The sequence below is a fragment of the Balaenoptera acutorostrata genome, chromosome 9 (genome assembly GCF_949987535.1).
Source record: "Balaenoptera acutorostrata chromosome 9, mBalAcu1.1, whole genome shotgun sequence".
NCBI classification, from domain to species: Eukaryota; Metazoa; Chordata; class Mammalia; order Artiodactyla; family Balaenopteridae; genus Balaenoptera; species Balaenoptera acutorostrata.
Window position 1 is genome coordinate 90,728,820 of NC_080072.1, and position 72,089 is coordinate 90,800,908.

Genomic DNA, 72,089 nt, shown 5'->3' on the forward strand with positions numbered 1-72,089 from the left:
CAAGCAAAAGCTAAGAGAATTCAGCACCACCAAACCAGCTTTACAACAAATGCTAAAGGAACTTCTTTAGGCAGGAAATACAAGAGAAGGAAAAGACCTACAATAACAAACTCAAAACAATTTAAAAAATGGTAATAGGATCATACATATTGATAACTACCTTAAATGTAAATGGATTAAATGCTCCAACCAAAAGACACAGACTGGCTGAATGGATACAAAAACAAGACCCGTATATATGCTGTCTACAAGAGACCCACTTCAGACCTAGGGACACATACAGACTGAAAGTGAGGGGATGGAAAAAGATATTCCATGCAAATGGAAATCAAAAGAACGCTGGAGTAGCAATTCTCATATCAGACAAAATAGACTTTAAAATAAAGACTATTACAAGAGACAAAGAAGGACGCTATATAATGATCAAGGGATTGATCCAAGAGGAAGGTATAACAATTGTAAATATTTATGCACCCAACATAGGAGCACCTCAGTACATAAGGCAAATACTAACAGCCATAAAAGGGGAAATCGACAGCAACACAATCATAGTAGGGGACTTTAACACCCCACTTTCACCAATGGACAGATCATCCAAAATGAAAATAAATAAGGAAACACAAGCTTTAAATGATACATTAAACAAGATGGACTTAATTGATATTTATAGGACATTCCATCCAAAAACAACAGAATACACTTTCTTCTCAAGTGCTCATGGAACATTCCCCAGTATAGAACAAATCTTGGGTCACAAATGAAGCCTTGGTAAATTTAAGAAAATTGAAATCATATCAAGTATCTTTTACAAACACAACGTTATGAGACTAGATATAAATTACAGGAAAAATATGTAAAAAATACAGACACATGTAGGCTAAACAATACAATACTTAATAACCAAGAGATCACTGAAGAAATCAAAGAGGAAATTAAAAAATACCTGGAAATAAATGACAATGAAAACATGACAACCCAAAACCTATGGGATGCAGCAAAAGCAGTTCGAAGAGGGAAGTTTATAGCAATACAAGCCTACCTTAAGGAACAAGAAATTTCTCAAATAAACAACCTAACCTTACATCTAAACGAATTAGAGAAAGCAGAAAAAAAAAAACCCCAAAGTTAGCAGAAGGAAAGAAATTATAAAGATCAGACCAGAAATAAATGAAAAAGAAATGAAGGAAACAATAGCAGAGATCAATAAAACTAAAAGGTGGTTCTTTGAGAAGATAAACAAAAGTGAAAAACCATTAGCCAGACTCATCAAGAAAGAAAGGGAGAAGACTCAAATCAATAGAATTAGAAATGAAAAAGGAGAAACAACAACTGACACTGCAGAAATACAAAGGATCATGAGAGATTACTACAAGCAACTATTACAATAAAATGGACAACCAGGAAGAAATGAACAAATTCTTAGAAATGCACAACCTTCCGAGACTGAACCAGGAAGAAATAAAAAATATGAACAGAACAATCACAAGCACTGAAATTGAAACTGTGATTAAAAATCTTATAACAAACAAAAGGCCAGGACCAGATGGCTTCACAGGCAAATGCTATCAAACATTTAGAGAAGAGATAACACCTAGCCTTCTCAAACTCTTCCATACTATAGCAGAGGGAGGAACACTCCCAAACTCATTCTATGAGGACACCATCACCCTGATACCAAAACCAGACAAATACGTCACAAAGAAAGAAAACTACTGGCCAAAATCACTGATGAACTTAGATGCAAAAATCCTCAACAAAATACTAGCAAACAGAATCCAATAGCACATTAAAAGTATCATACACCATGATCAACTGGGGTTTATCCCAGGAATGCAAGTATTCTTCAATATATGCAAATCAATCAATGTGATACACCATATTAACAAATTGAAGAATAAAAACCGTACAATCATCTCAATAGATGCAGAGAAAGCTTTTGACAAAATTCAACACCCATTTATGATAAAAACCCTCCAGAAAGTAGGCATAGAGGGAACTTTCCTCAACATAATACAGGGCATATATGACAAACCCACAGCCAACATTGTCCTCACTGGTGAAAAACTGAAACCATTTCCACTAAGGTCAGGAGCAAGACAAGTTTGCCCACTCTCACCACTTATATTCAACATAGTTTTGGAAGTTTTAGCCACAGCAATCAGAGAAGAAAAAGAAATAAAAGGAATCCAAATTGGAAAAGAAGAAGTAAAGCTGTCACTGTTTTCAGATGACATGATACTATACATAGAGAATCCTAAAGATGCTACCAGAAAACTATTAGAGCTAATCAATGGATTTGCTAAAGTAGCAGGATACAAAATTTATGCACAGAAATCTCTTGCATTCCTATACACTAATGATGAAAAATCTGAAAGTGAAATTAAGAAAACACTCCCATTTACCATTGCAACAAAAAGAATAGAATACCTAGGAATAAACCTACCTAGGGAGACAGGAGACCTGTATGCTGAAAATTATAAGACACTGATGAAAGAAATTAAAGATGATACAAATAGATGGAGAGATATACCATGTTCTTGGATTGGAAAAATCAACATTGTGAAAATGACTCTACTACCCAAAGCAATCTACAGATTCAACGCAATCCTTATCAAACTACCACTGGCATTTTTCACAGAACTGGAACAAAAATGTTCACAATTTGTATGGAAACACAAAAGACCCCGAATAGCCAAAGCAATCTTGAGAAAGAAAAACGGAGCTGGAGGAATCAGGCTCCCTGACTTCAGACTATACTACAAAGCTACAGTAATCAAGACAGATGGTACTGGCACAAAAACAGAAATTTAGATCAATGGAACAGGATAGAAAGCCCAGAGATAAACCCACACACATATGGTCACCTTATCTTTGATAAAGGAGGCAGGAATATACAGTGGAGAAAAGACAGCCCCTTCAATAAGTGGTGCTGGGACAACTGGACAGCTACATGTAAAAGAATGAAATTAGAACACTCCCTAACACCATACACAAAAATAAACTCAAAATGGATTAAAGACCTTAATGTAAAGCCAGACACTATCAAATTCTTAGAGGAAAACATAGGTAGAACACTCCATGACATAAATCACAGCAAGATCCTTTTTTGACCCATCTCCTTGAGCAATGGAAATAGAAACAAAAATAAACAAATGGGACCTATGAAACTTAAAAGCTTTTGCACAGCAAAGGAAACCATAAACAAGATGAAAAGACAACCCTCAGAATGGGAGAAAATATTTGCTAATGAAGCAACTGACAAAGGATTAATCTCCAAAATTTACAAGCAGCTCATGCAGCTCAATATCAGAAAAACAAACATCCCAATCCAAAAATAGGCAGAACACCTAAATAGACATTTCTCAGAGAAGATATACAGATTACCAACAAACACTTGAAAGGAGCCTTAACATCATTAATCATTAGAGAAATGCAAATCAAAACTACAATGAGATATCATCTCACACCTGTCAGAATGGCCATCATCAAAAAATCTGAAAATAATAAATGCTGGAGAGGGTGTGGAGAAAAGGGAACCCTCTTGCACTGTTGGTAGGAATGTAAATTGATACAACCACTATGGAGAACAGTATGGAGGTTCCTTAAAAAACTAAAAATAGAACTACCATATGACCCAGTAATCCCACTACAGGGCATATACCCTGAGAAAACCATAATTCAAAAAGAGTCATATACCACAATATTCATTGCAGCTCTATTTACAATAGCCAGGACATGGAAGCAATCTAAGTGTCCATCAACAGATGAATGGATAAAGAAGATGTGGCACATATATACAATGGAATATTACTCAGCCATAAAAAGAAACGAAATTGAGTTATATGTAGTGAGGTGGTGGACCTATAGTCTGTCATACAGAGTGAAGTAAATCAGAAAGAGAAAAACAAATACCGTATGCTAACACATATGGAATCTAAATAACAACAACAAAAAAATGGTCATGAAGAACCTTGGGCAAGATGTGAATAAAGACGCAGATCTACTAGAGAATGGACTTGGGGATACAGGGAGGGGGAAGGGTAAGCTGGGACAAAGTGAGAGAATGGCATGGACATATATACACTACCAAATTTAAAATTGATAGCTAGTGGGAAGCAGCAGCATAGCACAGGGAGATCAGCTCGGTGCTTTTTCACCAGCTAGAGGGGTGGGTTAGGGAGGGTGGGAGGGAGGGAGACACAAGAGGAAAGAGATATGGGGATATATGTATATGTATAACTGATTCACTTTGTTATAAAGCAGAAACTAAGACACTATTGTAAAGCAATTATACTCCAATAAAGATGTTAAAACAAACAAACCCCCAAAACAAAAACAAACAAACAAACAAAGTAGAAAACAAAACCATGAAAGTGTTAGAAGAAAATAAAGTGACTTTTCCTTTATGATCTTGCTGTGTGCAATATTTTTCTAAGAAAGACTCCAAAGGCTGAAACTATAAAAGAAAAGACTTGGATTTACCTAAAGTAAAAGCTAATACATTTTTACATCCAGAAAACCTGAACAGTATACAAAAACCCTCAAGTTTCCCCTTTGTAGTCACATCCACTTCCTTTCTGCCCCTATCCCCTACTTAACTGCTGGAAAACACTAATATTTTCTGCCTTATTATAATTTTGTCATTTCAAGAATGTTATATACATGAAACTGTACAGGTTGTAACCTTTTGGAATTGGCTTTTTTTTGCTCAAGATAGTTTTCTGGAGATTCATAAAGGCTGTTGCACATATCAATAATTCATTTTTATTGCTGAGTAGTATTCCATAGTATGGATATACCACAGTTTGTTCAATTATTCACCCATTAAAGACATCTGTATTGTTTTCATTTTTTGGCTATTACAAATAAAGCTACTACAAAGTTTTATGGACATGTTTTTCTGTAGGCATACGTCTAAATTTCTCTGGAATAAATTCCCAAGAGTACAATTTCTGGGTTGTATGTTAGTTGCATATTTAGGTTTTAAAGAAAATGCCAAACTGTTTTCCAGGGTGTCTGTATCATTTTGCATTCCCAACAGCAATCCATGAGTCATCTAGTTTCTTTGCAATTCCTCCCAATTTGGTATTATCACTTTTTTTTTGTTAATGTCAGTCATTCTGATAGGTGTGCAGTTATATCTCATTTTGATTTAACTTTGCTTTTGCTCAATGGCTCATGATGTTAAGCTCTTTTCATGTGCTTATTTGTCATTTGTGTATATTCTTCAGTGAATGTCTTTTACCCATTAGGTCATTGGATTGTTTCTGTTTTTTTCACTCTTTAGTTTTGAGAATCCTTTATATATTCTAGGTACTAGTCCTTTGTTAGTTATGTGCTTTGCAAGTGTTTTCTCTCATTCTAGCTTGCCTTTCATTGTCACAGAGTAAATGTTTTAATTTTGATGAAATTCAGTTTATCAGTTTTTTCTTTATGGGTCATCCTTATGGTATCAAGTCAAAGAAATCATTGCCTAGCTCTAGACCCTGAAGATTTTTTCCAAATTTTCTCCTCCACTTTGATTTTGGCATATTTATCTTTGTTTTTTTCTGTGCCTTTCCGAACTTATTTATTAGTTCTAGATGATTTTTGTAGATTCCTTGGGATTTTCATATATACAATCATGTCATTTGCAAATAGGGACAGTTTTGTTTTCTTTTTTCTTTTTTTAAAACTTTTAATTTTATATTATAGTTGATTAACAATGTTGTGTTAGTTTCAGGCATACCGCAAACTGATTCAGTTATACATATACATGTATCTATTCTTTTTCAAATTCTTTTCCCATTTAAGTTGTTACATAATACCAAGCAGAGTTCCCTGTGCTATACAGTAGGTCCTTGTTGGTTATCCAACTTAAATATAGCAGTGTGGTTACCAGGCCGGAAGGGTGGGGGAGAGGAATAGTTAGGGAATTTGGGATTGATATGTACACACTGCTTTCTTCTTTTCTGAACTATGTATGTTTTATTTCCTTTTCTTGTCTTGTTGTTCTTTTCCTTTTTTATTTCAATATTGCTCAACTCTGTTTTCTAATATTTTATTAAGGATATTTTAATCTATACTTCTGAGGTAGATTGGTCTATAGTTTTCTTTTTATATCTACTGTTTATGTTTGGTTTTCTTGTTAGGATAAGAGTAGTTTCATAAGATGAAATGGGAAGTGTTTCCTCTTCTGTTTTCTGTAAGAAATTGTGTAGAGCTGATGTTAATTCTTCTTTAATTATTTGGTAGAATTCTCCAGTAACATCATCTGTGCTTGAAGATTTTATCTTTGAGAATTTTAAAATTATAAACTCAATTTCCTTAATAGTAACAGAGCTATTCAAATGACCTATTTCATACTGGGTGAATAATGGTAGTTTGTATTTTTTAAGGCATTAGTCCATTTCATCTAAGTTGTCAAATTTACGGGTGTAAAGCTATTCATAATATTACTTTATTATCTTTTCAATGACTACAGAGTCTGTAGTGATATTCTTTGTTTCATTTCTGATAGCAGTAATTTGTGTATTTTTTTCTCTTTCATTCTTTCTTTGTTAGTCTTTTTTAAAATAATTTTTATTGGAGTAGAGTTGGTTTACAATGTTGTGTTAGTTTCAGGTGTATAGCAAAGTGAATCAGTTATACATATACATATGTCCACTCTTTTTTAGATTCTTTTCTTTTTTAGTCTTGCTAAAAGTTTGTCAACTTCATTGGTATTTTCAAAGAACCAGCACTTTCTTCTCATTGACTTTCTTTACTGTTTCTGTCTTCAATTCCATTGATTTCTGTTCTTTATTATTTCCTTCTGTCTGCATACATTGGGTTTATTTTTTTCTTCTTTTTTCTAGGTTCTTGAGGTGGGAGTTTAGACTGTTAATTTGAGACTATTTCTCTTTATATGCATTTTAGTGCTATAAATTTTCTCCTTAGCACAGATTTATTTGTTTCCTACAAATTTCAATATAATTTATTTTAATTTTTATTTATTTTTTCTTACTTCTCTTGACACTTCTTTTTGACCTATGAACTATTTAGAAATGTACTGTTTAGTTTCCAAGTGTTTAGATATTTTCTTGTTTCCTTCTGTTATTGATTTCTAGTTTGTTTCATTTGTTGACAGAGAATACTCTGATTTTAATTCTATTATATTTGTTGATATTTGTTCTATGACTCAGGTTATGGTCTACTGTACTGCATGTTTCATAGTTTTCAACTACAATTATAGACTTGTCTATTTCTCCTTTCAGTTCTATCAGTTTTGCTTCACATATTTCACAGGTCTGTTGGCTAGTGCACACACATTTTGCTGTGTCTTCTTGGTAGAATGGTAGACCATTTGCATTTAATGCAAATATCAATACATTAGGCTTAAATCTGCCATTGTATTTTTTCTTTTGTGTTCTATCTTTTAAAAAAATTTTCTATTTTCTTTTTTCTGCCTTTCTGTGGATTTCTTGAATATTTTTATGAATTTTATTTTCATTTATATATAGTATTTTTATTATATCTTTGTGTATATCTTTTTAGTGGTTGCTACAATTATTACATTAATATATCAGAGTATACTGTGCTGTCATTTTATCAGTTTGAATGTAGGGCAGGAAACTTTCCTTCCCTTAGGTCCCTTTATCCTTCCTAATTTATAATATAATTGTGTTTTTCATTTAGACTTCCATCAGATAGTGTTATAATTTTTGTTTCCATCATCAAACATAACTTATAAAACCCAAGAAGAGAGGGAAAGTCTATTATATTTACTCATATTTTATCTTACCATGGTTTTTCTTTCTTCCTGATATTCCAAAATTCTTTCTTTCATTGTTTCCTTTCTGTTTAGAAAATTTCCCTTAGCCATTCTTTTAAGGACATATCTGCTGGCAAAAAGTTCTCTTTGATATCTTTCATCTGAGAATATCTAGACTTCCCCTTCATTCTTGAAGAATATTTTTGGTGGAGATTGAATTATGGATTGACAGGCTTTCTGTTTAGCACTTGAAAAAATATTTGGTCACTTCCTTCTGGCCTCCATGATTTCTGATGAGAAATCCACTGACATTCAATTTGTCTTCTGTTTTTTTCTGAATGCTTTTGAGATTTTTTTTTTGTCTTTAATTTTTAGAAGTTTAATTATGTGTATTGGTATGGATTTTTTTAGGTTTATCATGTTTGGTGTTTGCTCAGCTTCTTAAATTTGTACACTTATATCTCTTTGCCAAATTTGTGGATATTTCAGCCATACCCTCTTTCTCCTTACTTTCTGAGGATTCAGTAACATGAATGTTAGATCTTTTGTTATAGTCTCACAAGTCCCTGAAGCCCTGTTCACTTTTTTCCAGTCTATTTTCTTTCTGTTGTTCAGATTGGATAATTTCTACTTTTCTATTATATCTTCTAGGTCACTGATTTCTTTTCTCTGTCTCCTCCATTCTAATGTTGAATGTGTCCACTGAACATTTTACTACAGTTATTGCATTTTCCATTTGGTTTTTCTTTATATTTTCTATTACCTTGATGAGACTTTCAGCTTATTTGCTGAGGCCTCCTACTTTTAAAAAATTCTTTCCCAAGTGTGTTCAAAATTGCTCATAGAATCATTTTTATAATAGCTGCTTTAAATAGTTCTAAAATCTCTGTCATCTCAGTGTTGACATTTACTGATTGTCTTTTCTCATTAGTTTGAGATATTCTTGGTTCTTGGTATAAGTGATTGAAACCTGGACATTTTCATATTGTGTCATGAGACTATGAATCTTATTTAAACTTTCTGTTTTTGCTGGTTTTCTCTGACACTGCTCCAACAAAAGAAGGTGGGAGGGACGCCACCTCATTACTGCTGGGTAGGGGTGGGAATTCCAATTCCCCATGTGTTCTCCACTAACACTGTGAAGCAGGTGACCTTGTTATTGCTAGGTAATAATGAAAGTGCTGGCTCCCACTTGAAGTTTTCTGATATCACCCTGGAGGTGCTATTGGGACACCTCATTACAGCCTTACAAGGGTGGAGGTCTAGCCTTCCTACTCATTCTTGTCTGCCATGTGTGGAGGTGATGTTTAGCTGGAGTAGTGCAGTTATTGTCTAAAAGTTTTTTGCCTTGCTCAGCTGTCTTTTTCCTGGTTCTTTGGTTACAGTGATCAAGCTTCTGTCGGGGCCGATTGTCTTTGTATGTTGCCATTTCCCAGTTTCCAGTTTCTTCAACTCCAAATCTGGAGAATATGAGGCAAAAAGAAAGCCCAAGGAACTCACCACTGTGTCTTCCTTCGTATTGCAAGATTCCTAGCTGATCAGCCTTCTCTTTACCTTTCAGAGTCTTATTATGCCTGATTTACACATAATGTCCAGGGTTTTTAGTTGTATTTAGTGAGAGAAATATTAAATTGACACCATATTCCCAGATGTGGAAGTCCCAATATTGTTTTTATTCATATCTATTTTAGAGGGTGACCTTGGAAGTCTTTCAGAAACTTGAGTTGCACATGCATTATCTCATTTATTCTTACAGCAGAACTATAATGGAGGTAATGTCTTTTAAGTGAGAGATGAAGGCTCAGAGGGATTAAGCAAATTGTCCAAGATTATACAACTAATAACTGATAGACCAAAATTCTAAGAGAGGAACCAACAAAATGTCTGTAGTCTCTGTCCCTGGCACTTTATATTTGCTAACTTTTACTAAATACTCAAATATATAATAGGAGGTTAGGTATGGGGTGTGTGTGTGTGTGTGTGTGTGTGTGTGTGTGTGTATAAGTATGTAAAGCAAAGATTCCCATCAGTTGGTAACATGAGGGACAGCATCAGTATGTAAGAGCCTAAGAGATAGAGGTTCCAGGAGAACCTGGTCTCCCAAGAATTCGCACAGACCTTGAAATTGGAAGTGGTTGGGGTGGGTTCAAGACATTTTTATTTACCTAGAGTTTAAGTACACTCCACTTTACTCAGGTGTACTCTGATTCTATAAGATACATGACAATGAGACTGTAAATCTATATCTGTGGACTAGGGGAGCTAAACAATTTGGTGATCATTTCACACTCTATAAGACAGAGCAACTTGCCCCAGGTCACTCCCAGCAATGTTTAAAGTCAAGTAAAGAACCCACATCTCCTGATTCACAGATGCTTCCACTATAAAGGATAGACTCAGTATTTCTTCTGCTGCTCAGGGGTAAAAGATATGGAAAATATGCGGCCTGCATAAATAGAAGAAAATGTACTGCCTCCTATTAGTCAGCAATATATCTCTTTTTAACTTAAAACAAAATGATTAGGTCTGATGACCTGGACTTCTCTAGAATAGATAAATTCTATATGCTCAGGATGAAATGTGGGTCAGGACGAATTTATTTAGATTATTCATTCACCATTTCATTGTGTATGATTTCTTCTAGAGTCCTTCCAATGTTTCAAGTAAGCATGACTTTGGAATCTGTCTAATCCTAGCCCACTGGGAGCAAGTTGCCTTTCTCCATTACTCAACCTACTTTTCCAGTGTGCGAATAAGTCCTATGAACATGAGTCCCATAAGTATTGATGGTAAGTTGCCAAAAGTCAAAGGATAAATTTTGCTTAGGAAAGCCACCTTCTGAGGGTCTTTGCTCTTTTTGAACAGAGAGTGACCTTTGGTTTCTTGCTGTTCTCAGACCTTTCACAAGATCATATTTTATCACTGGCTCTAACACCCCAGTGTTACTTGATAAGTACATATTGCAAATAACAAATTAATAAGAAGGCAAAAGGAGATTTTATTCATTGAATTACTGAGTTTAACATTGTAATGTAGTTGTTTTTGATGTTTTGGTTGAAAAGGAGCATTAGAGCTGACGGACGCAAACTTCTGGAATTTATTTAAAAGTTTTAATGATCTTGCTTTACGATGAGATATGCATTCTGATTCCCAGCTCTTGTCCCTTTCAGAGTGACCGAATTTAAAGGGAAATATCAGATGGCACAGGCCCTGCAGAAGTACTCTGTAAGTAGCACCTGAAACTATCACTCCAGTCTCAATCCTGTAATAAAGGAACAGGACATGTCCTTTTAGGAAGAGACTCAAAGAAAAGGGGGTGTGGGAGAGTCTGTGCTATGCCAAGTGTAGTAGGAAGAAATTTCTCTTTAGCTTTGAATGTGCCTTTAAAATGTCTTTTCACTTATGGCTGCTTTCCTTAGCTTCTGGCCCTCAAATCTACTGAACACCATCAACAGTATACTAGAGTAATTGTGTTCTTCATTTCCAGGCACTCACAGTGAAAAGAAAATGCCTGTTTGACTTAAGAATAACTTTAATGAAGCAGTAAAAATAATTACTTTGTAGATAATAAATTATTAAGAAATCAACTAATTATTTTATAATAAAATTGTGATTTATAAAGTAATAATGTATTGTAAAATAATTTTAATAAGTTAATAAATTATTAAAAATAATTTGACCCTGATTACCCATCTTTTTATTATTCTGTGTTGTGAACTAGGAAGTGTACGTAAAGGAATTTTGATGCACACCAGAGTAAAATAGTTGACTCAAGATAAAGTACCTGTGTAATTACTTGCATAGTGGGCAAAACTGGCCTCTTTTTCATGAAATACCATTTCCACTTGGAAGAATGACTGATGGACAAACTATCATTATTCAGACGGGTATTTTCTCAAAATAAGCCCACTGAACCTATTATTTCAAGGAAAACAATGGATAGCAAGCACTGTCAATGATAAAATCTGTAACTTTCAAGCAAAAATTAGAAACTCATTTCTTCTACCACAAGCTTGACAGCTTCCCAATATTTAAAGACTTTTCTCTTGAGGTTGGTGATGATATGACCAAATCGAAGTTTTATATATTGTATAATGAAATGTTTTTAACTTTTTGAGGGTCTGCATAACTCAGTGAACCAATATTTTGGAAATGATCAAAGCATGATATTAAAACACCATGGGTGGTAAAAGGTCCATTTAAAATGCAAGACTGGCCAGTAAAAATTAACATAACAAGGTAAGGAAATTTCATTGACATGGTTCGGATTCCACATTGCAACCAAGAAGCTACCTCACGTTGAGTGCTCCTTTTTCCCACCACATATCTGTGTGAGGCCACTTTTATTTATATTAACATATCGCAACCAATTGAATGCAAAACCAGATATGGGAGGGGGGAAGACCTTCAAAATGGCACAGAAGTAAGACGTGAAGATCATCTTCTTCCCTCCAGATAGATCAGAAAAACATCTACATGTGGAACAACTCCTACAGAACACTTACTGAACGCTGACAGAAGACTTCAGACTTCCCAAAAGGCAAGAAACTCCACATGTACCTGGGTAGGGCAAAAGAAAAAAGAAAAAACAGAGAAAAAAGAATAGGGATGGGACCTGCACCACTGTGGAGGAAAAGTTTCCACACACTAGGAAGTCCCTTCACTGGCGGAGACGGCAGGTGGTGCTGGAGAAGCTTCAAAGCAACAGAGGAAAATGCAGGAACAGGGGTGCAGAGGGCAAAGTGGAGAGATTCCTGCACAGAGGATCAGTGCTGACCAGCACTCACCAGCCTGAGAGGCTTGTCTGCTCACCCGTCGGGGTGGGTGGCGGCTGAGAGATGAGGCTCCAGTTTCGGAGTTCAGATCCCAGGGAGAGGAGTGGGGTTGGCTGTGTGAACACAGCCTGAAGGGGGCTAGTGAGCCACAGCTAGCCAGGAGGGAGCCCAAGAAAAATTCTGGAACTGCATAAGAGGCAAAAGATCATTGTTTCAGGGTGCATGAACAGGGGTGATTCAGAGCACCACCTAAAGAAGTTCCAGAGACGGGTGGGAGACACGGCTATCAGCATGGACACCAGAGATGGGCATGAAATGCTAAGGTTGCTGTTGCAGCCACCAAGAAGCCTGTGTGCAAGCACAGGTCACTATCCACACCTCCACTCCCAGGAACCTGTGCAGCCTGCCACTGCCAGGGTCCTGTGATCCAGGGACAACTTCCCCAGGAGAACACATGGTGCACCTCAGGCTGTTGCAACGTCACGCTGCACTCTGCCGCTGTAGGCTCACCCCACATTCCATACCCATCCCTCCCCCGAGCCTGAGTGAGCCAGAGCCACCTAATCAGCTGCTACTTTAACCCCATCCTGTCCGGGCAAAAACAGATGCCCTCAGGTGACCTACATGCAGAGGCAGGGCCAAATCCAAAGCTGAACCCCAGGAGCTGTGTGAACAAAAGAGAAAGGGAAATTTTCCCAACAGCCTCAGGAGCAGCAGATTAAATCTCCACAATCAACTTGATGTACCCTGCATCTCTAGAATACCTGATAGACAGCGAATCATCCCAAAATTGAGGCGGTGGACTTTGGGAGCAACTGTAGACTTGGGGCTTGCTTTCTGCATGTAATTTGTTTCTGGTTTTATGTTTATCTTAGTTTAGTATTTAGAGTTTATTATCACTGGTATATTTGTTTATTGATTTGGTTGCTCTCTTCCTTTATATATATATATATATATATATATATATATATATATATATACACACATATATATATATATATGTATATATATATATATATTCCTTTTTCTCTTTTTGTGAGGGTGTATGTGTAATCTTCTTTGTGTGAGTTTGTCTGTATAGGTTTACTTTTACCATTTGTCCTAGGTTCTGTCTGTCTGCTTTTTTGGGGTTTTTTTTAGTATAGTTTTTAGCGCTTGTTATCATTGGTGAATTTGCTTTTTGGTTTGGTTGCTCTCTTCTTTCTTTCTTTCTTTTTATTACTTTATAATTTTTTACTTTAATATATTTTTTATTTTCTATTTTAATAACTTTGTCCTTTTATTTATTTATTTTTCTTTCTTTATTTTTTCTCCATTTTATTCTCAGCAGTGTGGCTGGCAGGGTCTTGGTGCTCCGGCCGCGTATCAGGACTGTGCCTCTGAGGTGGGAGAGCTGAGTTCAGGACATTGGTCAACCAGTGACCTCCTGACTCCATGTAATATCAAACAGTAAAAGCTCTCCCAGACATCTCCATCTCAACCCAAAGACCCAGCTCCACTCAGCGACCAGCAAGCTACAGTGCTGGACACCCTATGGCAAACAACTAGAAAGACAGAAACACAAACCCACCCATTAGCAGAGAGGCTGCCTGAAATCATAATAAGGTCACAGACACCCTAAAACAAACCACTGGATGTGGTCCTGCCCACCAGAAAGACAAGATCCAGCCTCATCCACCAGAACACAGACACCAGTCCCCTCTACTAGGGTGCTTACACACCCACTGAAACAACCTTAGCCACTGAGGGCAGACACCAAAAACAATGGGAACTACGAACATGCAGACCATGAAAAGGAGACCCCGAACACAGTAAGTTAAGCAAAATGAGAAGACAGAGAAACACACAGCAGATGAAGGAGCAAGGCAAAAGCCCACCAGATTGAACAAATGAAGAGAAAATAGGCAGTCTACCTGAAAAAGAATTCAGAGTAATGATATTAAAGATGATGCAAAATCTTGGAAATAGAATGGAGAAAATACAAGAAACGTTTAACAAGGACCTAGAAGAACTAAAGAGTAAACAAACAGTGATGAACAACACAATAAATGAAATTTAAAATTCTCTAAAAGGGAATAATAGCAGAATAACTGAGGCAGAAGAACTGATAAGTGACCTAGAAGATAAAATAGTGGAAATAACTACTATAGAGCAGAATAAAGAAAAAAGAATGAAATGAATTGAGGACAGTCTCAGAGACCTCTGGGACAACATTAAATGCACCAACATTCAAATTATAGGGGTCCCAGAAGAAGAAGAGAAAAAGAAAGGGACTGAGAAAATATTTGAAGAGATTATAGTTGAAAACTTCCCTAATATGGGAAAGGAAATAGTTAATCAAGTTCAGGAAGCACAGAGAGTCCCATACAATATAAATCCAAGAAGAAACATGCCAAGACACATATTAATCAAACTATCAAAAATTAAATACAAAGACAAAATATTAAAAGCAGCAAGGGAAAAACAACAAATAACACACAAGGGAATCCCCATAAAGTTAACAGCTGATCTTTCAGCAGAAATTCTGGAAGCCAGAAGGGAGTGGCAGGACATATTTAAAGTGATGAAGTGGAAAAACCGACAACCAAGATTACTCTACCCAGCAAGGATCTCATTTCATATTTGATGGAGAAATTAAAACCTTTACAGACAAGCAAAGGTAAGAGAATTCAGCACCACCAAACCAGCTTTACAACAAATGCTAAAGGAACTTCTTTAGGCAGGAAACACAAGAGAAGGAAAACACCTACAATAACAAACACAAAACAATTAAGAAAATGGTAATAGGAACATACATATCTATAATTACCTAAAATGTAAATGGATTAAATGCTCCAACCAAAAGACATAGACTGGCTGAATGGATACAGAAACAAAACCCATATATATGCTGTCTACAAGAGACCCACTTCAGACCTGGAGACACATACAGACTGAAAGTGAGTGTATGGAAAAAGATATTCCATGCAAATGGAAATCAAAAGAAAGCTGGAGTAGTAATTCTCATATCAAACAAAATAGACTTTAAAACAAAGACTATTACAAGAGACAAAGAAGGACACTATATAACGATCAAGGGATCAAACCAAGAAGAAGATATAACAATTGTAAATATTTATGCACCCAATATAGAAGCACCTCAATACATAAGGCAAGTACTAACAGCCATTAAAGGGGAAATCGACAGTAACACAATCATAGTAGGAGACTTTAAGACCCCACTTTCACCAATGGACAGATCATCCAAAATGAAAATTAATAAGGAAACACAAGCTTTAAATGACACAATAGACCAGGTTTATTTAATTGATATTTATAGGACATTCCATCCAACAACAACAGAATGCACTTTCTTCTCAACTGTATATGGAACATTCTCCAGGATACATCATATCTTGGGTCACAAATCAAGCCTTGGTACATTTAAGAAAATTGAAATCACATCAAGTATCTTTTCCGACCACAGCGCTATGAGACTAGATATCAATTACAGGATAAAATCTGTAAAAAATACAAACACATGTAGGCTAAACAATAAACTACTAAATAACCAAGAGATCACTGAAGAAATCCAAGAGGAAATTAAAAAAATACCTAAAAACAAATGACAATGAAAACACGACAACCAAAAACCTATGGGATGCAGCAAAAGCAGTTCTAAGAGGGAAGTTTATAGCAATACAATCCTACCTTAAGAAACAACAAACATCTCAAATAAACAAGCTACCCTTACACCTAAAGCAATTAGAGAAAGAAGAACAAAAAACCCCCATAGTTAGCAGAAGGAAAGAAATCATAAAGATCAGATCATAAATAAATGAAAAAGAAATGAAGGAAACGATAGCAAAGATTAATAAAACTAAAAGCTGGTTCTTTGAGAAGATAAACACAATTGATAAACCATAAGCCAGACTCATCAAGAAAAAAAGGGAGAAGACTCAGATCAGTAGAATAAGGAATGAAGAAGGAGAAGTAACAACTGACACTGCAGATATACAAAGGATCATGAGAGATTACTACAAGCAACTCTATGCCAATAAAATGGACAACTTGGAAGAAATGGACAAATTCTTAGAAAAGCACAACCAAGAAGAAATAGAAAATATAACCAGACCAATCACAAGCAGTGAAATTGAGACTGTGATTAAAAATCTCCCAACAAACAAGAGCCCTGGACCAGATGGCTTCACAGGTGAATTCTATCAAATATTTAGAGAAGAGCTAACACCTATCCTTCTCAAACTCTTTCAAAATATAGCAGAGGGAGAAACATTCCCAAACTCGGTCTACGAGGCCGCCATAACCCTGGTACCAAAACCACACAAAGATGTCACAAAGAAAGAAAACTACAGACCAATGTCATTGATGAACATAGATGCAAAAATCCTCAACAAAATACTAGCAAACATAATCCAACAGCACATTAAAAGGATCATATACCGTGATCAAGTGAGGTTTATCCCAGGTATGCAAGGATTCTTCAATATACTCAAATCAATGAATGTGATACACTGTATTAACAAACTGAAGGATAAAATTCATATGATCATCTCAATAGATGCAGAAAAACCTTTCAACAAAATTCAACACTCATTTATGGTAAAAACTCTCCAGAAAATAGGCATAGAGGGAAGTTACCTCAACATAATAAAGGCCATATATGACAAACCCACAGCCAACATCATTCTCAAGGGTGAAAAACTGAAACCATTTCCTCTAGGATCAGGAACAAGACAAGGTTTTCCACTCTCACCACTATTATTCAACATAGTTTTGGAAGTTTTAGCCACAGTAATCAGAGAAGAAATAGAAATAAAATGAATCCATATTGGAAAAGAAGAAGTAAAGCTGTCACTGTTTGCAGATGACATGATACTATACATAGAGAATCCTAAAGATTCTACCAGAAAACTACTAGAGCTAATCAATGAATTTGGTAAAGTAGCAGGATACAAAATTAATGCACAGAAATCTCTTGCATTCCTATACACTAATAATGAAAAATCTGAAAGAGAAATTATGGAAACACTCCCATTTACCACTGCAACAAAAAGAATAAAATACCTAGGAATAAACCTACCTGAGGAGACAAAAGACCTATATGCAGAAAAATATGACACTGATGAACGAAATTAAAGATGATACCAACAGATGGAGAGATATGCCATGTTCTTGGATTGGAAGAATCAACATTGTGAAAATGACTATACTACCCAAAGTAATCTACAGATTCAACGCAATCCCTATCAAATTACCAATAGCATTTTTTGCACAACTAGAACAAAAATTTCACAATTTGTACAGAACAAAAAACACCCCAAATATCCAATACCATGTTGAGAAGAAAAACAGAGCTGGAGGAATCAGGCTCCCAGATTTCAGACTATACTACAAAGCTACAGTAATCAAGACAGTATGGTACTGGCACAAAAACAGAAATATAGATCAATGAAACAGGATAGAAAGCCCAGAGATAAAAACACACACATATGATGATCACCTTATTTTTCCTAAAGGAGGCAAGAATAAACAATGAAGAAAAGACAGCCTCTTCAATAAGTGGTACTGGGAAAACTGGACATCTACATGTAAAAGAATGAAATTAAAACACTCCCTAACACCATACACAAAATTAAACTCAAAATGGATTCGAGACCTAAATGTAAGACCAGAACCTATATAACTCTTAGAAGAAAACATAGACAGAACACTCTATGACATAAATCACAGCAAGACCCTTTTTGACCCACCTCCTAGAGAAATGGAAATAAAAACAAAAATAAACAAATGGGACCTATTGAAACTTAAAACCTTTTGCACAGCAAAGGAAACCATAAACAAGACGAAAAGACAACCCTCAGAATGGGAGAAAATATTTGCAAATGAAGCAACTGACAAAGGATTAATCTCCAAAATTTACAAGTAGCACATGCAGGTCAATATCAAAAAAACAAACAAACAACCCAATCCAAAAATGGGCAGAAGACTTAAATAGACATTTCTCCAAAGAAAATATACAGATCGCCAACAAACACATGAAAGGATGCTCAACGTCATTAATCATTAGAGAAATGCAAATCAAAACTGCAATGAGGTATCACCTCACACCAATCAGAATGGCCATCATCCAAAAATCTACAAACAATAAATGCTGGAGAGGGTGTGGAGAAAAGGGGACCCTCTTGCACTGTTGGTGGGAATGTAAATTGATACAACCACTATGGAGAACAGTATGGAGGTTCCTTAAAAAAGTAAAAATAGAACTACTATAAAAGCCAGCAATCACACTACTGGTCATATACCCTGAGAAAACCATAATTTAAAAAGTCATGTACCACAATGTTCATTGCAGCTCTATTTACAATAGCCAGGACATGGAAGCACCCTAAGTGTCCATCGACAGATGAATGGGTAAAGATGATGTGGCACATATATACAATGGAATATTACTCAGTCATAAAAAGAAATGAAATTGAGTTATTTGTATTGAGGTGGATGGACCTAGAGTCTGTCATACAGAGTGAAGTAAGTCAGAAAGAGAAAAACAAATACCGTATGCTAACACATATATATGGAATCTAAAAAAAAAAAAAAGGTTCTGAAGAACCTAGGGGCAGGACAGGAATAAAGACGCAGACATAGAAAATGGACTTGAGGACATGGGGAGGGGGAAGGGTAAGCTGGGACAATGTGAGAGAGTGGCATGGACATGTATACACTACCAATTGTAAAATCGATAGCTAGTGGGAAGCAGCCACATAGCACAGGGAGATCAGCTCAGTGGTTTGTGACCACCTAGAGGGGTGGGATAGGCAGTGTGGGAGGGAGACGCAAGAGGGAGGAGATATGGGGATATATGTATATGTATGGCTGATTCACTTTGTTATAAAGCAGAAACTTAACACACTATTGTAGAGTAATTATACTCCAATTAATTTGTTATATATTTTTAAAAAAACCCAGATATGGGAATCCAGCTGTTTTCTATGAAACCAGACATTAAAGAGATTTGTAAAAATGAAAAATAAAGCTACTTTTCTTGCTAATTTGTTGGTTTGTTTTAGAAAATGTAGTTATTTTCATAATGTATATTATTTATGCTAACACGTAGTATATTATTTTTAAAATGTTAATAAATATTTTAAAATTTTCTGTTTTAATTTCTAATATAATAAAATATAGCCACATATAACCTACATAAACCAAAGCTTTTGGAAGTCATCAAAAATTTTAAGCATGTAAGGAAATCCCAATTCCAAAAGTTTGAGAACCACTGCTATAGATCACCTGTTTACAACGTCTTTCCTGTTCATATTTTAGGGGGGGAAATAGTATACTTCTCATTAGGGGGGCTTTTTGGGATTTGTTAACCTCATTTTCTTCTTGGTTGTAAGAGTAAGCAAGCTGGTGTTTGCTTACTTTGCAGACAAGGGGAGAAGGAGCAGGGCTGCTTCACCCACGAACTCTGCCTGGAAGCCTACAGCAGTGGCCTTGAACCAAACCAAATTTAGGAGGGGGCTCTGCACAGAGACCTAATACATTTGCATTGTTTGGTATGATTTTCCTGGCTTCATATTATGAATCTGCTCAATAAATGTCTTAAGGGAACAAAAATTACTTGGCACCTACCAGGTGGAAATCACTGTATTTCTGAGAATACATGTCAAGTAGGATATGGCCCTAATAGCACAGCCTATTGAGAGAAAGAAAATATCATAGGAAACTTGTATATGCCAGGCCCTATTTTAAGAACTTTCCTCCTGATATTTTTTGTTTTAATCCTCACAACTCCCCTGTTTTAGAATAATTCCCATTTATCAGAGGAAAAAATTGAGGTTTGGGAAAAATTAATATCTTGCTTAACATCACAGTAAGCTGCAGAGCTGGGAGAAAAACACAGGTGTATCTGATGTAAAAGTCTGAAATTTAATTGTCCCTGGAAATCATGATATTAGAAATGCTATAACAGAGTTCAAACAGTGTGTGAGGAAGAGACTAATTACAAGAGAGGAAAACCTGGCATTGAGCTGGACCTTGAAGGAAATACAGATCTTCCACTGGAGGTTTTCTGCAGGGAAGGAAGTGCATTCCAGGCAGAGTTTACTGCTTGAGCAAAGGCCCATAGCTGCTAGGATGTCTGGCACATTTGGGATATTGTGACTTAAGATTGGAAAAGTACATAGAACAAAACTGGGGAAAGCTTGGAAAGGGAAGTTGAAGATTTTAGACTTTGTTCAAGGAGGGCGGCAGCCTGAAAGGATTTTGCAAAGGGCAGCAGCGTGCTCCTGGAAGCCTTTGGGAGATAAGGTGGTACAATCAGACATCTGCACTAGGTTAGACACAGAGAGCTGTAATGCTTTCTCCAAGGAATTCCCAATGATTTCATTTGCAACAGGCTAGAGATTCTGCCCGTTTGGCATTAAGATATTGTGTGTGGTTTTGTTTTGACAAACCTTGGCCCTGACTCCCTAATACAAAGCAGAGACCGGGTCACAACTCCCTCTGCAGCAGGAGGCTCCCTGCCAACTGTCAAACCACATTCTCAAAGATAAGCCTCCTTTCTGCCTTGACCTCCTTCTCTCTTGCCTTCTCCTTTCAAGCGGTGGGTGTTAACCTACTGAAATCTCCTTTGATTGCCTGCGGGAAGTTGGTTTTTAACTGGGGGAAATCTCAAGCAAGCCCTAGAAGGGTCAGAAACCAAGAAGCAGGAAGTCGTGTGGCATCCACCTGCACTCAGCTGTCACCTACACCTCCCCACAGAGACAAGGTCTCCATTGGAAATCTTCTAGGGGGCAGATGACTGAGATGCTATTCCCAAGTGCATATGTGACTTACCGAAAATGTCGGGGTGCCTTGCGATCATAAAACTAACAGGAAATTATAACATTTAAAAATAAAAACAAAATGCAAATGAGGTTCTTCAAAAATCAAAAACTAAATATACAGGAACACCAGCTAATCGTTGTGCGGGAGTGGCGAGGGAGGAGTGGTGGTGAAGTAGTGTTTAAATTGTAAACCACTTATAAAAAATCAGAATCTTAGGAAGTTCTTGCAGGGGCCACATACACAAGCCAGGTCATAAAAATCCCAACTAGATTCAGGGGAAGCACCCATTCTTTGGGGGATTAGGTGGGTGGGGGAAGTCAGTAACTGTACACCTGTTAGACTAAATTTCAACATTGTTTTAATTTTTTTTCTTAACTTTTTTACAAGTTGTGTCTAACAGTCCCAGGAAGCTAACAAAGAAGTGAAATAATTTCTTCCCCAGGTGGAGGTAATTGAAGCAAAGCGACAAGAAGAAAGTTCTCAGCACTCCTATGAGAAGATAAACATCTTTCCTCTGAAGACAAGCTAGGGAGAGTGATGGGAAATTCTGAAGTAATTACAAACCACATGGCATGAGCAAAATACCTCCATTTAGGATGAATTTTCTGGGGGGAGACATTTACTTGAACTCTAAAACAACTTGAATCTCTTGAAAGCAATCCTCTTAATTGAAAAGTTTTAATTTTTCTTTTACAAAGCATCAGATCTTTTGTATCCATTTAAAATACATGTACCCATTTCATGTCCTTCTCAGTAAACAGATTCTGATTAGGTTGTCAATTGGAAATTACCAGCGTCCATTTCTTCTTTTTTGTTTTTTTTAATAGACCTTTATTGGAGTATCATTTCTTCACAATACTGTGTTAGTTTCTGTTGCACAACAAAGCAAATCAGCCATATGCATACACATGTCCCCATATTCGCTCCCTCTTGAGCCTCCCTATCCCACCCCTCTAGGTCAACACAAAGCACCGAGCCAATCTGCCTGTGCTATGCCACTGCTTCCCACCAACCATTTTACATTCAGTAGTGTATATATGTCAATACTACTCTCACTTTGCCCCAGCTTCACCCTCCCACCCCATGTCCTCAAGTCCATTCTGCATGTCTACCTCTTTATTCCTGCTCTGCAACTAGGTTCATCAGTACCATTTTTTTTTTTTTTTAGATTCCATATATATGCGTTAGCATATGGTATTTGTTTTTCTCTTTCTGACTTACTTCCCTCTGTATGACAGACTCTAGGTCCATCCACCTCGCTACAAAAAACTCAATTTCATTTTTTTTGGTTGAGTAATATTCCATTGTATATATGTGCCACATCTTCTTTATCCATTCATCTTTCGATGGACATTCATGTTGGTTCCATGTCCTGGCTATTGTAAATAGTGCTGCAGTGAACACTGTGGTACATGTCTCTTTTTGCATTATGGTTTTCTCAGGGTATATGCCCAGTAGTGGGATTGCTGGGTCATATGGTAGTTCTATTTTTAGTTTTTTAAGGAACCTCCACACTGTTTTCATAGTGGTTGTATCAATTTACATTCCCACCAACAGTGCAAGAGGGTCCCCTTTTCTCCACACCCTCTCCAGCATTTATTGTTTCTAGATTTTTTGATAATGGCCATTCTGACTGGTGTGAGGTGATACCTCATTGTAGTTTTGATTTGCATTTCTCTAATAATTAATGATGTTGAGTATCTTTTCATGTGCTTCTTGGCCGTCTGTATGTCTTCCTTGGTGAAATGTCTATTTAGGTCTTTTGCCCAGTTTTTAACTGGATTGTTTGTTTTCTTGATATTGAGCTCCATGAGCTGTTTGTATATTTTGGAGATTAATCCTTTGTTGTTTCATTTGCAAATATTTTCTCCCATTCTGAGGGTCATCTTTTTGTCTTATATATGGTTTCATTTGCTGTGCAAAAGCTTTTAAGTTTCATTAAACCTCATTTGTTCATTTTTGTTTTTATTTCCGTTACTCAAGGAGGTGGGTCAAAAAAGATCCTGCTGTCGTTTATGTCAAAGAGTGTTTTTCCCATGTTTTGCTCAAAGCGTTTTATAGTGTCTGGTCTTACATTTAAGTCTTTAATCCATTTGGAGTTTATTTTTGTGTATGGTGTTAGGGAGTGTTCTAATTTCATTCTTTTACATGTAGCTGTTCAGTTTTCCCAGCACCACTTATTGAAGAGGCTGTCTTTTCTCCATTGTATGTTCTTGCCTCCTTTGTCATAAATTAGGTGCTCATATGTACATGGGTTTATCTCTGGACATCCTATCCTATACCATTGGCCTATAGTTCTGTTTTTGTGCCAGTACCATACTGTCTTGATTACTGTAGCTTTTTGGTATAGTTTGAAGTTGGGGAGCCTGATTCCTCCAACTCCATTTTTCTTTCTCAAGATCACTTTGGCTATTTGTCGTCTTTTGTGTTTCCATACAAATTGTAAAATTTTTTTGTTCTAATTCTGTGAAGAATGCCATTGCTAGTTTGATAGGGATTGCCTTGAATCTGTAGATTGCTTTGGGTAGTATAGTCATTTTCAGAATATTGATTCTTCCAATCCAAGAACATGGTATATTTGTCCATCTGTTTATGTCATCTTTGATTTCTTCCATCAGTGTTTTATAGTTTTCTGAGTACAAGTCTTCTGCCTCCTTATGCAGGTTTATTCCTAGGTATTTTATTCTTTTTGTTGCAATGGTAAATGGGAGTGTTTCCTTAATTTCCCTTTCTGATTTTTCACTGTTGGTGTATAGGAATGCCAGAGATTTCTGTGCATTAATTTTGTATCCTGCAACCCTACCAAATTCATTGATTAATTCTAGTAGTTTTCTGGTGGCATCATTAGGATTTTCTATGTATAGTATCATGTCATTGTCAAACAGTGACAGTTTTACTTCTTATTTTCCAATTTGGATTCCTTTTTCTTCCCTGATTGCCATGGCTAAGACTTCCAAAACTATGTTGAATAAGAGTGGCAAGAGTGGACATACTTGTCTTGTTCCTGATCTTAGTGGAAATGCTTTCAGTTTTTCACTATTGAGTATGATGCTTGCTGTGGGCTTGTCGTATATGGCCTTTATTATGTTGAGGCAGATTCCCTCTTTGTCCATTTTCTGGAGAATTTTTATCATGAATGCGTATTGAATTTTATCAAAAGCTTTCTCTGCATCTATTGAGATGATCATATGGTTTTTATTCCTTAATTTGTTAATGTGGTGTATCGCATTGATTGATTTGCATATATTGAAGAATCCTTGCATCCCTAGGGTAAATCCCACTTGATCATGGTGTATGATCCTTTTAATGTGCTGTTGGATTCTCTTTGCGAGTATTTTGTTGAGGATTTCTGCATGTATGTTCATCAGTGATATTGGTCTATAATTTTATTTTTTGTGTGATATTGTTTTCTGGTTTTGGTATCAGGGTGATGGTGGCTTCATAGAATGAATTTGGGAGTGTTTCTCCCTCTTCAAATTTTTGGAAGAGTTTGAGAAGGATAGGTGTTAGCTCTTCTCTAAATGTTTGATATAACACGCCTGTGAAGCCATCTGGTCCTGGACTTTTATTTGTTGGAAGATTTTTAATTAGAGTTTCAATTTCATTACTTGTGATAGGTCTGTATATTTTTTCTATTTCTTTCTGGCTCAGTCTTGGAAAATTGTACCTTTCCAATAATTTGTCCATTTCTTCATGGTTGTCCATTTTATTGGCATATAGTTTTTTGTAGTAGTCTCTTATAATCCTTTTTATTTCTGCAATGTCAGTTGTGATTTCTCTTTTTTCATTTCTAATTTTATTGATTTGCAACCTCTCCTTTTTTTCTTGATGAGTCTGGCTAAGGGTTTATCAATTTTGTTTATCTTCTCAAAGATACAGGTTTTAGTTTTATTGATCTTTGCTATTGTTTCTTTCATTTCTAATTCATTTATTTCTGCTCAGATCTTTATGATTTCTTTCCTTCTACTGACTTTGGGTTTTCTTTGTTCTTCTTTCTCCAGTTGTTTTAAGTGTAGGGTAGATTGTTTATTTGAGATTTATCTTGTTTCTTGAGGTGAGATTGAATTGCTATAAACTTCCCTCTTAGAACTGCTTTTGCTGTGTTCCATAAGTTTTGGGTCATCGTGTTTTCATTGTCATTTTTGTCTATCTATTTTTTTATTCTTTGATTTCTTCAGTGATCTGTTGGTTATATAGTAGCACACTGTTTAGTCTCCATGTATTTGTGTTTTTTCACAGTTTTTTTTTTCCTGTAATTGATTTCCAATCCCATAGTGTTGTGGTCTGAAAAGATGCTTAATGTGATTTCAATTTTCTTACGTTTACTGAGGCTTGATTTGTGACCCAATTTGTGATCTATCCTGGAGAATGTTCTGTGTGCACTTGAGAAGAAAGTGTATTCTGCCACTTTTGGGTGGAATGTTCTATAAATATCAATTAGATCTATCTGGTCTATTGTGTCATTTAAAGCTTCTGTTTCCTTATTTATTTTCTGTTTGGATGATCTGTTCATTGGTGTAAGTGAGGTGTTAAAGTCCCCTACTATTATTGTGTTACTGTCAATTTCCCCTTTCATGGTTGTTAGCATTTGCCTTATGTATGAGGTGCTCCTATGTTGGGTACATAAACATTTATAATTGTTATATCTTCTTCTTGGATTGATCCTTTGATCATTATGTAGTGTCCCTCCTTATCTCTTGTAACAATCTTTATTTTACAGTCTATTTTATCTGGTACAATTATAGCTACTCCAGCTTTCTTTTGCTTTCCATTTGCATGGAATATCTTTTTCCATCCCTTCACTTTCAGTCTGTATGTGTCCCTAGGTCTGAAGTGGGTCTATTGTAGACAGCATATATATGGGGGGGTTTTTGTATTCATTCAGCCAGTCTGTGTCTTTTGGTTGGGGCCTTTAATCCATGTACATTCAAGTTTATTATAGATACATATGTTCCTATGACCATTTTCTTAATTGTTTTTGGGTTTGTTTTTGTGGGCCTTTTTGTTCTCTTCTGTTTCCTGCTTAGAGAGGTTTCTTTAGCATTTATTGTAAAGCTGGTTTGGTGGTGCTGAATTCTCTTAGCTTTTGATTGTCTGAAAAGCTTTTGACTTCTCCATCGAACTGGAATGAGATGGGTAGAGTAATCTTGGTTGTAGGATTTTCTCTTTTATCACTTTAAGTATATCCTGCCACTCCTTTCTAGTCTGCAGAGTTTCCACTGAAAAATCAGCTGATAACCTTATGGGGATTCCTTTGTATGTTATTTTTTGTTTTTCCCTTGTTGTTTTTAATTTTTTTCTTTGAATTTAATTTTTGTTAGTTTGATTAATATGTGTCTTGGTGTGTTTTTCCTAGGGTTTATCCTGTATGGGACTCTCTGTGCTTCCAGGACTTGGGTGACTATTTCCTTTCCCATGTTAGGGAAGTTTTCCACTATAATCTCTTCAAATGTTTTCTCAGACCCTTTCTTTTTCTCTTCTTCTTCTGGGACCCCTATAATTTAAATGTTGGTGTGTTTAGTGTTGCCCCAGAGGTCTCTGTTATTGTCTTCAATTCTTTTCATTCTTTTATCTTTATTCTGCTCCTCAGCAGTTATTTCCACCATTTTGTCTTCCAGCTCACTTATTCATTCTTCTGCCTCAGTTATTCTGTTTTTGTTTCCTTTTAGTGTATTTTTCATTTCAGTTATTGTGTTGTTCATCTCTGTTTGTTTGCTCTTTAGTTCTTCTAGATCTTTGTTAAACATTTCTTGTATTTTCTCAATCTGTGCCTCCATTCTATTTCCAAGATTCTGGATCATCTTTACTATCATTACTCTGAATTCTTTTTCAGGTAGATTGCCCATTACCTCTTCATTTATTTGATCTTGTAGGTTTTTACCTTGCTCCTTCATCTGTGACATAATTTTTTGCCATCTCATTTTTTTTTTTTTTAATGAGTGGGATTGTGTTCCTGTCTTACTTGCTGTTTGGCCTGAGGCTTCCAACACTGGAGTTTCTAGGCAGTTGGGTAGAGCTGGGTATTGGTGCCGAGATGAGGAACTCTGTGAAATCTCAGTCTCATGAATATTCCACGTGATCTGAGGTTTTCTGCTAGTCCAGTGGTTTGGACTCAGATCTCCCACCGCAGGAGCTTCGGCCTGACCCCGGGCTCATGAAGCAAGATCATGCAAGCCATGTGGGGTGGCTAAAAAAACCCCAAAAAACAATAACAAAGTAAAAAATAAAATCAGACTAGGAAGCTAACAGATATGTTGGAAAGAATATAAAAATAAAAATATAGATGAATCATCAAGTGGAAGGTACATCAGTATCACAATAGTAAAAAAGAGGAGGAGAGAAAATAAAATAAAAGGGGGGGGTGAGTCTTTGGCTGTAGAGGGTGGGCCTAAGCATGGGCAAGGTTTGGGTGGTGGGTGGAGCCAATGTTCAGGACCCACAGGGCTGGAAAAGGCCCTGGGGCTGTGAGGGGTGGGGCTTAGGCTGAGGCAACAAAAGGAGCCCAGGGGTTCCCCATACCCCTGGTCTCAGAGGGCAGGGGACCTCACCTGGGAGCCCAGCAGGCTTCCTGGGCTAGAGTGGGTGGGGAAAAGGCCCTCCTCTCCTCTCCTGCTCCTCCAGTCTGGGAGGCCCCCTCCCACCTGCCTCTCCCAATCTCCCTGGTCTCCCTCTTATGCCCCCAGGACCCACATGGCCTGGATGGGGCTTTGGAGTGCAGGGCACTGGCCTGGGAGCTCAGCAGGCTCTGCGGCCCAAGTGGGCAGGGCAATTGCCTCCTGCTTCTCTTCCACTCTTCCCAGAGTCCCTCCCACCTGCCTCTCCTGATCTCCCTGGCCTCAGGAGCACCAATCCTGTCTGGCCTCCACTTCTCCTCTCCCCTCAGTCCCCCTATGTCCTACCGGTTCACTTTGGGGTTCCTCCCATCTCCTTGGGCGCCAGAGTCCTGCACCAGCAGCCAGCAGGTGTGCCAGTTGTGGGGAGATGCTAACTCTGCATCTTCCCACACTGCCATCTTGACTCCGCCTCCCCAGCTTCCATTTCTCACAGTGTGATGTCACTGACTACAAACACAAGGGATTTTCAAGTTTAAGCTGAACTTTTACAGTGATTTTATTTTTAACTTTCAACTTTCCTATTTTGCCAATTACAGAAAATCTAAATAAAGATGACATAGACAAACTAGAAAGATCACTTGATTTTTAAAAATTACCATGGCATTGAGTCAACCTACCATCCTCTGATTTTTGTTTTCGGTAGGAAGGTGGTCTTGGCAGATGTCATGAATGTGGCAACCTGAGAAGTCAAAGCTGACACAGAAGGGTCTGATGATGTAAGGGACACTTCTGTTTGCTTGTCCATCTTGGTGTGTCCAATTGAAGTTTACAGCTGGCCAGCCGTGTGGCAAGCAGAACACAATGTTAAGAATAGTAAATATCAAACTAGGAGGAAAGAATGGGAATATCTGGATCCATCTCCAGGAAACTTGGAATATGTCCAAGGAATATGTCCAAGAAACTTGGAAGTGATGGCTTTTCCTTATAACTGGATATACAGTTATGTGGCTATCAACATTTCCTGGTCCTTGGGATTGTTGGTTTGTTCACTAACCACAATTTTGTGTGTACCATCCATCCACTCAGAATCCCACAGTCTCACTGTTTCGGGATAACATTTAACTACCTTGGTCTGATATTTAGAGTCCTTCACAGTGGAGTCCCCATTAGCTAGTTCAGCATTACAGATGAAGGATGAATAAAATTGCATTAGGCCAAGATGGTTAAGGAAGAAGGGAATCTAGGTGCAAGGCAAAAGGCAAAAAACATGGAAGCTTAGAAGGGCAAGGTGTGTTTGGAGAGTGGTAAGTTATACAGTGTGACTGAAATGTAAGATACGTGGAGGGACTTGGGAAAGATGAACTCTCAGAAAGAGGTAGGATCGTGTAATGTAGGGTCTTGTGAGCCATGCTAGTGAGGTTGAGTTTTATTTCTGTAGTCATTGGAGTAACGAACAAAGGTGTTTGCAGGGAAAGGTGTTGTAATCAACAATGAATTTTAGAAAGGTGCCTGGCAACAGATGGATGTCCTGACTGACATTGCCAGAAAAGTTCAGATAACCACTAATGGTCCTCTCAAACACTAATTGCACAAAAAATTTTACATTTGTTAGAAATTACGGAGATTACCAAGACATCATGGTGAAAATATTTAGACAATTGGCAAACTTTTCTTTCTCTATATGTTATTTCCAAAGGAGATAATCTTTAATCTTCTCTCCCATTCAAATTATTCCCTGTCTTGGAAAAAAATGTCAAAAATGTTTGGGAAAATATACTCCACCCATATTTTTTTGGAAGGGCCGGCTTCTTAGTTCCTACGTCAGCCAAATTTTAATCCACAGGAATTTTCTTAGAAAAGAGATACTGCCAGAGTGTTCTTCCAGCATAATTCTGGTGGGAATATATGGTAGGTGAATGCAAGTTGTAGTCATAGAATGCAAGAAAAGGAGAACATTAACCATGCTAAATACTAAAAATGTATTATGAAGTATCTGAGACTTCACAGCTAGTCAAAAAAGTATGAGGACTTAGGAGTTTATGTAATCTACATTTCAATATTACTTCAGGTGTTTATTTATAGACAGAGATTCTTTAAGAACATTCCACAAATAGTTTTGAGTACTGTGTTGGGTACTGTGGATTTACTGGTGAACACAGACTCAGTCCCTGCCCTCATGGAACTTACATCTAAAATAAAGATACAAAATGTAAATAAGCAATTATAATAATCTAATATGGCATAATTATAGTGTAAAATGCTTTGATGGAGGAAGCACAGGTGTTATGAGACCATACAGGGTAAAATTTGAGGGCAAGATACACATCTTTGAAGAAATTACAACTAAGTTCACATCTAAAAAATAAGCAGGACCTAGTCCAACAAAACAAGTGGCCCGGGAACAGGGAGAGTGTTTGCGAGTATGAACAGAGTTCTAAGCAAAGACCCAGAGTCAAGAGAAATAACTGCGTTCAGGAAACCAGGTAGTTCACCCCAGCTGGAATTTATACATACATGGTGTGTGCAGACAGAAGGGTGGGGGTGGGGAGCAGGGGGGAGGGTTGGATATATATAGATGAAGCTGGAGAGTAGGTAGGGGCCAGATCCTACCAAGCCATGTAATGCTCAGAACAGAATTTGGGATTTATCCTGAAGGCATTAGAAGACCATTGACTACTTTTAAGCAGACCAATGATCATAATCATATTTGAATCTCAGAAAAATTACTCTGACCATAGGGTGGCGAATGGGTTGGTGGATGTGGGCAAGTTGGAGGCAGGAAACCCAGTGCAGGAGGATGGGATAATCATCAAGAGAAGTCTTGGAAGCCTAAATAAGGAGAGTGGAGATGGCGACAGAAAGATGGGAATGGATCTGACAGGAATATAGACAAGACTTCGTAATTGTTCAGGGTGAGGAAGATAGGGTGACAAGGATAATTCCCAGATTTCTGGCTGGGCTAGTGGTTACCGGCTCTTTACTGAGAGAGGGCACTGAGGTAGAGAGGAGCAGCAGATGAAGGGGTGAAAACAAGGAGTTCAGTTTTGTTCTTGTTGAGTTTAGTGTGTCTGACGGACATTCAAACAGAAAATCTGATAGGTAACTGAGTATATGGATCCGGGACTCTGAGATTAGAGAGTCATTAGCATACAGATGGTCATGGGAGACAGAGCATGTAAGAAATGCTTAAGTCTTTTTAGTAGAAGAACTTCTAAGGTCCTTTAGTACTACTTAAAATGGGAAGAACTGTCCCATTTCTCAATCTTTTTTACCACAACCCTATAATGTACTAAAAGCTATTCCATCCCATATCTGGGATCCTAAGAGCACCGATGCCTTTCATCATGTATAGAATCCTTTGTCTCCTCTCAAAGAAATCACAGATTTTGGATCAATTACTTTAATACCTTTAGAGCTTACCTTGATTCCATCATTCTTCGTTTTTAGTTCTGGTCTAAAATAAGCTGTACAAATTTCATGACATTAAGGCTTGAATATTGAGGAGAATCCAAAAATAGTAAAATCAGATCATTTGGTTTCAGGCAAAATAACTGAGTTATGTTTTAAGGGAAATTATTTGGATCATCTGATATTTAATTTAAACTGTATTCTTTCTACTCTCCTTTTAATTAATTCATCTTTTAGCCTGCCCTGACATGGTCAAAACTTATTAGGATTGCTTGTTCCCAAAGATCAAATTGCTTTTCTAAAGTACATTTGGATTCTAAAACTTGGCATCTCTGAGCTACTGGTGCCAATACAAAGAACACATACATATTCCAACAATCTGTGGATTGTTGTTAGTGAGAAGCATCAGTTCCTGGCCTTTGAGAGGAAGGGCACAGCACATTTCTGCATAGGGGGAAGTGATGGAGCTATTATTACTTTCAAGACATCCCTGGTTTGTCCATTCAGAAAAGCACAAGTCAGGCTCTGTGGCCATTCAAAGGAAGAGGCCGTGAAAGTGGGTCCCCTGGTGACACTTTGACTGCCAGCTCTTCCCTTGCATCTATGCTGCAGCAGAAGGTTCCCAGCACCCGGGTTTGTTAACCTTGAACTCTTTTATCACCATGGAAACACAACACTGCCAAGGGAACTTCCTCTGTCATTATCATTCAGACTATAAAAGAATAGAATAGAAAATAGAATAGGAAAAACACCCAGAAAATTTCATTGCCCATTTCATCTTTCCATTCAGCCTTTTTATTTAGAACAAAGAAACTCCCAGCAGTTTCTTTGAGAGATGGTGTGCGGGTGGGATGGGAAAGAGGAATCAGGCCAAGAACTGCTGCAGCAGCTTAACATGTTGTCAGACTTCTACACTGGAGTGTTGGTGCTTGAGGAGTTAAGATTTACCTGCGGTATATTAAAATACTTGGAATAATCATGATATCCTTAGTACCATTTGACATTATTTAGATTCTCACTTGCAGGTTGCTAGGCAAAACAATTATCAACATTATTATTTTTCCATCACCTTCTTGAATTAGAACCAGAATTTGATAGTAATAAAAGAGGCTCGACTTCAATTTATAGTGGGATTGCTCCCATAGAGTTAGAAGGAATCACAGAGATCTGGCCTAAAATCTATGAATTCTTTGGAATATTGTGTGTGTGTGTCCCTTAAAAAAGGGTCCATAGCTTTCTTCATAAATTTTAACATTCAGAAAAGATTAAGAATTGACTTGGTCTCATACCCTCATTTAATACATCAGCAAAATGAAACTCGAAGTGGTTGTGTCCTTTTACTTTCTCTCTTACTTCTACTCCTTTTTCTTCTTCTTCTCTTATTATAGTCTCTCCCTCTTCCTCCTCCTTCTTTTTCTCTTCCTAAAGTGACAAAGGTATATACATTGAATTTTGCATTTGTTTGAGTTGAATGAGAGTGGAGGAGTTCCACAGGGGAGACACAAGGGAGACGAGAATGGGAATGCAGATGAAGTGTACTTGGACTCACAGTGGAAATTATCAAGTAGGCAAATTATTTCAGAAACACACTGGAGTTTTGGTCATCCATTAATACAGGGGCCCTGGCAACCGAGCAATGAGGACCTGGTATGTTTTCAATACGTGTTTCTTAGTCCACAAGTTGCCTTGGTGGTTGAGTCTTCCCTTCTGTCTCTAGGAATGGAGGAGCTCAGCAGCTGCTGAGGCCCAGTGTTCCCAGATTTACTAGGGAAAGAACAAGACAGGAAACTTGTGAGTATTCTAGGAGCTCCTGCTTGAGTTTGACTTGGCCACAGAAGCGTAGAAAAGATGGACTTTACTTATCTTGACGAGCTGGACATAATGTGTTTTTATTCATGATATTTTATCATATGCGGCTATTCTAAAATTTGAAGTTCCCTAGCACACTGATACAGACAATATACCCCATGGGCTTTGGAGTCAGACTCACATAAATTTGAGTGGCGGCTCCAACCTTGGTGGTCTTGGGCAAGTCCCATAACCTCTTTAGCCCTTGGTTTCCTCATGTGCAAAATGGCAACCACAATAACGCGTATTTCAAGTGACGGTTACAAGAATTAAACAAACTAAGGTATATAATGCGTCTGAAATGGGTCTAGCAAAGACTAATTGCTTCTTACTGCTTCTCACCTAGCTCCTGGCTCTGTAATGACAACACAAAGTGGCAGAGTGTAGAGAATACTGGAGGAAAGTTTTTGTGCTGTTTGCTGTGTAAAGAACTAAAAACAATATTCAAGACTCATTTACTCTTTGCTTTTTGTTGAGCTTCGTAGATGAATATGAATGAGCAGCTCTGGCAAGAAAATTGGTGTCAGGTGTCATAGTTAAAAAGGACTTTATGACTTTAGCCAGTGATGTAAGAGAATATTTCCCAATATTTTCTTACTTATCAACTCCTTTTATAGAAAAATCTTGAAAACCCATTTGGAATTTTAACAATTATTTTACCATTTTTACATGGTATATTATATATTAAAGAGTTATTTTAAATTAAAAATAGACATTTTAGATCTATGCTATAAATTCTAAAGTTCTGGTGCAGGAAATTGGTTATTCATTACATTATTAACTTTTTTTTATTCCTGAAATAGTTAATTATAGGAAAGAAAATATTTTGGCAATATTTTTAATAGTCAAATAATTAATTTAATGAAGAGAAAATTTCAACAATTTTTATTTATCAAATGATATATACTCTGATTTGTTGAACTTAATTCTGTATGAAAAAGAATGATTACAGACAAATAATTTTTGTGGGTGTGTGTATGTCCATGAGGGACATAGGTGTAGTTTTCTTTTCTTGTGATGTATTGTCTGACTTTGCAAATAAATTTTAAATTGATCTTATATCATATGTGACTTTAGGAGCAAAAATGTTGAAATACATTGGGGTATCACTATGAGTTCTAGGACCAAGAATTGCTTCATAATTTGATGCTTGAAATTTTCTGTTGAACTTAAAAAAATTAACTGGAATTATATATGTATGTTTGTCTCTGTGTATCCGTGTATATGTAGATATTATATATATAACATATATTACACATATAATATATAATGTATTATATTTGTAGGTTAGGTATAATTATATATACATAATTATATATTTCTATAATATATATTTATAATATTATTATAAACAATAATAATAAATTATAATTGATAATTATTATAAATAATAATTAATTATAACCATATATAATATACTACATATGTTTATATATAATGCATGCATTATATATATATTACATATTTACAATACATATCAAACATATCATAATACATATATGTATATATAATATATAATATATATCTGTTTAATATATATAAAATAATATGATATATAATATACATGATATATATCAAATATAACATATAATATATAAAAATATATTATACATATGATATATATTATATATAATATATAATACACATAAAATATAAAAAATATATTGTATTATATACTATATAATATATAATATTATTATATATGATATACAGACTATACATTATATATGCCATGTATTAATATTACATATTATATGCTATATAATTGTATAATTATATATTAGATATGTGTTATATTTATATATTATATATAATTATGTATTATATATTATAATTATATATACTCATATATTATAACATTATAATAAAATTATAATCAATTATATTAAAATTATAATTAATATAATATATATTATATATTATTAGAATATATTTCTATTTGATGTAAATATATTTAATATAATATATAATATAACTATATATAATATAGTATACCTTATATATTTATATATAAACTGTATATGATACATATTATAAATATGAATATATTATATAATAGCTAATACAATATATTATGATAAATATCATATAATGTAATATAATTATCATAATATTTTCCATTAGCTATTATATGATATATATTATATATATTATATATATAATTATAATTATAATTAGTATAATATACAGTATAATATAAGAGAAAAAATATATTTAATTTATACTACATTTATATTATATTTATTTAATAAATGCTATGTATAATATATTTTAAATATATTTTATAATATATTTATAACATAATAGAATTATTAAATATATTATATTAATTATTAGTTAATTATTTTAATACATATGTTTAATCATTAATATACTCTGCATATAATATTTATTTCATATATTTTAATATGTATATAAATATATATTTATATTTATTAATATGTATATACATTTATATATGAAATATCTATTACATATAATACATATTATATGTAATATATATTATATATATTTTATAATAAAACATATATAATATAAAATTATATACAATTATACTTATATATATGATATAATAAAATATATAATTAAATATTAAAATAATAATATATATTATTATAAAAATTATATTATATATTTTATTATGTAATATATAATATGTATTATATAATGTATGTATTAAATATCTATTGTATATAATATAATATATGTTATATATATTAGATACATTATATTATGTATAATATATATTATATATTATATATTATATTACATTATATAAAATATAATATATATAATATTAAATATATAATATATATCATATGTAACATTTCATGATACAAAATATAACATATATAATATTATATATAAAATTACTTAATATATTTTAATGTTAATTTATAATATATAATATATTATAATATATATAATAATATGTAATATATTCCAAATATTATTTTATATATTATATATAATTATAATATATTATATATAATATAATATATTATAATAATTATTAATATAATATAAACTATATTACTAAATATTATTATATAATATATAACATATATGTTGTATGTATTATATATTAATATATTTGTATTATATATAATATATTAATAAAATATTATAAATCTAATATATTAAATATTCTAGGGAATCAAGCTTCATAACCTACGTTTTGTTCTATACATTTTGAGGGTATGTTGTTAAATGCATATATATGTCTATAATTACTGTGTCTTCCTGGTAAATTATTCCACTTGTCATTAAGTCATAAATTTTCTTCATCACTTATAATTATTTTTTCCTTAGAATCTAGTTTTTTCTGAAGCTAATGTAGCAGTGGTGCTTCCTTTTGATTCATGACTCTTTGGTGTAACTTATTGTTGTGCTTTCAACCTGTGTCCTCATATTTAAAGTATGTTTCTTATAAACATGCTATAGCTGATTTTTTAAAATTCTAAACTGAGGTTTTTTTCAACAAAGGTTTATTTTATCTACATTGACTGTGATTACTGAGATATTTTAATTCATCTCTATCATGTTATTCTGTGCTTATATTCATCTTGTTTTGTATATTTTTATCCCCTTCTAATTTCATTTGGATTGATAAGCTTTTTTTAGTTAATTTTTTCTTCTACCGATTTTGAAGCTATACATTTTATTTCCTTAAAAATTACCCTTAGTTAATGGTCTTTACCCTTTTGCCAGAAAAATACAAAGAACTTAAAAATTACAATCCCAGTAACTCTCCTCTATTGTATCACTTTTATACCACCAAATTGGACACTGTCATTTTTATGGTTTTATACAGTCAATATCTATGTAGATATTTTTATATTTTGACTGGTTCTACTGCTTCCTATTCTTCCTAGTATTTCACTTTTGTCCTTATGGTTGAAATTTCTTCTTCAGCCTTTAGGAGTTCCTCTAGCAAGAATCTCTCTCATGACAAACAGTTTTTTTGTTTGAATGAAAATGTCTCCCTTGTTTTTAATAGTTTAGCAAAATGTTACTTTTGTCAGCACATTGAAGGTAACATCTCTTTGCCTTTATTATAATGGATTTACATGTATTGAATTTGATCCCCATGTTCACTATTTGACTACAATTCAAAATAAGGATTTAAAAAAATCAATATACAATTGCTTACATGGTAATGGAATTCAAATTAATGTTTAATATAAAAATCAATTAAAAATATAATTTATAATCCTCATACTTTAATAAAAGGCTTTGAATTGGCTATTCAAATTTGGGAGATTCTTTATGGACACATTTCAAGAATTTACATGAAGATACAGATTTATATACTTTTAAGAGGAATGTAGATCTTTCTTTCTATATCAATTGTAACCTCTTCCTTGAAACTTCCAACCTTGGAAATAATAGAAGCAGCACAGTGGAAGAACACAGTCCCAGTATGTTGACTGTAAGCTTCAAACTGCTTAATATGAGGCAGCTTCATTAACGTAAAATGTGCATGAATAAACAGGTAATATTTTTGTGCGAATTTTCAACAAGTGCTTAGGATCAGCAGAAAGTTAATTATTTAAGTAAAGACAATTTAAAAATTTGAATAAAAATTTTGTACATCCTTAATATACTTTCCATTTTCATATATATTTACTTTTTTTCATTATGCCAGAGGGGAGGAATTTACCCTTTCTCTCTTTGCAAATATTCTTTTTTGTTAACTGACTGTAATTGCCAAATAACAAATAATACAGTCAAATATGTATTTGATTTTTTAATCCAAGTGACTTCTTCTTAAAGGGAAATAGACATGATACCATTGGCTTATCAAGTACAACCCATTTTAGAGGGTACTTTAAGGTTCACTCTCTTCCTTTTGCTATTCTGCCTTCTTTTCTTCTGTTTTTCCTTCTTTCTTTTTCTATTGTTTTTGAGAGAGTAGATGCAATTCGTCTTTTGTTTAAAATCCCAAAACAAAAACACCTCTGTGCACATAGCACTGGTTAGCTTTCCATTCTACTCCATTTAATTTAATAAAACTATTTCATACCTGTTAAAATATGAAGTATAATAGCTGATGCAAAGGAAGAATATAGTAATAGGATGTTGAGGTAAAAGAAAAAGCAAAGTAAAAGATGGAGGCAATATCACAAAGTATTGTCAATCATATAGCAAGTGAGTTGTAGGGTAATTGAGAAAGGAGACCCCTACTCTCTCATTCCCCATATTTAATCCATCCCTGGGATCCCACTGTGAAACCTCATAAACCTGTTTTTTAGTTCTTCCCTCTTTAAGTTCATGATCATTACTTTGGTCAGGGTCATCTTTGTTACTCACTTGAACCCAAGTTTCCTGCCTTCTTACCTATTCTCTACATTGCCCTCAAGGTCACCTAAAACACACATGACCAAGTCATACTCCTGCTTAAAATCCTTGTTATATTTTTTATTTCTCATCCTTAGATTGTCTGTCCTATAGTGGTTGCTAAACAAATGTAGTTTTTTGTTTTTGTTTTTGTTTTTTGTTTTTTTAATGAGACAAGGAAGAAAAAGAAAATGAGAAATAATGGGAAGATCAGTATATTAATTTATTTAATAAATATTTGCACTCCCACTATGTATCTAGCATGGTGTTTGGTATTCACAATGGTGAACAAAATATATAGGATTGGTGTCTGCAGGGAATTTTCAGTCTCATTCATTCAATCTATACAACTAAACAGCTAAATCACCAAGCACTGCCTATGTAACAGGTGTTATACTAAGCGTTTGCTGAAATGATCTCCTTTGGTGTTCACAACCACCCACCCCAATGAGTGGGGCACTCTTTTTATGACCATTTTATTCAGGAAACAACTGGGGCAGGACAAGGATAAGCCATAAATAATTAGAACATAGACAGACAGACTCCAGTGCCCTTTCCTAATTCAAATCTATGATTACATCAGGTGTTAGAAGAACAGACCAATGATTCCTGAAGTGATTGGGGAGCACTATAAAGCAGAGGGATCACCAAGTATCCAGCTGCATAGCACTGACTTCCAGAGTCAGGTGTGGCCAGGAACTGCACTGGATTTTTGGTAGCTTCCAGAATTCCTGGTATATAGAAACAAGGGGATTCTTTTCTGTGCCCCTTAGCTTTCTGCCTAAAGCATGTTGGCCAAGTTTGTTCTTATCCCAGGATTTTTAGCTCAGGAATTATCTAACTACCTATTTTCCATATTTTTTTATTCCTTTAGTATCTTATTGTATTTGTTATTAGTTTGTCCCCTTCACAAAAATAATTTCACATTTGTTAATCTTAATATTTTTAATGTTTTAAAATCATTATCCTTAATACTTCTTACTTATTATTCATTTAAATTTATTTTTACTATCTTTTAATTGAATTTTTAAGAATACTTTTACTTTCCACTTTTAATTTTTTTGAGTTTGCTTTATTTTTACTCTTTTCAACCATGTCTCCAATTTCATTTAATTTGATTCTTTTAATAAAGGCAATTAAATGTGGTTAAATTTTAGGCCTTTGTAAGACTTTAAACATCGACTCTTGAATAAACAAGGAAAAGGCCTTGTGGAACTTGAGTTCCAGAACGTGCTTCAGGCAATGGTGAACAGTTCAGAAGGCAGAGGTCAGTGTGGGCTAAGCTGGGCAAGCTTTGTATATGAGGTGGGATGTGTTGAGTCCTGAGGGCATGTGTCAGGAAGCCAGTTCTTGTCCAGCTCTTTGACCAACTGCACTAGTGACTTTTGGCTGACCCCTTCCCTACTCTTCTCAGCAGTAGCAGGAAGGGTCTGAAATAAATCATTTCCAAATGGGAACTTCCAGCTCTAGTATTGTGTGTTCCCTATGATTTGGATGGTACGGGATTAACAGAACAATGCAGAACATTTTGATGGGGCCATGTTAAAATGGTATATCAAATTATCAAAATACTGCTTTTTATTACTTAGTAATGTTCTCAGAAGAAATCCCCAATGTATCCCCTACCTTATGCCTAAACCTAGCCTTGTTCTTCAGCCTATGAGTCCCATCCAAATGTCCCTGGCATCAAAATGGCAATGCCAAAAATAGTATAAGCCCTTTGGAGAATGCCAAGACTTTAAAAAAATTTTTTATTTTTGTTTTAAAAATTTTTTTATTGGAGTATAGTTGATTTACAATGTTGTGTTAGTTTCAGGTGTACAGAAAAGTGATCAGTTATACATATACATATATCCATTCTTTTTTAGATTCTTTTCCCATATAGGCCATTACAGAGTACTGAGTAGAGTTCCCTGTGCTATACAGTAGGTGCCTATTAGTTATCTATTTTATATATGGTATAGGTCAATCCCAATCTCCCAATTTATCCATCCCCTGCTTACCCCCTGGTAATCATAAGTTTGTTTTCTACAGCTGCAACTCTATTTCTGTTTTGTAGATAAGTTTATTTGTACACTATTTTTTTGTTCCACATATAAGCTGTATCATATGATATTTGTCCTTCTGTTTCTGACTTACTTCACTCAGTATGACAATCTCTAGGTCTGTCCATGTTGCTGCAAATGGCATTATTTTGTCCTTTTTTATAGCTGAGTAATATTTCATTGTATATATGTGCCATATCTTCTTTATCCATTCCTCTGTTGATGGATATTTAGGTTGCTTCCATGTCCTGGCTATTGTAAATAGTGCTGCAATGAACACTGCAGTGCATGTGTCTTATCAAATTATGGTTTTCTCTGAATATATGCCCAGGAGTAGGATTGCTGGGTCATATGGTAGCTCTATTTTTAGTTTTTTAAGGAGCCTCCATACTGTTCTCCATAGTAGCTGTACCAATTTACATTCCCACCAACAGTGTAGGATGGTTCCCTTTTCTCCATACCCTCTCCAGCATTTATTGTTCGAAGATTTTTGGCCATTTGATGATGGCCATTCTGACCAGTGTGAGGTGATACCTCATTGTAGTTTTGATTTACATATCTCTAATAAATAGTGATGTTGAGCATCTTTTCATGTGCTTTTTAGCCATCTGTATGTCTTCTTTGGAGAAATGTTTATTTAGACCTTCTTCCATTTTTTGATTGGGTTGTTTGTTTTTTTGATATTGAGCTGCATGGGCTGTTTGTATATTTTGGGGATTAATCCCTTGTTGCTTGCTTCGTTAACAAATATTTTCTCCCATTCTGAGGGCTGTCATTTTGTTTATGGTTTCCTTTGCTGTGAAAAAGCTTTTAAATTTAATTAGGTCTCATTTGTTTATTTTTCTTTTATTTTCTTTACTCTAGAAGGTGGATCAAAAAAGATCTTCTGTGATTTATGTCAGGGAGTGTTCTGCCTATGTTTTCCTCTAAGAGTTTTATAGTATCTGGTCTTACATTTAGGTCTTTAATCCATTTTGAGTTTATGTTTGTGTAAGGTGTTAGAGAATGTTGTAATTTCATTCTTTTATATGTAGCTGTCCAGTTTTCCCAGCATCACTTATTGAAGAGAAGATCTTTTCTCCACTGTATATTCTTGCCTCCTTTGTCATAGATTAAATGATCATAGGTGCATGGGTTTATCTCTGGACTTTCTATCCTGTTCTATTGATCTATATTTCTGTGGTTGTGCCAGTACCATACTGTCTTGATTACTGTAGCTTTGTAGTATAGTCTGAAACCAGGGAGCCTGATTCCTCCAGCTCCATTTTTCTTTCTCCAGATCGCTTTGGCTATCCATGGTCTTTTGTGTTTCCATACAAATTGTAAAATTTTTTGTTCTAATTCTGTGAAAAAGGACATTGGTAATTTGATAGGGATTTCATTGAATCTGTAGATTGCTTTGGGTAGTAAATTATTTTCACAATATTGATTCTTCCAATCCAAGAACATGGTATATCTCTCCATCTGTTTATATCACCTTTGATTTCTTTCATTAGTGTTTTACAGTTTTCTGAGTACAGTTTTCCCTCGTCAGGTAGGTTTATTCCTAGGTATTTTATTCTTTTTGTTGTAATGGTAAATGTGATTGTTTCCTTAATTTCTCTTTCTGCCCTTTTGTTGTTAGTATATAGGAATGCAAGAGATTTCTGCATATTAATTTTGTATCCTGCAACTTTAGCAAATTCATTGGTTAGCTCTAGTAGTTTTCTGGTGGCATCCTTAAGGTTTTCTATGCATAGAATCATGTCATCTGCAGACAGTGACAGTTTTACTTCTTCTTTTCCAACTTGGATTCCTTGTATTTCTTTTTCTTCTCTGATTGCCATGGCTAGGACTTCCAAAACTATGTTGAATAATAGTGGTGAGAGTGGACACCCCGTCTGTTTTCCTGAAATTAGAGAAAATGCTTTCAGTTTTTCACCAATGAGATGATGTTTGCTGTGGGTTTGTCATATATGGCCTTTATTATTTGAGGTAGGTTCCCTCTATGCCCACTTTCTGGAGAGTTTTTATCATAAATGGGTGTTGAATTTTGTCAGAATCTTTTTCTGCATCTATTGAAATGATCATTTGGCTTTTATTCTTCAATTTGTTGATGTGGTGTATCACACTGATTGATTTACAGATACTGAAAAATCTTTGCATCCCTGGGATAAATCTCACTTGATCATGGTGTATGATCCTTTTAATGTGTTGTTGGATTTAGTTTGCTAGTATTTTGTTGAGGATTTTTGTGTCTATGTTCATCAGTGATACTGGCTTGTAATTTTCTTTTTTGTGATATCTGTGTCTGGTTTTGGTATCAGGATGATGGTGGCCTTGTAGAATGAGCTTGGTAGTGTTCCTTCCTCTGCAATTTTATGGAAGAGTTTCAAAAGGATAGGTGTCAGCTTTTCTCTAAATATTTGATAGAATTCGCCTGTGAAGCCATCTGGTCCTGGACTTTTTTTGTTGGAAATTTTTAAATCATAGTTTCAATTTCAGTGCTTGTGAATTGTCTGTTCATATTTTCTATTTCAGTCTTGGAAGGTTGTACCTTTCTAAGAATTTTTCCATTTCTTCTAAGCTGTCCATTTTATTGGCATAAAGTTTCTTGTAATAGTCTCTTATGATCCTCTGTATTTCTGTAATGCCCATTGTAACTTCTTTTACGTTACTAATTTTATTGATTTAAGTCCTTTCCCTTTTTTTCCTGATGAGTCTTGCTAAAGGTTTATCAATTTTGTTTATCTTCTCAAAGGACCACCTTTTAGTTTCATTGAATTTTGCTATTATTTTCTTCATCTCTATTTCATATATTTCTGCTCTGATCGTTATGATTTCTTTCCTTCTACTAACTTCGGGTTTTGTTTGTTCTTTTTTCTCTAGTTGCTTTAGGTGTCAGGTTAGGTTCTTTATTTGAGATTTTTCTTGTTTCCTAAGATAAGATTGTATATTGCTATAAACTCCCCTCTTAGAACTGCTTTTGCTGCGTCCCAAGGCTTTATTTTTTTTTAAATTAAGGTATAGTTGATTTACAATATTCTTAGTTTCAGGTGTACAGCAAATGATTCAGTAATCATTTACTGAATTATACAGCAAATCCTTGTTACTTCCCAATTTTTGTATAGTAGTTTGTATCTGTTAATCCGATTCTCCTAATTTATCCCTTCCCATCCTCCCTTTCCCCTTTGGCAACCATAAGTTTTTTTTCTATGTCTGTGAGTCTGTTTCTGTTTTGCATATAGATTTGATTCATTTGTATTATTTTTTAGATTCCACATATAAGTAATACATATAGTACTTGTCTTTCTCTGTCTGACTTACTTCACTTAGTGTGATATTCTCTTGGTCCATCCATGTTGCTGCAAATGGCAATATTTCATTCTTTTTTATCACTGAGTTATATTTCATTGTATATATGTACCATATCTTCTTATACCAATCATCTGTTTATGGGCATTTTGGTTGTTTCCATGTCTTGGCTTTTGTAAATAATGCTGCTATGAACATTTGGGTACATGTATCTCTTTTGAATTAGAGTTTTTGTCTTTTCCAGATATATGCCCAGGAGTGGGATTTCTGGATTTTTAGTTTTTTAAGGAACCTCCATACTGTTCTCCATAGTGACTGCACAAATTTACATTCCCACCAACAGTGTAGGAGGGTTCCCTTTTCTCCCCACCGTCTCCAGCAAGAATGTCAAGGCTTTTAGTTCTATAGGGCTGGGTTTGGATTCCATGCTCAGTTCCTTACTTATCATTTAGCTGTGTGGCCTTTAAGAATGAGACTTTCCAGCCTTAGTTTCCTCATTTGTAAAAGTAAATTATAGTACTGATGCTGAAGATGTTAAGTTTAGAAATGAAATGTGTAAAGAGTCAATGCATGCTTCATTATATACAGAAAAGTAGTAAAACACAAGGTGGTTTAACACTCCCAAAGGAACTTCCTTAAATAAAATCATCTGTGTTTCACTAAAAAGTTTTAGAATTATGATTTATAGACTAAAAGAGTCTTGGGTTTCAGAAGGGCTGTTGGCCTTATGAATTGGGAAGGGTTCAAGGGCTCAGGGGGAGGAAAAGCAGAAATGAGACATTCAGATAGTCCAAACACATAATGAACAGCTCATCTGATGTACAAAGAGTAGGGAATGTTTATGAAAAATAAGCCCCCATGTCTCACTCCTATCCCCAGATCAGAGCCCTTGTTTCTGAGTCAGAGCTGAATATCAGCATTTAGAATTATTATTACTCACCAGGGACACGCACCATTATGATGCAGCAACATTACTCTTGAGCTCTATGACATCTTGACCTTGTCTGGCTTAGAGAAATCTCAGCAAGACTCATTTGTGGTTTTAAGTAGTGACCAAATGAGCTAAAAGGCCCAAAGATGAAGCATTTGTAGTTCTAGCAGGAGGCTTTGGAACACTCAGTAAACTTGAGAAATAAGATAATCTTGTAAAATTGGGTTGTCTAGTGGCTGAATTCCTGAGACAAGGCAAACAAAAAGAGTACTGGGATATATGTTGGGGAGGCTGGGTTAAAACTAGCTGGATGATGATGATGGTGGTGATGATAACTTCTTGAGAATCACAAGGAAACAGAATGCATTCAGGTTCTAGAAAATATATCCATATTCTTGCTCCAAATTTTGGTATACTTCTATACTGCCAAGAGAAAGCTTTACCTAGATAATTATCTCACTTTGAATTTTTATTCTTCTGAAAAAAATAAGTGGGCCCCAACGATATAATAAAGGCTATTTCAGGTGTTCAAGATACAAAATCAAGTAAGACACAGCTGTTCCTAGATTGGGTTGACAGTCTTATGAGGTTAAAAGCCCTAGGCAGACCATGGTACAATCCAATAGGGTTCGTGCCATTACAGAAATTTGAGCCAAGTGCTGTACATCAAAAATGATGGGTCAGCCAGCTCTGCCTGTGATAATTAAGAAAAATCTTCATAGAAGAGGTAATACTTCAGCTGGTTTCTTAAAATGAAGGTAATTTACAAAGAGAAGAGGGGAGATATTTTAGTTAGGCACAAAATGTGCCAAGAAGAAATACTGTCAGAATATGGATATGGCATAGAATCATGACCCTAATGTGAAGGGAAGTTGACAATAAGACTATGGTGCTGGCATTTGCCTTATGTACTGAGGTTCTCCTATGTTGGGTGCACAAATATTTATAATTGTTATATCTTCTTCTTGGATTGATCCCTTGATCATTATGTAGTGTCCTTCTTTGTCTCTTGTAATAGTCTTTATTTTAAAATCTATGTTGTCTGATAGGAGAATTGCTAATCCAGCTTTCTTTTAATTTCCATTTGTGTGGAATGTCTTTTTCCATCACCTCACTTTCAGTCTGAATGTGTCCCTCGGTCTGAAGTGGGTCTCTTTAGACAGCATATATACAGGTCTTGTTTTTGTATCCATTCAGCCAGTCTATGTCTTTTGGTTGGAGCATTTAGTCCATTTACATTTAAGGTAATTATTGATATGTATGTTCCTATTACCATTTTCTTAATTGTTTTGGGTTTGTTATTGTAGGTCTTTTCCTTCTCTTGTGTTTCCTGCCTAGAGTAGTTCCTTTAGCATTTGTTGTAAAGCTGGTTTGGTGGTGCTGAATTCTCTTAGCTTTTGCTTGTCTGTAAAGTTTTTAATTTCTCCATCAAATCTGAATGAGATCCTTGCTGGGTAGAGTAATGTTGGTTGTAGATTTTTCCCTTTCTTCACTTTAAATATGTCCTACCACTCCCTTCTGGCTTTCACAGTTTCTGCTGAAAAATCAGCTATTAACCTTATGGGGATTCCGTTGTATGTTATTTTTTGTTTTTCCCTTGCTGCTTTTAATATTTTTTCTTTGAATTTAATTTTTGTTAGTTTGATTAATATGAGTCTTTGTGTGTGTTTCCTGGACTCAACTGACTATTTCTTTTCCCATATTAGGCATGTTTTCAACTATAATCTCTTCAAATAATTTCTCAGTCCCTTTCTTTTTCTCTTCTTCTTCTGGGACCCCTATAATTCGAACGTTGGTGCATTTAATGTTGTCCCAGAAGTCTCTGAGACTCTCATCAATTCTTTTCATTCTTTTTTTTTTCTTTATTCTGCTCTGTGGTAGTTATTTCCACTATTTTATCTTCCAGGTCACCTATCCGTTCTTCTGCCTCAGTTATTCTGCTATTGATTCCTTCTAGAGAATTTTTAATATCATTTATTGTGTTGTTCATCACTGTTTGTTTGCTCTTTAGTTTTCTAGGTCCTTGTTAAACGTTTCTTGTATTTTCTCCATTCTATTTCCAAGGTTTTGGATCATCTTTACTATTGTTACTCTGAATTCTTTTTCAGGTAGACTGTCTTCTTCTCAAGTGTTCATGGAACATTCTCCAGGATAGATTATATCTTGGGTCACAAATCAAGCATTGGTAAATTTAAGAAAATTGAAATCATATCAAGTATATTTTCCGACCACAATGCTATGAGACTAGATATCATTACAGGAAAAAAAAATCTGTTAAAAATACAAACACGTGGAGGCTAAACAATAAACTACTAAATAACCAAGAGATCACTGAAGAAATCAAAGAGGAAATAAAAAAATACCTAGAAACAAATGACAATGAAAACACAATGACCCAAAACCTATGGGGTGCAGCAAAAGCAGTTCTAAGAGGGAAGTTTATAGCAATACAATCCTACCTCAAGAAACAACAAACATCTCAAAAAAACACCTAACCTTACACCTAAGGCAATTAGAGAAAGAAGAACAAAAAAAACCCCAAAGGTAGCAAAAGGAAAGAAATCATACAGATCAGATCAGAAATAAATGAAAAAGAAATGAAGGAAACGATAACAAAGATCAATAAAACTAAAAGCTGGTTCTTTGAGAAGATAAACACAATTGATAAACCATTAGCCAGACTCATCAAGAGAAAAAGGGAGAAGACTCAAATCAATAGAATTAGAAATGAAAAAGGAGAAGTAACAAGTGACACTGTGGACATACAAAGGATCATGAGAGATTACTACAAGCAACTATATGCCAATAAAATGGACAACCTGGAAGAAATGGGCAAATTCTTAGAAATGCACAACCTTCCCAGACTGAACCAGGAAGAAATAGAAAATATAAACAGACCAATCACAAGCACTGAAATTGAGACTGTGATTAAAAATCTTCCAAAAAACAAAAGTCCAGGACCAGATGGCTTCACAGACGAATGCTATCAAACATTTAGAGAAGAGCTAACACCTATCCTTCTCAAAGTCTTCCAAAATATAGTAGAGTGAGGAACACTCCCAAACTCATTCTATGAGGCCACCATCACCCTGATACCAAAACCAGATAAAGATGTCAGAAAAAAAGAAAATTACAGGCCAATATCACTGATGAATATAGATGCAAAAATCCTCAGCAAAATACTAACAAACAGAATCCAACAGTACATTAAAAGCATCATACAGCATGATCAAGTGGGATTTATCCCAGGGATGCAATGATTCTTCAATATATGCAAATCAATCAATGTGATATACCATATTAACAAATTGAAGAAGAAAAACCATATGATCATCTCAATAGATGCAGAAAAAGCTTTTGACAAAATTCAACACCGATTTATGATAAAAACCCTCCAGAACGTGGGCATAGATGGAATTTACCTCAACATAATAAAGGCCATATAAGAAAAACCCACAGCCAACATTGTTCTCAATGGTGAAAAACTGAAAACATTTCCACTAAGATCAGGAACAAGTCAAGGTTGCCCACTCTCACCACTTTTGTTCAACATAGTTTTGGAAATCCTAGCCACAGGAATCAGAGAAGAAAAAGAAATAAAAGGAATCCAAATTGGAAAAGGAGAAGTAAAGCTGTCACTGTTTGCAGATGACATGATACTATACATACAGAATCCTAAAGATGCTATCAGAAAAATACTAGAGCTAATCAATGAATTTGGCAAAGTAGCAGGATACAAAATGAATGCACAGAAATCTCTTGCATTCCTATACACTAATGATGAAAAATCTGAAAGAGAAATTAAGGTAATATTCCCATTTATCACTGCAACAAAATGATTAAATACGTAGGAATAAACCTTCCTAAGGAGGCAAAAGTCATGTATGCAGAAAACTATAAGACACTGATGAAATAAATTAAAGATGATACAAACAGATGCAGAGATATACAATGTTCTTGGATTGGAAGGATCAATATTGTGAAAATGACTACACTACCCAAAGCAATCTACAGATTCAATGCAATCCCTTTCAAACTACCACTGGCATTTTTCACAGAACTAGAACAAAATATTTCACAATTTGTATGGAAACACAAAAGACCCTGAATAGCCAAAGCAATCTTGAGAAAGAAAAACGGAGCTGGAGGAATCAGGCTCCCAGACTTCAGTCTATACTACAAAGCAATAGTAATCAAGACAGTATGGTACTGGCACAAAAACAGAAATATAGATCAATGGAAAAGGATAGAAAGTCCAGAGATAAACCCACGCACATATGGCCACCCTATCTTTGATAAAGGAGGCAAGAATATACAATGGAGAAAAGACAACCTCTTCAATAAGTGGTGCTGGGAAAACTGGACAGCTACATGTAAAAGAATGAAATTAGAACACTCCCTAACACTACATACAAAAATAAACTCTAAATGAAAGGCCAGACACTATCAAAGTGTTAGAGGAAAACAGGCAGAACACTCTCTGACATAAATCATAGCAAGACCTTTAGGACCCACCTCCTAGAGAAATTGAAATAAAAACAAAAATAAACAAATCAGACCTAATGAAACTTAGAAGCTTTTGTACAGCAAAGGAGATCATAAACAAGACGAAAAGACAACCCTTCGAATGGGAGAATATATTTGCAAATCAAGCAACTGACAAAGGTTTAACCTCAAAAATATACAAGCGGCTCAAGCAGCTCAATATCAAAAAAACAAACAACCCAATCCAAAAATGGGCAGAAGACCTAAATAGACATTTCTTCAGAGAAGATATACAGTTCGCCAACAAACACATGAAAGGATGCTCAACATCACTAATCATTAGTGAAATGCAAATCAAAACTACAGTGAGGTATCATCTCACACCATTCAGAATGGCCATCATCAAAAAATGTACAAACAACAAATGCTGGAGAGGGTGTGGAGAAAAGGGAACCCTTTTATACTGTTGGTGGGAATGTAAATGGATACAGCCACTATGGAGAACAGTATGGAGGTTCCATAAAAAACTAAACATAGAACTACCATATGACCCAGCAATCCCACTACTGGCCATATACCTTGAGAAAACCATAATTCAAAAAGAGTCATGAACCACAATCTTCTTTGCAGTTCTACTTATAATAGCCAGGACATGGAAGCAACCTAAGTGTTCATCAACAGATGAATGGATAAAGAAGATGTGGCACATATATACAATGGAATAGTACTCAGTCATAAAAAGAAATGAAATTGAGTTATTTGTAGTGAGGTGGATGCACCTAGAGACTGTCATACAGAGTGAATTAAGTCAGAAAGAGTAAAACAAATATCATATACTAACACATATGTATGGAATCTAAAAAGAAAAGGTTTTGAAGAATCTAGGGGCAGGACAGGAAAAAAGACGCAGATGTAGAGAATGGACTTGACGACACAAGGAGGGGGAAGGGTAAGCTGGGACGAAGTGAGAGAGTGGCATGGACATATATACACTACCAAATGTAAAATAGATAGCTATTGGGAAGCAGCCACATAGCACAGGGAGATCAGCTCCATGTTTTGTGTCCAACTAGAGTAGTGGTATATGGAGGGTGGGAGGGAGATGCAAGAGGGAGAAGAGGGAGGAGATATGGGGATATATGTATACGTATTGCTGATTCTCTTTGTTATACAGCAGAAACTAACACACCATTGTAAAGCAATTATACTCTAATAAAGATGTTAAAAAAAAAAGATTATGGTGGCAGGAACTTAAGCTATAGGATAGAGTGATAGTAGGGAGTGAGTCTAGAAAGGCACTTAACATGACAGTGTTGATGCAGGCAAGAAAATTTGGTTTTCATCTATAAATTCCAGGAAGGCTAAGAAGAGTTTTGATGTTTTGTTTGTTTTGTTTTATTAACCTAGGATGGGACCCAGTGGCTTTCTTTTAGTAATATAAATTTAATAAAAGAAAGATGTTTAATCAATTGCACTAAGGAGTTGCTGGTGGCAAGAAGACCATTTCATAAGCCATTGTATCTCTTAAAGTTAATGATTTGGTACTGGAAGAAGAGATAAACAATAGAGTTAAGGAGAAGAAGTTGGATTTAAGTTTTATTGCTGAGGTGGAATAGGATACAGTGGGTGACAGATCAGATGTAAGGATGTTGGGATGAGATAGAGGGAGGTCTTGGTGAAGGCACCAAGGCTTTAGTTTCAAAGGGAGGGTAAACGACAGCACCGTGAACTGATGTGGAAAATAGACTCATTCCTTGTTTTACATGAGTTCTCTTTACATGTTTTTGCTTATACGAGCAGAAGAAAAAGTATACACCTATTTTTATTTTTTAATGTGGGCAAAGGTATTTTGCTTCAAGAAAGCAAGATGAGGTCTGGTTCCAGCCTGCTGAAAGACGTAGGACATCACGCGTGACAGAGACTATTTCCAAAATTCATGATCACCTCTTCTTTCCGGGCATACAGCTGGACTACATGTCCTGGCTTCCTCTACAGTAGGCTGTGGCCCTGTGGTTGAGTTCTAGTCACTGGGGTGTGAGTAGAAGTGACATGCACTGATTTCAAGATTGACCCGTAAACTTCATGAGGCATTCCTCAATGCTCTGTTTCCTCCTCTGGTTGCTTGAGATGGAAGCAACCTCCAGGGCATTAATCAAAGCTTCAAGGTGAAGGTGGCAGAGGCTGCAATAGTCTGGGTCCCTGAGTGACTATGCAAAGGAGGCTTTTTGCCTGCTCAGTATTGTTATATGATAAAAAATAAGCATCAATTGGGATTTATTTGTTACAGAGGTTACTCTATCCTTTTACACCAAGTTCTCCCATTGATTTATTAACTTAATAAATATGTATTGAATATTAATTAAGCCCTTGCCACTATATTAAATGCTGAGGATGTAGTACAGAGAAAATATATAACCATCTTGCTTTCACAAAGCACATATCCTAGGAGATTTAGACCAATTTTATATGCTTGTGCTCAGTGTGCCTTGATGTACTATTTTATTTTTAATAATCTCCATTCTTATCATATCGGTTTTTAAAAACATGATGAGTGTTACCACCAGGTTGAAATAACTTTCATAATAACCAAGGACTAGCAAGGTGTAGCGAGGTGATGCCTGAGCTTTCCAAGTTTCTAGTCACCTCAGAAATTTTATATTTGATTAGTGTAATTGCAGGGTTTATAGTTATCTACATAATAAAATTTGTATTGTCAATATCACCGGCTTGATGCTGGAGCTTACTTTTCCATTAATAGAAAAAGTGTTATTTTGATATTAATAATAGTGAAAATTGAGTCATTTTTATGAACTTCTGCTTATGGGAAAAAGTTTTTAAATTAAGTATGTCTACCTGTTAGTAGATGAGTGTATAGCAGTAGAACAGATTTGTGGGAGGTAGATGTGGGGTGAGGAACAACATCTGGTGAGTAACTTGTCTATTTTGGACAGGTTGCCTACAAGGGCATTCAGGAGGATCTCTGTCTAGTAGCCTGCTGATTTCTTGAGTTTGGGGTCTATTTATAGGTCTTCAACCTATAAATAGTAACGAGGACCAGATTAAAGACCCAAAGAAAGGGAATTGCTGAACTGAAATGACCCTAGAGGGGATGGGAGAATTAAGAAATAGTCCACCAGAGGAGCAATTAACCAGGGGGAAACAGAGGTTACCTATTCTTTGAGACAGGAAAGAAGGGGGGAAGAATTGTGTTATCACTAGTAAGCCTGAAAATGGAGTCAGTAAACTCAAGAGCTTACCCAGTGAGGCTAGAAAATTACAGTACCTCAGAGTTAGGACTCTGAAATCCGACAGACCCAGGCTCAAAACTTATCAACACGTGGGCGATGTTTCACAGGTCTCATTTCTGACATCTGCAAAATGGGACTGATACTATTTATCATATGCCGTTGTGAGTATTAAATGACACAATGCAAAGTTCTTGATGTAAGGTGGGTTCAATATTAACTATTAAAAGTACAATATTAGCAAATGTCTAGTAGAAGTTACCAACCAGACCTTTGGAGTTCCACCAGTCTATGCTGCTTGAATTTCACCAGAAACACTAAAATCGGTAGCTTGTTGGGTGGTGCCATAAGACAAGGGGATGAAGGGATTGAAGGTCCCAGTGAGAATGTCGTTAAAGAAATCAACCACTGTGGGGAGGATGCCGAGTAATTCCTTGTGCGAGCTGATGGATTGGGAGACTAGGGAGAGATGTCAGTGAGGATAAAATATTGGTTAAGTGGAGGGAGTAAGGGAGAGAGGTAGAAAGCTCAGAGGTTGTGGATAGAGAGAATGATGGCCAAACATACCTAGACACAGACATGCCCAGGGAGCCTCAGAAAGCCTGATGTGATTGCTCCCCATTACCCAGTGATCTGGAGATGGGGTGGGGCTGGCTGGCTGGGTTATACTTTTTAGAGAACTTGACCATATATGTAGGGTTCCACGGGGACCATGAGCATGAGTGGGACAGGGCAGCTTTGAAAGGAAAAGGAGAGGTGAGATGGTGAGCAGCCCCACACTTCTCAACGTAATTCCCTCCTTGTGACCTCCACAAACCTGCCGTAAATCTACCATTATTAGAGCATGTCTAGCAGGCTTGATTTCTTGTAAAGGCCAAAGAAGAGGCAAAACCTAAATGCCCTAAGTCACAGATGCTCTACTTGGATGCACTTTAGAACATCCCAGGGAGCTTTTAATAAAATGTCTATGCATGGACCCCATCATAGACCAATTAAGTCAGAATCTCTGGGGAAAAACTTATGGCTCAGTGTTTCTGAATAGTTCCTCAGGGGTCCTATTTTTTAGCCAGGGTTACAAACAGTCATTGTAAGTAATGCAGGAAAGAGACTGAGGGATCTGAGAAGAAATAAGGTAGAAACTGTCAGGGACCATGGGGAGGGAGGAAGAATCAGTCACGAAGGGATGCTGGAATTCCCACCAAATTTACATATATTTCTGAAGGCAGGAAAACCTTGCCATCTGAGCTATCCAAATTTAAATTTTTAGAGGAGGACTATGCTGATGTCCAAGAAGGCTGCAGAGGTGGAGGGGAGATCACGGTTACAGAGGGCCCAGGAAATGTGAGGCTATTAGAGGACATATCAGAGGCCAAGTAGAGGTTTCCTACCAGGGAGAAAAGTCCCAGGAGTTCCTTGGTTCCTCCTTACCCTCTTTTCAACATCAGGTGAGTTCAAAGCTGAATGAGTGTTCTATTGCTGAATAACAAATTACCACCAATTTAACAGCTCAACATAAATTTATCATCTCACAGTTCCTGTGGGTCAGGAGTCTGGGCACAGTTTAACTGGTCCCCTACTCAGGGTCTCACAAGGCAGCAGTCAAGGTGGCAGCTGAGGCTGCAGTCTGATTTGAGACTACAGCTTCTCTTCTGAGCTCACTGGGTAGAGCAGAATCCAGTTCTTGATTAGGTCAGGCCTATCCAGGATAATCTCTTTTGATTATTCTTTTCTTTTTTTTTTTTGACTTAAAACAATAGAAATTAATTGTCTCGCATTTCTGGAAGCCAGAAGTCCAAGATCAAGGTGTTGGCACGCTCCTTCTGAGATTCTGGCTAGAATCCTCCCTTGACTCTTCCTAACTTCTGGTAGCAGCTGTTGATCCTTAGCATTTCTTGGTTTGCGGCTGCATTACTCCAATCTCTGCCTCTGTTGTCACAGAGCCTTGTTATCTCTGTGTCTGGGTCTTTTTTCCTCTTATAAGGACACCAGTGGTATTAGATTAGGACCCATGCTACTTCATCTATTACCCCATCTTACTTGTATCTGCAAAGACCTTGTTTCCAAATAACGTCATATTCACAGGTAGCAGGAGTTAAGACTTCAACATATCTTTTGGGGGAGACACAAATAACACACCTGTTGCATGCCTCCTTTCCTCTCCTTTCTTGAGTCTTTTTTGGATTAACTTCTTTTTTTTGAATTTTATTTTTTTTACAGCATGTTCTTATTAGTTATCTATTTTATACATATTAGTGTATATATGTCAATCCCAATCTCCTAATTCATCCCACCACCACTACCCCCCATCCCACTTTCTCCCCTTGGTGTCCATACATTTGTTCTCTACATCTGTGTCTCTATTTCTGCCTTGAAAACCGGTTCAACGGTACCATTATTCTGGATTCCACATATATGTGTTAATATACGATATCTGTTTTACTCTTTCTGACTTACTTCACTCTGTATGACAGACTCAAGCTCCATCCACGTCTCAACAAATGACCCAATTTCATTCTTTTTATGGCTGTGTAATATTCCATTTTATATATGTACCACATCTTCTTTATCCATTCATCTGTCGATGGGCATTTAGATGGCTTCTATGACCTGGCTATTGTAAATAGTGCTGCAATGAACATTGGGGTGCATGTGTCTTTTTGAATTATGATTTTCTCTAGGTATATGCACAGTAGTGGGATTGCTGGCTCATATGGTAATTCTATTTTTAGTTTTTGAAGGAACCTCTATACTGTTCTCCTTAGTGGCTGTATCAGCATACATTCCCACCAACAGTGCAAGAGGGTTCCCTTTTCTCCACACCCTCTCCAGCATTTGTTGTTTGTAGATTTTCTGATGATGCCCATTCTAACCGGGGTGAGGTGATAGCTCATTGTAGTTTTGATTTGCATTTCTCTAATAATTAGTGATGTTGAGCAGCTTTTCATGTGCCTCTTGGCCATCTGTATGTCTTCTTTGGAGAAATGTCTATTCAGGTCTTCTGCCCATTTTTGGATTGGGTTTTTTGCGTTTTTAATATTGAGCTGCATGTGCTGTTTCTATATTTTGGAGATTAATCCTTTGTCAGTTCCTTCATTGGCAAATATTTTCTCCGATTCTGAGGGTTGTGTTTTCATCTTGTTTATAGTTTCCTCTGCTGTGCAAAAGTTTTTAAGTTTCATTAGGTCCCATTTGTTTATTTTTGATTTTATTTCCATTACTCTAGGAGGTGGTTAAAAAAGGTCTTGCTGTGATTTATGTCAAAGAGTGTTCTTCCTATGTTTTCCTCTAAGAGTTTTATAGGGTCTGGCCTTACATTTAGGTCTTTAATCCATTTTGAGTTTATTTTTGTGTATGGTGTTAGGGAGTGTTCTAATTTCATTCTTTTACATGTAGCTGTCCAGTTTTCCCAGCACCACTTATTGAAGAGACTGTATTTTCTCCATTGCATAACCTTGCCTCCTTTGTCATAAACTAGTTGACCATAGGTGCATGGGTTTATCTCTGGGCTTTCTATCCTTTTCCATTGATCTATATTTCTGTTTTTGTGCCAGTACCATATTGTCTTGCTTACTGCAGCTTTGTAGTATAGTCTGAAATCAAGGAGTCTTCTTTGCACCTCCACACAAATTTTAAGATTTTTTGTTCTAGTACTGTAAAAAAATGCCATTGGTAATTTGATAGGGATTGCACTGAATCTGTAAATTACTTTGGGTAATATAGTCATTTTCACAATATTGATTCTTCCAATCCAAGAACATGGTATATCTCTCCATCTGTTGGTGTCATCTTTAATTTCTTTCATCAGTGTCTTATAGTTTTCTGCATACAGGTCTTTTGTCTCCCTAGGTAGGTTTATTCCCAGGTATTTTATTCTTTTTGTTGCAATGGTAAATGGGAGTGTTTCCTTAATTTCTCTTTCAAATTTTTCATCATTAGTGTATAGGAATGCAAGAGATTTCTGTGCATTAATTTTGTATCCTGCAACTTTACCAAATTCATTGATTAGCTCTAGTAGTTTTCTGGTAGCATCTTTAGGATTCTCTATGTATAGTATCATGTCATCTGCAAACAGTGACAGTTTTACTTCTTCTTTTCCAATTTGTATTCCTTTTATTTCTTTTTCTTCTCTAATTGCTATGACTAGGCCTTCCAAAACTAAGTTGAATAATAGTGGCAAGAGGGTACATTCTTGTCTTGTTCCTGATCTTAGAGGAAATGCATTCAGTTTGTCACCATTGAGAATAATGTTTGCTGTGGGTTTGTTGTATACGGCCTTAATTATGTTGAGGTAGGTTCCCTCTATGCCCACTTTCTGGAGAGTTTTTGTCATAAATGGTGTTGAATTTTGTCTAAAGCTTTTTCTGTATCTATTGAAATGATCATATAGTTTTTATTCCTTAATTTGTTAATGTGGTGTATCACATTGATTGATTTGCATATATTGAAGAGTCCTTGCATCCCTGGGATAAATCCCACTTGATCATGGCATATGATCCTTTTAATGTGCTGTTGGATTCTGTTTGCTAGTATTTTGTTGAGGATTTGGCATCTATATTCATTAGTGATATTGGTCTGTAATTTTCTTTTTTTGTAGTATCTTTGTCTGGTTTTGGTATCAGGGTGATGGTGGCCTCACAGAATGAGTTTGGGAGTGTTCCTCCCTTTGCAATTTTTTGGAATAGTTTGAGAAGGGTGGGTATTATCTCTTCTCTAAATGTTTGATAGAATTCACCTGTGAAGCCATTTGGTCCTGGACTTTTGTTTGTTGGAATATTTTTAATCACAGCTTCAATTTCATTACTTGTCTTTGGTCTGTTCTTATTTTGTATTTCTTCCTGGTTCAATCTTGGAAGGTTATACCTTTGTAAGAATTTTTCCATTTCTTCCAGGTTGTCCATTTTATTGGCAAACAGCTGCTTGTAGTAGACTCTTAGCATGCTTTGTATATCTGCAGTGTCCCCTGTAACTTCTTCTTTTTCATTTCTAATTTTATTGATTTGAGTCCTCTCCCTCTTTTTCTTGATGAGTTTGGCTAAAGGTTTATCAATTTAGTTTATCTTCTCAAACAACCAGCTTTTAGTTGTATTGATCTTTGCTATTGTTTTCTTTGTTTCCTTTCATTTATTTCTGCTCTGATCATTATGATATCTTTCCTTGTACTAACTCTGGGTTTTGTTTGTTCTTCTTTCTCTAGTTCCTTTAGGAATAAGGTTAGGTTGTTTATTTGAAATTTTTCTTCTTTCTTGAAGTAGGACTTTATTGCTATAAAATTCCCTCTTAGAACTGCTTTTGCTGCATCCATAGGTTTTGGATCATCATGTTTTCATTGTCATTTCTCTCTAGCTATTTTTTGATTCCCTCTTTGATTTCTTCAGTGATCTCTTGGTTATTTAGTAATGTACTGTTTAGCCTCCATGTGTTTGTGTTTATTACGTTTTTTTTCCCTGTAGTTGATTTCTAATCTCATAACGTTGTGGTCGGAAAAGGTGCTTGATATGATTTCAATTCTCTTAAATTTACTGAGGCTTGATTTGTGACCCAAGATGTGATCTATCCTGGAGAATGTTCCATGTGCACTTGCAAAGAAAGTGTAATCTGCTCTTTTCAGATGGAATGTCCTATACATGTCAATTAAATCTCTCTGGTCTACCGTGTCATTTAAAGCTTGTGTTTGCTCATTAATTTTCTGTCTGGATTATCTGTCCATTGGTGTAAGTGAGTTGTTAAAGTTCCTCATATTATTGTGTTACTGTCCATTTCCCCTTTTATAGCTGTTAGCATTTGCCTTATGTATTGAGGTGCTCCTATGTTGGGTGCATATATATTTATAATTGTTATATCTTCCTTTTGGATTGATCCCTTGATCATTATGCAGTGTCCTTCCTTGTCTCTTATAACATTCTTTATTTTAAAGTCTATTTTATCTGATATAAGTATTGCTACTCCAGCTTTCTTTTGATTTCCATTTGTATGGAATATCTTTTTCCATCCCCTCACTTTCAGTCTGTATGTGTCCTTAGGTCTGAAGTGGGTCTCTTGTAGACAGCACATATTGGGTCTTGTTTTTGTATCCATTCAGCAAGCCTGTTTCTTTTGGTTGGAGCATTTAATCCATTTACATTTAAGGTTATTATCGATATGTATGTTCCTATTACCATTGTCTTAATTGTTTTGTGTTTGTTTTTGTAGGTTCTTTTCTTCTCTTGTATTTCCCACTTAGAGAAGTTCCTTTAGCATTTGTTGTAAAGCTGGTTTGGTGGTGCTGAATTCTCTCAGCTTTTGCTTGTCTGTAAAGCTTTTGATTTCTCCATCAAATCTGAATGAGATCCTTGCCAGGTAGAGTGATCTTGGTTGTAGGTTCTTCCCTTTCATCATTTTAAATATATTGTGCCACTCTCTTCTGGCTTGTAGAGTTTCTGCTGAGAAATCTGCTGTTAACCTTATGGGAGTTCCTTTGTATGTTATGTGTGGTTTTTCCCTTGTTCATTTTAATAATTTTTCTTTGTCTTTAATTTTTGTCAATTTGATTACTATGTTTTTCGGCATGTTTCTCCTTGGGTTTATCCTGCCTGGGACTCTCTGCACTTCCTGAACTTGGGTGACTATTTCCTTTCCCATGTTAGGGAAATTTTTGACTATAATCTCTTCAAATATTTTCTCAAGGCCTTTCTTTCTTCTCCTTTTGGGACCCCTATAATGCAAATGTTGGTTCGTTTAATGTTGTCCCAGAGGTCTCTTAGGCTGTCTTCATTTCTTTTCATTCTTTTTCTTTATTCTGTTTGGCAGCAGTGAATTCCACCATTCTCTCTTCCAGGTCACTTATCTGTTCTTCTGCCTCAGTTATTCCGCTATTGATTCCTTCTAGTTTATTTTTCATTTCAATTACTGTATTGTTCATCTGTTTGTTCTTAATTCTTCTAGGTGTTTGTTCTTTAATTCTTCTAAGTTTTGTTAAATATTTCTTGCATCTTCTTGATCTTTGCCTCATTCTTTTTCCAAGGTCACTATCATTATTCTGAATTATTTTTCTAGAAGGTTGCCTATCTCCACTTCATTTAGTTGTTTTTCTGGGGTTTTATCTTGTTGCTTCATCTGGTACATAGTCTTCTGCTTTTTCATTTTGTCTATCTTTCTGAGAATGCGGTTTTCATTCCACAGGCTGCAGGATTGTAGTTCTTCTTGCTTCAGCTGTCTCCTCTCTGTTGGATGAGGCTAGGTAAGAGGCTTGTGCAACTTCCTGATGGGAGGGATTGGTGGTGGGTAGAGCTGGGTGTTGCTCTGGTGGGCGGAACTCAGTAAAACTTTAATTCTCTTGTCTGCTGATGGGTGGGGCTGTGTTCCCTCCCTGTTGGTTGTTTGTCCTGAGACGACTCAGCACTGGAGGCTACAGTCTCTTTGTTGGGGCTAATGGTGGACTCCAGGAGGGCTCATGTCAAGGAGTACTTCTCAGAACTTCTGCTGCCCGTGTCCTTATCCCCGCGGTGAGCCACAGCCACCCCCCACCTCTTCAGGAGACCCTCCAACACTAGCAGGTAGGTCTGGTTCAGTCTCCTATGGGGTCACTGCTCCTTGCCCCAGGCCCTGATGTGCAGACTACTTTGTGTGTGCCCTCCGAGAGTGGAGTTTCTATTTCACCCAGTCCTGTCAAAGTCCTGCAATCAAATCCCACAAGGTTTCAAAGTCTGATTCTCTGGGAATTCCTCCTCCCATTGCTGGATCCCCAGGTTTGGAAGCCTGACATGGGGCTCAGAACCTTCACTCCAGTTCATGGACTCCTGTGGTATAATTGTTCTCCAGTTTGTGAGTCACCCACCCAGCAGTTATGGGATTTGATTTTATTGTGATTCTGCCTACCATCTCCTTGTGGCTTCTCCTTTGTCTTTGGATGTGAGGTATCTTTTTTGGTGAGTTCCAGTATCTTCCTGTTGATGATTGTTCAGCAGTTAGTTGTGATTCCCATGCTCTCGCAAGAGGGAGTGAACACATGTCCTTCTACTCTGCCATCTTGATCCAGTCTTTGTCTTTTGATTATTTTAGAAACCTTCATCACATTTGTAAAATTCCTTCACCTTTACCATAAAGCATAACCTAATCATGAGGGTCGGGAGTGTTGTCCCATCATAGTCACAGGTCCTGCACACACTCAAGTGGAGGTGATTATGCAGGATGTGCAATCAGAAAGTGAGAATCTTGGAGTTCATCTTAGAATTCTGTCTGCCACAATAGCTGTGGATATATTCATTTATAGAACAAGTATTTTCTGAGCTCCTACTACCTGCTAAGCATTATTATGGTATATTTAAAGGCAATAAATGCCTTTTAAAAAATAGAGCAGAATATGTAGGATTTGAACTGTTTGGAGTTGGCATGGATGGTTGCTATTGTAAGTGAGGTGGTGAAGTATTGGCTTCATGGAGAAGGTAACATCTCTGGAAAGACTCCCTATAATAACCACAGCTTTTCCTTTATCTAGGCCTAGAGGTCTTCAGATGTTTCTCTCAAATTATTTTCCTTCCTCTTTAATCTTTATTTTTGTAGAAATAGTGAATAAATAAAGTTCTACATTGGATTTTATTACATGTAAATTAAGATTCTGCAAACCAAAGTGAGCTGGAAGGCAAAATCATGTAAGCCAAAGGAAATCACTGATGTTTCAAAGACGCTCAAAATGCAGAAATCTGTTGTTCAAAAAAGAATGCAACACTATCACATTATGGTCCCATCAATGAATCAGTATGACCCTGGGCCTGTCCAAAGCCCATGGTTCACTGATTGATTCATTCACTCATATAGCATACTGAGAAGTTGTTATGTGTCAGGCTCTGCACTAAGCATGGAAATTTCAAAGATGAATAAGGTATAGTCTCTGATTTAGAAGAATTTACCTATGATTGGGACAGATGGATTTATGTATAGGTAATTTAAATTATGGCATAGATCAGGAGCATCAATAGTTATTATGGAGAATGAACAATTTCTGGAAAAGCTATATGAAATGCAGCCTAAGATGATTTTGACATATGCATAGTATGCTACAGACCCGGGTAGAGGTGATGAAGTAATCATCCATTTAGCCACAAATGGCTCCCAGGGCCCAGCAGGGGAGAGGAAATGATAAAACAATGTTGTGACTTGATCAGAGTACGCAGGAGGGAAGTGCAGCCAGAGCATTAAATATTCATAGCTTCAGTTTATCTAACTGTGAAAAACATAGCAGTACAACAAATCCTACTGTTGGAAAGCTAGGAAAACAGCAGCCTCCAGCAGCAGTCTCGAGTGTCATCTGCCAAAGGTACTACATGATAACTGTACTGTTGAAGCTCTTCTCTTCTCTGGATCTTAAAGCACTAATCCCTGAAGTTTGACATGGCTGATGATGCTGCATCTATGCCCTCTGTATTGGTTAGCTATTTCTGGGGAACAAGCCATCCTAAAATTCAGTGTCTTGACACAACAGCTATTTGTTTAGCTCACCATTCTGCAGACTGTGCTCACTTGGACAGTCTTCTGGTCTAGGCCAGGCTTGGCTGGTAGCAAGTGGGTTTACTCATGGGCTAGCAGTAGGTCAGCTGAGGCTGGCTGATATATGATAGCTTTCCCTGGGACAGCTAGGATGACTGGGGCCTCTCTATACATAGTCTCCCATCCCAGGCTTATTTGAAAGATGGTCAAAGGATTCCAGGAGCAATAAGCAGGAAAGCCCCATTGCACAAACACAAATGTTACAATTGTTAACGTCCCATTGGCCAAAAGTTAAGTCACACACAAAAAGTAGAGAAGTAGATTCTATTTTTTTATGGGAGGAATGGAACTAAACAACCACGTCCTGGTTATGATTTATTGATTTTATCACCATAGTGTTATTTTTGACTTCTTTAACTTTTCTTCTTGACATATTGGATAAGTCTATGATATGTTCTTATACAGAGAGAAGGCATTACAATGCAGATTTAAGAATTTGTGGAATCAGACATACAGAAATTTGAATACCAGCTCTGCCATTTACCACCTGTGTGATCTTAGTCAAGTTCCTTCACCACTCTGAGTTTGCTTTCTCATCCATAAAGTGGAGATAAAAATTATAACTATTTCATAGGAATATTATGAGAATTAAATGGAATTGCATATAAAGCTCTTAACATAGTATCTGACATATAGGTGCTCAATAACTATTAAAAAAATCATCATCATCACTACCACACCCTTGTTATCACCAATATTCTCTCTACTGTTTCTTCTTTTTCTCTTGCTCCTCCTTCTCCATCATCATTATTATCACCTTTTCTTTCAAGTGCAATCTTCCCAGAGCCCAGAATTTAGAATCAGAAGCTCTTGATTTGATGACTACTATATATCTATGTAGCTTTATAGAAATTATTTAGTCTTTTTATAATTAGATTTTATCCATATACAAACTTTATATTGCTAGATATATAATTAAGTTAATTATGTACATACACATTTATTTGAAAAAAAGAAACAATTCATAGATTAAGTGAAAAAGGTGACCAGTAATTAAAAATGAGTTCTCTTCCTATAAATATTGAACCATATTAATTATCTCTTGTTCTAATAATGGCTGTGTAACAAATAACCACAAGACCTCAGTGGTATACATGAATAAACATGTGTTATTTCTCATGAGCCTATGCATTAACAGGGCATTTGCATGCAGGTCTAGACTGATCTCAACTAGACTCTCATGAACCTGTGTTCAGATGATGGGTTAGTGGGAGGCTGACTAGTCTAGGTTGGCTTCATTTGGGACAACCAATCTCTACTGCTTCATATTGTCTCTCATCCTCCAACAGCTTTATCCAGTTTGTTCTTATACCACAGCAGGAGACAGAGAGAGAGAGAGATGAGAACAAGGCCACTTGAAACCTGGACTCAGAAATGGCACAATTTTATTTGTGTTGCATTGCATTAACTAAAGCAAGCCACATGGCTGGGCCATATTCAAGGAGTAGGAAAATAGATTCTCTCTCTTACTGGGAGCTGATGCAAAGTCATATTATGTAAGGTGTGGATTTGGAGAGTGGATAGAGAATAGGGGCCCCTTGTGTAGTCAATCTATTATAGCACCCAAAATATGGAAACCATCTCACTTGTATTTCTTCTACACATAACCTTAGCTGAGTGCCTAAAGCAGATAGGAACATATTCTTTTTGCTGTGTTAATGACATTGATATCTTTGGTGCCATTTAGTCAATTTCCTATGTAATAGCTCATTGATCTGGGTTAATGCAGAAGTGACATTTCACCTCACTGTTAAGAGCTAAGCACAATCCATTGGCATGCTTATTTTATTTTTCCAAAGATATGAAACATAGGAAAGATTAAAACTCCATGCCAAAAAGTGATTTATTTGGCATTCTTTTTGAGGAGCCTGTGGGCAGAAAAGTTTACAAAGCACATCACACTGGACACAGGAGTAAAGCTCTATAGTGCTAGCCCCACAAAGCTGTCAGTTTGAAGGTGGAGGGGTATGGATTCTGTCCAGCTAGGAAGTGGTCTTCCTCATTCACTAGATGTGATCATTACCTTGCCCAGAAATCTTCAAAAGCCACTCTCTTTAGCCTTCCCTTTGCCTGACTTTTCCCTACCTCACCCGCTAGACCTTGTGAGATTTAATAATATAGATTAAGTGATAATATCACACAAAAGTAAACCTCCATAAAGTTTCCAAAGTCATTCTTAGACATCAGATGTGGGTCATCTTTATCAACAAATGGGGTACACACAAGCAGGGAGATTCTTATCTGTGTGAATTGGTAGAAACATAGAACTAACTAATACCAACATTGTGGATTAAGTTAATATAGAAACCTCCTCCCATCCCTAGGAGGCTATGGTCTATGGAAGCTAGGAGGGAGAAGCATTTCCTTGAGAAATTGTGTATTAACCAAAGGAATCTAGATTTTAGAGGAGAGAATAATTATCTCTAGAAGAAAAGTTTGCTTGGCTAGAAAACATTCCATGTTTTACTAGAAAACATACTTCACGTTGTACTCATCCACTAATCCTGTCTGTTGAAAAAATATCCACCAAACAATGGATATTATCAGGTATTGTGAGGTCTGTGGGCATTTTTCTTGGGAACCACCTATTCTTATAATTACCTCTCTCTCCATCCATGGCCACTTGGCTCCCATTGGCAGAGTACTGAAGAGCTTTGAGCTCAACAAGGCATTCACTATGGGGCTTCTGTGGGGACATATCATTTTTTCCTAATTAAAAAAAATTAAAGAAAAAAGTAATCATGTTAATGATAGTTTAGGAAGTAGAGACACACAAAAAATCCAACTTTCCTTCAGACGATGATGATTAATTTATTTGCTTCTGTAGTTTTATATACATATACATCCTCATTCTTTCACTCCATAAGGCTATGGAGATCCTATCTTGGAAGGTTCCAGCTTAGCTGTGGGATTGCTCTAGGACCTGATGGCCTCAGGGGACACAATCCCCTGTGTGGCCTGAGTCAAGGGCCTTCCAAGTGGAAAGGTCCCTGAGTGAGAAGTTTTTGCTTGGGACCAGCCTTGGAATGGGTCATGTGGGGGAAACTTGGAGGATACAAAGCCCAGTGCTCTCCAAGCCATCAGACTTTTAGTCAATAAGTTGATTTTACAGACTGTGGCTATTGCAGATTCCTTGCTTCCATAGTCTGCCTTATGCTTTGAATTATTCCAACATCATTTTTACTGAGGCTAGAGGGTAGCAAAGACAAGCAGAGACCTTCCACACCTGTCATGACAGAACATGTGAGTGAACATATGAATCAATGCTTAAACTAATGGATCAATGATTGAACAAAGAGAGGAAACAAAAAGAGTTAATTAACTGCTTTCTGCCAGTTTATTAAAAATTCTGGTATGAAAGAGTCTTGAGGGGGAAAAGGGGGCTAGAATGATTATATATAAAATAAAAACAATTATATATAAACAGGGTTACAATAAGACTATCTGGAGAATTTAACTTCCAATTCCGTGATTTATCCTGAGATAAATGAGAATTTGACGTATGTAATTTCTGGTAATTTCACAGAGCTACTAAATGTTATCCCAATTTCCCTATGAAGTGAACATATTTACTCACCAGGAAGTACCATTCAGATGTTTTTGGGTTTTTTTATAGTAATTGGGTCAACTGAGCACCTTTGTACCAGGCACTGTGCTGGGAGCTGGGAATACAGACATAGTCTCTGGCCTCTTGGAATTGAGAGTCTCATAGAAGATGCATTGAACAAGCATTAAAATTACCATAATTGCTATTTAAAAAACCCTGTAAGTTGCTATAAGAACAAAAAACAGGCAGATCCCAATTATCCTCAGGGAATCAAGGAAAGTTTCCATGAAGAACTGTTGTTTCCTATGAGGCCCAAGGAATAAGCAGTTAGGTGAAATAGGAGACCGTGTTCCCTGCAGAGGAAGGAACGTGTGCCAATGATTAGAGTCAGGGCATAGTCAAAGGATTAAAAGAAAGTTGGCTGGAGCAAAGAGAAGCTAGGAGACCAGCATAGGAACCAATTATACAGAGATGAGTAGGTGACCATAAGCCATATTAAGGTGTTATTTATAGTTAGTATTGCTATTATTAGCATTTTAAAATCCTTCTTTCATTATTTATAAGTAAACAGGTTCTCAAGAGAGTTTTTTTAATGCTCTTTTTTATGCTCGACATACCTTTAGGTATGTCGGTCTGTCCTCAGATGCACCTCTTTCTCTGTGCCACCTCTCTGTGTGGCAACACATATGGGGCTCTTGACAGCACTGCCTTCTCCCCCTTTGTGAGTATCTTGAGAGCTGGATCCTGGGAAACCTCAGCCTACACTCAATTTGTCGTCTCTTTTGGCAGCTTTCAATCCCTATGACTACTTTTTCCCCTAAGCTATCTGAATTCATTGTGAATGTAAAATTTCATGAGACACTATATGTGTTTCACTCATATACAGACATTCAGAATTTATGGCATTCTATTAAAAAGCAAAGGAAAACTGAACTGACCTAAACAGACCTCTCTGGTTGGTCTGCACTATTCATTCCTGGTAAATGCAAAACGTGTGTTATTCCAGATGTCCGTGCTCACTTCTCCTTGGGTAAGGTATCCATGGATGAAACTAGTCAGATGACTGACTTCCCTGACGGTTTTCATTTTCTGAGGCATTTAGTTGGCTTATTATTATTGTTTCTGATGCTGCTAGGTTCTAGTCTCTAGTATTTGCTGAAGAGCATCGTGTAGTAGAAACAACTTGGGCTTAGAAACCTTGGGTTCAAGTTCTGGTGCTGGTTTTAGAAACCTTGGGTTCAAGTTCTGGTTGCTGGTTGTGATCTTTCTATGCTGCAGTGTCCAGATATACTAGATGGTTGCAATGGTTCCTTACAGCCCTAAAATAATTGCTATCCTATAATACTACTCATTGGCTCATGCAGATTTATCAGCTTCTATATTGAAGATTCTGTGCTGGCTGCTGAATGGTCTAACTTGCTTTTTGATGAATAATGATGACCAGTTTAATGTCTACATTTCAAGTTGCCTAACAGCTGTTAGCATGAAATGTTCATCTCTGTGAGGATTGATTAAAAGTTGTATGTCTAAAGAATGTGCACTTCAGTGCTATGGAATAGGAGAGAGTAGGAACATTGCTTTTCTCTCCAACTTGAATCAAATTTGCCTGTTTTTTATTAAGGTGTGAAAGATGAATGCCAGTCACTTAATTTACCTCAGATGTTGGAGCCTAGCTTGTACCAGCAGATGTACTCCACTTGGAAAATACAAGATTTTTTAGAAAATAATACACCGATTGGAAGGAAAAAGAGAAGGAAGGCAAGAAATTCCTCTTTTGCCTTCATAGCATCCAAGTGAATGTTCAGTCAAACTATAAACATTTTTACCACAGAACTATTGTGTTGTTTTTTTTTTTACTCCAAAATGTTACTTTATTGTCATGACAATTCCACAAGGCGAGGTCCTCCTCCAGTCACAAACCAACCAACTTTGCTTAAAGGAACATATCTGATCAGCCTCTTTTTAAAGCTGAATTTCCTAGAAAGTAGCTACCAAATTATCAGAAAGTGGCATTTAACATTGGCCAAATAATGTAGTAATGCACTAAAAAATGTGTACTGAAAATAAAATTTGTCATTTTTGGCTAGATATTTGAACACTTAGTGAATGGTGGAAACCTGAAGGCATAGGTGCATTCTCAATATGTATAGGGCGGGTGAGATTAAAGGAGGGGTTAACTATTGAAATACAACCAATTGCTATCAACTATTTTGAGTTACTAGCAAAAACAAATAAGACGCTTTCTGTGATCCTTGCAATATGTTGTAAGTTCACCGTACTGGACATGAGAAACCCAACATAGTACAAGGTATTCCTCAGTTCCTTCATTTATTTAGCAAACGTTTATGGGAACCCTCTAATGTGGCAGGGACAAGGACTGCTATTCAGTGCTGGGGAAGCAAATATGACGAAGAACTCAGTGAGTTCTACAGTGAGCCTGGAAGGTAAAGGAAGGGTCTTAGAACAGAGTGAAGTAGGTGATATGATAGTATGTATATATGCCCTCAGCCTGGGGGTCAGGGAGAGATAACATTTTCCCTCAGAGTGCCAGAAGTAGAGATAATAATAACTATCATAGCTAACTAGAAGATTCTGTTTAAGGGCACAACCCAGAAATTGCAGGAATGGCTTTCTCTCACATCCCATTGGTCTGAACTTACTCTGACCTCACTCTTCACTGCAAAGGTGGCTGGGAAATGTAGTCTCTAGGTGAGTAGCCATTGACCCTCGAAAATGTTGGAGTTTCTGTTACTAAGAGGAATAAAGGGAGAATGATTATTGGAGAACAGTTTAGTCGCTTCTGCACCTGTCATTTTTTTCTGCAAGTTTTCTTGAGATATAATTGACATATAGCATGCATTAGTTTAAGGTATACAATACAAGGATTTGTTATATTCAAAAATATATGGTGTATTTGGTATACATTGTGAAATGATCAACACAATAAGTTTAGTTAACATCCATCACCTCACACAGTTACTATTTTTTTCTTGTGATAAGAACTTTCTTGTGATAAGATCTATTTGGCTAGCAACTTTCAAATATACAATGCAGTATTGTCAACTATAGTCACCATGCTGTACATTAATCCCCAGGACTTATTTATCTTATAACTGCAAGTTTGTACCTTTTGACCCCCTTCACCCATTTTACTTACCCCACAACACCCCCTCTGGCAACCACCAATCTGCTCTCTATTTCTATGAGTTCTGTTTTTTAGATTCTATATGTAAGTGAGATCATATAGTATTTGCCTTTCTCTGATTTATTTCTGTTTGATTTATTTCACTTAGCATAATTCTGTCAAAGTCCATCCATTTATCACAAATGGCAGGATTTCCTTCATTTTTATGGTGAATAATTCCATTGTGTGTGTGTGTGTGTGTGTGTAAAACATCTTTTTTTATCCATTCCTCCATAGATGGACATTTAGGTTGTTTCCATATGTTGACTATTTTAAATAATGCTGCAATGAACATGGGAGTGCAGGTATTTCTTCAAGACAGTGATATTCTTCCTTCAAATACATACCCAGAAGGGGAGTTGCTGGATCATATAATAAGTAGTTCTATTTTTAAGTTTTTGAGGAAACTCAGTACCGTTTTTCATGATGGCTGTATCAATTTACATTCCCACCAACAGTGCACTAAGGTTCCCTTTTCTCCACATCCTCGCCAACACTTGTTATTTCTTATCTTTTTGAGGGTAGCCATTCTGACAGGTGTGACGTGATATCTCACTGTGGTTTTGGTTTGCATTTCCCTGATTATTAGTCATGTTGAGCACCCTCTCATGTAACTGTTGGCCATTTGTATACATTCTTTGGAAAAATGTCTATTCAGTTCCTCTGCCCATTTTTTAATTGAATTGGTTCTTTTTGCTACTGAGCTGTAGGAGTTCTTTATATATTTTGGGTATTAACCCCTTATCAGATATATTATTTGTAAATATTTTCTCCCATTTTGTAGGTTGTCTTTTCATTTTGTGGATTGTCTTCTTTGTTATGAGAAAGATTTTTAGCTTGATGTATTCCCATTTGCTTAATTTTGCTTTGGTTGCCTTGTGCTTTTGGTGCCAAATCTAAAAAATCATTGCCAAGACTGATGTCAAGGAGCTTACCCCCTATGTTTTCTTCCAGAAGTTTTATGGTTTCAGGTCTTATGTTCAAGTCTTTAATCCATTTTGAGTTGATTTTTGTGTGTGGTGTAAGATCCAGTTACCACAGGACTATTAAGAGCCATTTTGCCTGTTTAGATGCTGGCTCTTTAAGATAAAAAGTTAGTCCTAATGAAGAGTAGGGCTATGTTGTCATGACTGAAGCTGAAAAAAACCTCTTTGTGTCTTGAGCAAGTGCTGCACAATTGTTCTTATTGAGAGTTTGGCATGAAATATATTCTTGATTATTTCATTTTTGGCTATGAATAAGTATATATAAACTTCCTATGACAAAAAGGGGAAAAAATGGAAACAACCACAAAAATCTTTATGTTTGAGAATGTCCTTATTCCTTTTAGAAGAGATATCTTGATGTCTGCAACTTGCCATCAAATAGTTCAATAAAAGATGTAAATAAATATACATGTGTGTGTGTAGAGAGAGAGCACAAATTGGCAAAATGTTAACCACTCGTTGAATCTAGGTGGTGTTCATTGTACCCTTCTTTCAAATTTTCTGTACATTTGAAAATTTTCAAGGTAAAATGTTCCAGAATAATTTCAAAGTCCTAAATGTCCTAGGGGAGCTGTGCAGAGAGTAGGACTTAAAGAAAGAGCAAAGTCAATCTAGTCTGGGGAGGGACTGAATTCAGTGAAAGACTTCCAGCAGAGATAATGCTTGAGCTGAAACACTTTATATGTGTAGCTTATTTAATACTCAAGGAAACCCTGTGAGGGAGTCAATATTTGTGACCTTTTTATAGATAAGGGAACTGAGGCAGCCAGAAGTTAAGTCGCTTAAGGTCACATGGGGTGGCCATATCGCAGAGTTCTGGGGAGGCCATTCACAAGGCCGTGCCATGCAGTACGAGCCAACCATCCAGTAAGAAGTGAATCTGGGAATCAAACACAGAAGGTCTGGCATCAGAACCCATGTCCTCAACCTCTGCAGGGAAGTCCGTGTGGCTAGGATACAGGGTGTGAAGCAGTCATGGAGAGGAATGAAATGAGAAGTCACTAGTGGTTGGATCCCAAAGGACCTCTGGGCCAAGCTAAGTTGTTTGGCCTTGTGTTGAAGACAATGGAAAATCACTGAAGGATTTTTAGCAGAGATGGAACCGATTTGGATGTTGGAGATGACTCCTGTGCACGGGAAGGGTCATAGGAGAGAAAGTAGGAGACTGGGAGACTGTTGCAGAAATTCAGGCAGGAAATAAGAAAGGCCTAAACCACAGCGATGGAAGTGGGGGTGAAGAAGAAAGAAGGAGGAACATTAATAAAAAAGAATGGGTAGGATTTAGGGATCTGTTGGCTATGGAGGATGAAGAAAAAGCATCACTGACGTTTTCCATATTTTTGATGAGAAATTGGGTGTGATGATTGAGAAAGACTATGAAGGCAGAACAATTTGGAGGGAAAGGTGGTGAATTCATCTTTGAACATTATTATTGCACATGATTCTTTCACTAGTCTAGGAGTAGGGATTGTGTCTTATTCTATGAATACCCAAAGTGTCTAGTATTCTTTCTGGCATAGAGTAGATGCTCAATAAATTGTTGTTGGATGTGTTAAGTATTTGAAGGAATAACTTAGAGAATCACTTAGGATGTTGGGTTTGGAAGAAATTCAGAGGTCATCTGATAACTTCTCTGGGGATGCTTAGATTTCCTTTCTGATATTCTCCCTCACCCCTGTCCCCCAGCACTCTCAGGTGGTTACTTAACTTTTAGGGTATTTGCTGGGGTGGGCTTGTTTTCTATTCTTCTGTCCCAGGAATGTTAACAAAAAGGAGATGAGCCCTACTATTAGAAGCTATCATCATCTTATTTATATCATCAATTCTTAGAATCTGGATCTTAAAAATGAGAAGTTACAGAGTATTGGGATTAATGGATCAACTAACTTAATGGACTCCTTTAGTCACAGACTTTGAACAGAACTAAATATATGTTAAAAACTATTTAGTGGAGACATGTAAAAGCTTTCCATAGCAAGGAAAATGTTTCCTCTGAATCCTCAGCGAAATTGAGATTAGAAGGGGAACAGTGAGCTTTAGCACACACACCCCTTAGAGGTTTCTCTGCAGACAAAAATAAATCAAGCTCTGGAATCAGCTCCTCTATGGGCCCTGGTTTACTGAACCTTGAGATGAGTACTACAGATAGAAAGCAAAGTGACCGCTGAGCCCTCAGGCACTGACCTTGACCATCCTCAAAGGAGACAAGCAGAGCAGAAGGTACTAGGTAGTTAAGTTCCTTACATCCTTTGGAGCTCTTCCCTCTGCAGAAAAATAAGGCCAGAAAGCTTAAAGGTAAGATATGCTCTTTTAAAAAATCTTTGCTGTTTTGCATATACACTGATGTATCTGTTACGTAATTAAAGT